Below are 67,153 nucleotides of genomic sequence, written 5' to 3' on the forward strand. Positions count from 1 at the left end.
CATCAGGAGCACGAGAGGAGGCCTGGGCACGCTAAGTGGCCCTTGACCACCCTGGGGCCTCACCCTGCCCCCACCTGCGCCACCAGGGCAGGGACCTGCTTCTTCCCCAGAGACACATACCAGCGCATTCAGACAGGACAGCACCCCAAAAAGAGGCTCAGAGGGAGTTGGAAAGGCAAACAGAAAGAAAACAACCATAGCCAGGAGACATTGCTTTTTTTTTTTTGGTTAAGAGTTGCCCTAATTCCTGTATGAAGTTGCAGGCACCAGGTGGGGGGTACAGGACAACTCAGACTGCCCCACTGGCCTACCACGTCTGCAAGGTGCTCCGACCCCTATGCACACGCTGGGTCTCCACTCCTCGTTTGACCCTGTGAGGGGGGCTGAGCAGACACCTGCTCCCCATCCCAGGGTCAGAGGAGCTGAGCAGGGCTGACGGGCCCGGAGTCTCAGAGAGCCGGTCACTGAGTCAGACTGGGAGCCCCAGGTCCCTGCAAGGACGTAGGGAAAACAAGTATAGAGGCTGCGGAGCGGTGGGGCAGGCGGGGGTGGGGGCGTGAATTCTGCGTGTGTCCCGGTTCTGGGCAGTAGAGAGAGCCTGAGCCTAGATGCCAAGACAGAAGATGGGACCAACTGTTTATTCAACAAAAGCCTTTTATTCATTCAAAAATCAACCATTGGGTTTATTCCGCAGATATTAAAAAAATGGGTAGAGGGCAAGGCTTCCCATCATGGTGCCCTTAAGCTAATTAACTTGCTATCCCCGGGGGGCGGGGGGGACCTAGAAGAGGGGCATCTGGGAGACACGCTGCCAAGAAGGCGGGCTGGAGCCCAGGCCCGGGCGAGATCCGCGCCCCCTCCTAGCACCCCACCTCCCGCTGCCCCTCCAAGCGCCTGTTCGGCCTGTGGGGACCCCCACGTGCCATTGCGGCTCCCCGCCACGAGGGGGCGCGCCCACGTCCCCCAGGCTCCCCGGACGCGGAGGCGAGGCTGCACCGGGAACCGGGTTCTGGGTGCGGGGTGCGCAGAGGGGCTTTCTCCAGGGAGAGGCTGCCTCTCCCCGGGGTGGGGGGCGGCCCCCCTTCCTCCCCTCGGAGAAAAGGCAGGTTCCCGAAAGCCCAGTGGGCCTGCCGTCTAGGAAGTTGGCTGCCAAACAGAAAAGCAGTTCAGGGGAAGGGAGGACACACACGTTTGCCTTGACGTTACTGGAAACGTTGCCCGGTTCAGTATCGGGAACTCTGGCATCGTCCTCAGTGCCACCAACACAGAGCGGGGAGCGACGCCCTGAGCAGGAGGCAGGGGCCGGAAGGTCAGGAGAGGGAGGAGAGCCTGGCCTCCGGTGGGTCTGGAATCCCCAGGGAGCAGCGAGTGACGGCCTGGGGAGGGGAGCAGGGATCCCTGCCGGGGACAGAGACCCACAGCTGCTCAAGACTCCAGATCTAGAGGCCTGGTGAGAGGAGGGGACAGACTGTCCCTGCCCGGGAACCTCGGGCACAAATGGCCAGTGTCCAGCACCCTGCCGGCAGCTCTGGGCCGCCCCGGGGCATGGACCCAAGGTGCGCTGGAGCCATGCGTCCACGGAAGGCCTGCTGAGGCCAAAAGCCACAGCCGTGGCTCCAAACCAAAAGGTCAAAGGGCAAGAAGGTAGGAGGAAGGCCTCACAGGCGGATGCTCCATTGATGCCTGGGAATCGATGCCTGAGCTAGGGGGATCCACAGGCTTAACCCTGGTGATTCTGAGCTACAGGTCCCTTACGGAGACGATGCCTCTAGCATGGGCTGCAGGACAGCATCTCCCCACTGGGCCAGAGGCTGAGGCAGAAGCCAGAGAAGTCTTGTGACATGTGGAAGGACCCCCCCCCACCCCCAAACCACCAACATGACCTCCCACACTAAGGTCCTAGGCCAGAGCCAGGATTGGGTGGGGAGTCTGAGGCTCCCGAGCCAGTGCCTGAGCAGAAAGGTGACCCCAGCGACCTTGAGGGGCCCACCCTGCAAGGTCACCTGTGAAAATGGAAGTGCTCCCTGTAACACGGAATCTGGGGGCTTACAGTGGAGGTGGGGTGCAGCCACAGGCTCTGCTGAGCAACAAGGGAGTCTGGGACTGCTGAGTGCACCAGCCAGCGGGAATGGACATGCAAGCCCTGTACTGGCACAGCCAGGCTCTGGTGGAGGGTCTGTTAGCTGAAGGTTAATTAGCAGACACTCTGGCCTCCTGGCAAAGTGCAAAGTGAAGACCAAGGACAATTCAAAGTGAGGACCAAGGGCCAGCTTCTCCTCTCCTGGGGCTGGGGCAAGCAGGGAGATGGCAGCCTGCTGACCTTGCAAAGAAGTGGGAATTCTAGACTCAGGCCTGCCCTACAGACTCTAGGGGGTTGCTTCCCACCTCAAAAGGCTTCCTTCCAATGAGGACTTGTCTGGGGCCAGAAACACAGCTCAAGAGTCCAGGGGAGACCAGGAAGGATTGCAGAGAGAACCAGGTAGGTCATCTGACCCCACACATCACACCCAGCGGCTGCCATGTCCCCACAGACTCGTGCCAAGAGACCAAATAGTGACTCAGACCCTTCCCATGTCTTTTGGGGTCTGGCAAACTTAGGCATGGACCATAGAATCATAAACTGCAAGAAACCCAGGCTTACAACCATACAGTGTCAGCACGGAAAAGGATCTTCCAGATCAATCAGCCCAAGCCTCTGGCCCAAGGTCATCTGACTTTCCTGGTGGCAGTTCTGGGGCCATCCTGTCTGGGTGGCAGGCAGAGTTAGACACATCCTAGGAGCACATGTGGGCCACAGCCCCGAGGAGCCACTACTGGGTGGGACTGCCTGCAGCCCTTCTCTCCTACCCTCCCTCCCAGCACCTGAGCTGAGAGGGAAGAGGAGGAGGAGGATGCTCTGTGGGTCAAGAGCAGACAGGCAGACAGAAGAGCAAGTGGGAGAGAACTGAGCGACTATCTTTAAAACCCACCAAGGAGGGAGAAGGAGCCCTTCCTTCTGCTCACTTGCTTGCAAAGAATGCCCGTCCCCCACTCTTGCTGGCTCCCAGTCTCCATGCTGCTGCAGACACCAAAGCAAGAGTTGAGAAACCCAAAGATGTCCCCTGTTTGTCTTCAGAAAAGATGCTGTGGAGCCAGAGAAGGACCCAGGATGGGGAGTGTGGATAGGAAGCAGAGAAAAGGAGTTCAAGAGGAGGCATTCGGGCTGGAGGGAACAGTGCATTAGCCATTTTAGAGACCCACCCTTCCCCTCTCCAAACATCGAGCACGGTATCTGGGAAAAAAAAAAAAAAAAAAGAAAGGAGAAAAAGAAGAATTAGAAGAAGGAGAAGAAGAGGGAAAAGGAGGAGAAGAAGGAGGAAAGTTTTTTGGCTTCTTGGCCGCTGCAGGCCACCATCCCCCCAAGCGCAGGTGGGCGAGGGCGTGCACATGTAAACGGTAGGCCCCGCATCCCTGGGAGCTCTGGACACACGGGGCAGCAGCAACAGTTAACAACCAATAAATAAAAGATATCAATTATATATGTATAAAAAAAATTCACTTTCCCCACAAAAAGCACAATACTGTTATCACAAAAAAAATCATCATCATCATCATTAATCATCCTAGCCACGCAGGTGGTCTCGCCGCTCGAGGATGGGACGTGGAATAACGTCCACGCGACTCCCCGCGGCCTCTCCGGCTGCCGAGGGACGGCCGAGGCGGGAGGCAGTGTTCTCTGAGGTCTACGCTGGCCTTCTCCCCATCTGTCAGTCTGTACCTTCTAGGACAGAAGGTAGCTGTTGGGTTTTTGTTTTTGTTTTTTTTCTTTTTTCGATGTCTGTTTGAAATAAAAAAACAAAAGCACACGCGCAGGAGAGCGGGAGGGACCCAGGGGCTGCCTGCGAAGCAGCCGGGTCCCTGGTTTTGCAGAGGGCTATAGCCTTTTCCGTTTCATGTCGGTTTCTGGACAAGCAGAGGTTGTTGGCGATCGGAGCCGGTGGCTTCAGGCGGCGGTGGGTGCGGGGCAGGGGTGAGGAGAGCCGGGCCTCACGGTTCCAGGGCGGCCCGGCTGGCCATGGATGCGGACAGGCTGGGTGGACACAGAGGGTGGTGTTGGGGCGGCGGTGGCCTCATGGCACGGGAGGAGGTGAGTGGTTCCCAGGCATCTGGAAGACACAAGGAGGTGAGATAGGCATGGAGCTGGCTGCTGGGCACATGCGCCCCTGGGGCTAGAGGGAGATTCGGCTAAAGGGCAGGTGGCACACTGTCAGAAGCCCTCAAATGTCACGAGCACACCCCCTGATCCAGCCATTTGGTGTTTAGTGTTCATCCTTTTTTTTAAGAAAAAGATTTTATTTATTTATTCATGAGAGACACAGAGAGAGAGGCAGAGACACAGGCAGAGGGAGAAGCAGGCTCCATGCAGGAGCCCAATGTGGGATTTGATCCTAGGACCCCAGGATCACACCCTGAGCTGAAAGCTGATGCTCAACCAGTGAGCCACTCTGGCGTCCCGGTATTTATCCTTAAGAAATAAATATGGTGTTTCCTGCAGCAACATCCATAATAGCAAAATAGAAAGGGAGGGAGCGAACTCAGTGCCCATTAATAGGGAGCTGGTTGGATACACAGGACACAGCCATAGGGTCAAATGACTTGCAACCATTAAAAACAAACGCATGGCATGGCCAATAAGCTCAACACAATTAGCCATCAGGGAAGCACAAATAAAAACCACAATAAGGCACCACTTCACACCCACTAGGATGGCTATCATCAAAATACAGGGAAATAACAAGTGTTAGTGAGGGTGTGGAGACACCGGGCCCCTCACCCTTGCTGGTGGGGAGGTAAGATGGTGCAGCCGCTGTGGAAAACCGGCTGATGGTTCCTTAAAAAGCTAAACATAGAGTTGCCATAGGACCCAGCAATTCCACTTCTAGGTATACACCCCAAAGAACTGAAAATCAGGACTCAAATCCATGCACATCAACATTCACAGCAGCGCTATTCACAGCTGTCAAAAGTGGAAACCGGGGCACCTGGGTGGCTCAGTCATTGAGCGGCTGCCTTCAGCTCAGGTCATGATCCCGGGGTCCTGGGATCGAGTTCCGCATGGGACTCCCTGCATGGAGCCTGCTTCTCCCTCTGCCTGTGTCTCTGCCTCTCTCTCTGTGCCTCTCATAAATAAATAAAGTCTTAAAAAAAAAAGAAAGGTGGAAATCCAGATGTCCATCAGTGGATGAGCAGATGAACAAGACGTGGTCTGTCCACACAGTGGAGCACGACTCAGCCATAAGAAGGAATGAAGTCCCGAAACACAACACAACATAGATAATCCTTGAAAATAATATGCTAAATGAAAGGAGCCAGACAGTAAGGGCCACATATTTCATTTATATGTAAAATTTCATTTATATGAAATGTCCCAAATACGCAAATCCATAGAGACAGAAGGGAGGCTGTGGTTTCCAGGAGCTTGGTTGGAGGTGGGATGGGGAGAGATGGCTTAGTGGATACAGAGTTTGATTTTGGGGGGATGAAAAGGTTTTGGAACTAGACAGAGGTGATGGTTGCACATCATTGTGAATATACGAAATGCCACTGAATTGTTCACTTGAAAATGGTTCAACCTAACCTACTCTTCCCCTCTGCGAAGGGATACCCTGCTGGCTCTGTCACTAGAGCATGCAACTCTTGATCTCGGGGATGGGTGTTCAAGCCCCAGGTTGGGCATGGAGCCTCCTTAAAATAAATAAATATCTTTTAAAACAACAAAATGGTTAATTTTGTTAGGTGAATTTTGCCTTGATATGTTTTCAAACGTTTACAAAAAAAAGGCATGGAGGACAGTCCTGTCTTTTAGCATCTGCACCATCCACAGATCCTTCCCGTAACCTGCTCCACTTAAATATCACATCCTGCTTCCCTGACTATGCGCATGTAGGTGTCTGATCCCAAAGGGGCTACTTCCCATATCTGTGTGAGATGACCTGAAAGCATCATCTGGGTCAGTCAGAAGCTACGTGGCAGTGGCCCTGGAGGAACAGTAAGGCCCCACAAGACTGGAGTTAGGGTGGCCGCCACAGTGCAAGTGGGGGGAAGAGTCACCCAGGGAGAGACCTGTGTCCTCTCAGCCTTCCATCCTTGTGTCAACCCTGGGGCGCTTGGCTGGGTTTCTAATCGCATGCTCTGCCTTCTGTGGCAATCTGTGAACCCTGGTGATCCACAGCATTACCTTCTGGTTAAACCCGCAAACATGATGAAATTCATCAAATGCATTTAGATCCACAAATTCATGATTACATATTTAAAAAAAAAGTCATTGGTCATCTCAAAAGGATGTTAGAAATCCAACTCATGGGCGCCTGGGTGGCTCAGTGGTTGAGCGTCTGCCTTTGGCTCAGGTCATGGTCCTGGGATCAAGTCTCTCATCAGGCTCCCCACAGGGAACCTGCTTCTCCCTCTGCCTATGTCTCTGCCTCTCTCTGTGTGTGTCTCTCATGAATAAATTAATAAAATCTTAAAAAATCCAACTCATTTTGAAAACTGAAAAGGAGGAAGAATCAAGTATCTTTCCTGCCTTTCTTATGAAAACTAGGCTTGAAAAAAAAAAAAACAACCTAGGCTTTAGAGTAACCAAATAGTTGATGAGGGGAAGCTTCCCTATATAGAAGGAACTGAGCTACCAACAAAGGACAGACATCTTTAGAACATCACCTACAGAATGAAAGAATGAAGTGGTCATCACCAATGGCTGCTGATGTCACCGGACCTCACATGCTACCTGGTGGACACCCACAGCCCCAATGGGAGGTGTTCTCAACAAAGGAAACCAAACTGAGCAGAGCACCGGGCAAGCCTGCAGATCTAACTGCCCCTTTCCAGGAAGAACAGGGAGCTGAAGAACATGTTAAAACCACCATCGGGCACAATCAGCAAACTCTAGATGTAGGAGACTCTACAGAATGTGTTTTTCAACAAATAGCCAGCCAAAAAGGGAAGGAGAAACACAGATTAAAATAAACTTAAAAAAAAATAAACTAAACTTGAAAGACCTATCAACCAACTGTAATAGGTGGAATTTATTCAGATTCTGATTCCACTATACAAAAACCTGTGAGGTAAGAGGAAGTGGGAATATCAGCTGCCGACTTGGGGGGAGGAGGGTATTAAGGCATTAGTATTGACGTTTTTACTATTGTGGATTTTGTAAAGAATCGTTATCTTTTAGGAATACATTTTTAAATATTTATGTATGAAATGACAAAATGTCTTGACTTTGCTTCAAAATAACCACTGTGAAAGTGCATGTAGAAGGTATAGATGATACAAGACTGGTGGCAAACTGGTGATTCTGAAGGTTGGTGATCAGTAATGGGATTATACCATTCCCTCCACCACTGCTTGTGACTACTAAGGTTTTTCTTAAAAATCCACATCAAGATTTCCAACAACCTAAGTGTCCCACAGCACGGGACTGGGTAAATCACGGCCCAACTACACAATAGAATACTATGCAGCTATAAAAAATGATGGTCTCAGACAATATTTTTACTGATACAGAAAATATGCAGGATCTCAGTTCTTTAGGGACTGTTAATTATGTAACAGTAATTTATATAACAATTATGATACATCAGAAATCTGAAAAGGCAAATCCATGACAAAAATGATGGAACATAATATAAGTTGGACATGATTAATATCTAGCAAGTTCTAGGATAAGCCTGAGAAAAGGAAGAGGGCAATTTTGGGGATGAGGCAATTTTGGGGGTTGTCTGAAAAGCCTGTCATGGATATAAAGTAACATCTTCTTGGCCACCATGTTGCTGGTGAGAGTCACATGGACATCTCCATAAATGGTGTTAAGGAAAGCCCATGCAGAGATACAGCAAAATGTGAACTTTTTGCCAAGTTGGATAAAACATGTTAAAAATCTCTTTTCTTAGGGTGCCTGGATGGTTCCATTGGTTCAGTGTCTGACTCTTGATTTTGGCTCAGGTCATGATCATGGGGTCATGAGATCGAGCCCTGTGTCTGGCTCCACACCCAGTGGAGATTCTCTCTCTCCCTCTCCCTCTACCTGCCCACCAGCTCCTGGCTCATGCACATATGCTCTTTGCCTCTCTCAAAAAAAAAAAAAAAAAAAATTCTCTTTTCTTAGTGTTGAGTCTCCAAAAGTAAACATAAACGTTTCCTATAAGTTGTTCATTAAAAAAATTTTTTTTAAAAAAAACAGCCAACAACATATGGTTATGAACTCATTGTTGCTGAGGAACTACAAACACATATGTGCTCACAGAAAACCGTAAGGCAGAAACAATTAGGGTGACTGAAAAATAATTGCGCACCGTAAAGAAATTAGTGGCACTGCATGAGTTCTTCTCGGGGGTGAATATATCAAGAACCTATGTTTGTACCACTTTTTCCACAGCCTGCGGGAGACAAAGCAGCACGTCACAGGACAGCTGCCATGGAGGCCACTGGTGGTAAGACACAAAAGGAGCCTCTGGGAAATGAGACAATGGATCATACACACCATGGGACCCAGAGCCATATACGGAGAGCTTCTCAGATCAGAGAAATAACTATGATGGTTCCTTTAGAAATTGGTTTGATTATATATCCCCATGTGACCCAGTTACTGAGTATTAAGTTTTTGTGAGTGTTCGATTCCTTTTAAATCACTCTGGACCCAAAATGCTCACAGTGGTTATATCTGGGTTATACATGAAGGTTTTTAAAAATAAACTTTTTGTATGGAGGTGTTCTGTTTTAACATATTGTCTAATGTCTCTTCAATGGAAAGGGATTTCTTGTGTAAAATCATTAGCAGCAGCAGCCTCATAGAAACTTCAGAACAGCATAAGTCGCCGAAATAAAGCATCAGCAAATCAAATCTGATGATACATAAAAAGGCTAACACACCAGGGTGAAGTGGAGTTTATTCTAAGAATGCAAGGGTGGCTTAGCATTCAAAAACCAATCAGTGTCATTCATCGGGTTAAAATCCAAAAAGGGAGAAAAGTCATATGAGCATCTTGATAGATGCAGAAATTTTTTTTTATGAAATTCAACATTATTCATGATTTTTTTAAAAAACAACTCATAAGAGAGCCACCTGGCTGGCTCAGTCAGAAAAGCATGGGGTTCTTGATCTCCAGGTGGTGAGTTTGAACCCTGCGTTGGGTGCAGAGATTACTTAAAAATAAATGAATATAAATAAAAAATGATTCCTGGTGAACGAAACTTTTTAAATCTGACAAAATCTATCCACAGAAGACCTATGCCAGATATCCTAATAATTCCCATTGAATTAATTATAAATAACTAATCTAATTGTGAATTATGAAAGCAGTTTCCCAAGACCAAGAGGGAGACAAAAACACTCACCTTCACTACTCTTAAGTGACACTGCACTGGAGGGCCCAGCCAGTGCAAGGGAGCAGGATGAAGAAATAGATGACAGAAGGATAGGAGAGGAAGAAATAAAACATAGATAGTCCCAAAGAATCAAAGGCAGACCCTTAGATTTGATAAATGACGTTAGCAGCTTACATAAATCACCAATAAACAAAAACCAACTGAATTTCTAGAAACCAGAAATAAATAGGAAATACAATTTTAGGATTACTATTTATCATACCACCAAAAACAGTGAACATCTAGGAATAAATCTATCATGAGATGTGAAAGATCTTTTAGCTGAAATCAATTAAAATGTCATAGAGGAAACATTTAAAAGGCCTAAATGAATGGATATACCATTTTCAAGGACTGGAACACTCCACAAGAAGACACAGATGCCAATTCTCCCCCAAACTGAACTGTAGAGTCAACTCAATCTCAATCAAAACCCCCAGTGTGTGTGTGGTAGAAATGGATACACTGATTCTAAAATTGATGTAGAAATGCACATAGCCTAACATAGTCAAGGCACTCCTGAAAAAGAAGTGATGAGGGGTCACTTCCAAGGTTAGGTTATGAAAAGATGGATGGCTGCATCTCGGGTCCTCACTCTTCCTCCTTCCTGGGAAGCTCACCCCCACGGAAACCAGCAGAAGTCCCCACAGTGAGGATCAAGGCTGACAAACCAAATGAATGGGCTTGGAAGTGGGTATCCCACCACCAACACCAGGCCTTCAGATGACACCATGGCCCTGGCCAGCAGCGGAGGGTTATCCAGGTTACCTGAGACTGAGGCATTTCCCAGGACTTGGGACTTTCGGCACTAACTCTGGAACAGTCCCGGGCAAACAAGGATGGCTGGTCACCTTGCTGACAGCTTGACTATATCCTCATGACAAACCTCAAGCCAAAGGCCTCCAGCTAAGCTGGGCCCAAATTCCTGATGTCAGTCCTTTTCAGCAGCTGTTTTGAGGTAACGTAGTATTCAGTAATAGGTATCTGAGACAGCACTTCACAAAAGGATGGTGTACATATAACCAGGCACCCAATGTCTGTGCTCACCGGAAAAAGGCAAACTAAAATAACAAGCCATCACAATGCACACGAGGGCCCAGTCAGTGCACGTTTTACTGTATAAAATGTAAAAGACAGGGAATATCCAGTGTTGGCAAAGTTGGGCAGCTAGAACTCCGGGGGACCGCTGGTGAGGTATCAAATGTGGTGGCCACACGGGAAAACTCAAATGGCATCTAGTGAAGTGGAACACACACATTATCCTGTGTCCCACAGTGATCCTCAGATACACACCGAGAGAACGCATCATCTGTCCACCAGAAGGCACGTTCAAGAATGACCTTGGGGGGTCACCACCCCCATTCCTCCCATGCAACATGGAGGACTGAACAGAGAAGAGGCAGAAAAAAAGAGGTTGTGGAGAATCAGGAAGGATAAAGGAGACAGTCCTCCTCTGGCCACACAGGCCTCTCTGGGCACTATAGTTCAGCACTTCCAGAAATTCAACGGGATGAAACAACAAATAGTATCTGAGCTACTGAACAAGAGCCCGGGGCTCGGGTCTCCCACGGTCCACACACGGAGGGCATGGGCAGCCTTGCTCTCTCCATCCCCTGACAACTGTGCTTTTCAAAGTGTTTTCAATCCAAGGAAATTTCTATTTATGCAAACTCTCAAGCTGAATCTGGGATGTAAAAATGTCAAAGATAGAGGAGCTCTAGCTGATTTGAACCCCACCTCCAGGCCACCTCCTACTAGCTCAGCTCCAGCTCGGCAGACCCCAGGCATTGCCAGGAGACCCAGCTAATCCTAGGTGTCCTGTGACTGGCTTTCCGCCCACCCCCAAGCCCAACTCCCAGGTCCCCCTTCACTCACCCCAGCTCTGGGTCCTGGACTATACCAGCCCATCATAGAGGGACAGCGCCTGCACAATGGAGGGGTCTGCCTTTGATCCTTCCTGAAACTCCTGCAGGGTCAGCTTCCCATCGGCGTTCTGCAAGCAGAGAGAAGTGGCTGAAAGTGGAGGGACACCCAGCCTTCTGGGACCCTTGACACCCGCTCCCCAGGCCCATCCCAGGACTGGCCCAGAGAGAGCTTCCCCAGTTAGGTCAGGAAGGAGGCAGTGCAACTCCCATATAAGAGGAGTTGGGCAACAGACAGACCCAGCCCTTGCTGGCAGGGTGACCCCAGGGACATAACCCACCTCTCCAGGCTCACGTTGATTCCTCGGGGCACTGGAGTGAGTGTTTTGTGAGCCCAAGATGTGCAAAGTGCTCACAGCCTGGAAGCGCCCCTAACTCCATACTTCTCATTATCACAGCAATTAATTCCATAAACGGCAGTTAATCCCAAAGGGCTGAGAGCCTCATGCATTTCTCTGGGGTCACTCTTGCAAGGGCATTTAAACCACTCCTAGAGTAGCCTACAACGGATGCCAGGAGACCCAGCAGAGCTCACATAAAAGGACCTGAGTGGGTCTCTCAGGGTAGGGGTGATTTGGGCCAGAATCCCTGCCTCTGCAGCATCTTTCAAGGAAAACCATGAGAACCAAAAAAAAAAAAAAAGGGGCCTGGAGACCACCCACCCTAGATCCCGTCCCCAGAGAAAACTGGCAGTAACAGGAGTTCCATAAAGCACAGTGAGGCCTGTGGGTCGCTCTGAGGATGGCTCACCGTGGGCCTTGTGCATACTTCGTGTCTCATGCTTGGTCTCACAGGCTCCTCAGGGCTGCCCTAAGAAGAGGTGATCTTATCCCCATTTGGCTGGTAAGGAAACCAAGGCTTGATCACCTCCCAGGGCCCCATGGCTAGTCACTGGGGAAGGCAGAATTTACACCAGTCTGGGGGATGGTGGGCTCTGTTTCCTTAAATAAAGGAGGTATGAGTCAGGGAGATTTAAGGAGTGTGTGGCCTTGGCCCTTAAATAGCATCGAACCACCCATGATGATGGTAGTTGACAATACCCAAGAGAACCAGCAGTACTTGTGACCTATGTCAACCGTGGGGGTCATGGGCAATTTCACAGCACATCACCGCTACTGCAGGCATCACATACACCTGTCACTGCTTTGAAACTGGAAAGTGGTGACACCCACAGCTACACCTTCTCATCTAATGTGTTCATAAAGAAGTTCATAGAACGCTATATCACAAATTCTTTTTAAAAAATATTTTTATGGCTCTATTCCAAAATCATTAGCTGCCTTTTTGATCCTATGGATTTGATCTGATGCGCCGAACACCATTATTCAGACACCCAGAGACTTCTCTAATATGTCAAAGGGGTCCACGTCAAGAAGGAAAAACGGTCAAGAATCTTAGCTGAGGAAAGAAGTGTAGGGTAAACTTACCTAAAACTCTGGGCGTTTGATGGGGGTGGCTGTTGACAGGTAAACACTGAAGCAGGCCAGGCCCTGAGCTGAACATCTATGCATCTCTGAGGGTCTGCCTGGCCCACCTACTGCGGTCCAGGGCCTAGTCCCCCCACTTTACCTCCCCAGTCAAGGACCAGCCTCACCCGGGGCTCACCTTGTCCATCATGGCAAAGATCCGGTCCACCCTCTTCTCGGGGGTGTTCTCTTCCTCAGGGAGCTCCACGGTGTTCCCCTGCCAGGGAGAGACAAGGTGGCCAGTGGGTTCCTGGCACTCAGGGCTTTGGGGTCCTGGCCCAAAATCTGCCCTCCAGATCTGGGTGGTTCCAGATGCAGACACTCCCCACTCCACCCCTGTCCTCTCCGCCTCCTGCTCTGGAACACTCTGCCCCCCCAGCCCCTGCCCACCTTGCAGATGCACATGGTGACCCCTTCCCTGGCCAATTCTCACCCTGGTGGGGTGGGGTGGCGGGGAGCAGCCAGCTAGGCAAGCAGGCACCCTCGGGGATGATCAGATCCTGTCCCTAAATGTGTCACCCCTCCTGCCCCTCCTGCCCCTCCTATCCCATAGGGCCCAGGCCTCACCACCATCTGGTAAATGGCGTCCACAATGTCCAGCATCTCATTCCTGGTGATGTAGCCGTCGTTGTCCAGATCATAGAGCTTGAAGGCCCCTGCAATCAAGCAGTGGGGATGGAGTCAGCAGGCTCGGTCATGCCCCTTCCCACCTCCAGCCCCGCAACAGGCTGGGGAGCCACATTACTCATCAGCAACAAGGATTCACATCAGGACAAACAGGGATGGACAGACAGGCACATGCACATACACACATTTCAACTAGGGTTAAAAGAAAAAAAAAGAAAAAAGAAACTAAAAATAAGGAGAGGGTTCTGGGTCTGTGGGAGCGGGAGCTGAGGCTGGGTTGAGTGAGGGGGACCCCCAAGGGCACCCCCTTTCTCCCCTCACCACTCTCTGCCTCTTCTTCACCTACTCCTCTCCCATAATCACGCAGCTTCCTGCTCTGGTCAACTTAGAAAGTAAGATAATACACCCAGGATAGGGGTGGGGGTGTAGCTTTTACAAGAATAAAATCCTCCTTTATTCCTTAAAAAAAGAAAGAAAGAAAGAGAAACTGCAGGGTTTTCTTGTTGCCAACGCAATGCAGCATAAAGGTCCAGGAGAATGGTGAATTCTGGCTTGACTGTTTCCAACCTCTCTTCAGACTCCCTTTTGTACCCCATGTTCTAGCCTGGGCCTGGACCTCGGCCCCAGGGCCTTGCACATGCTATTCCCCTGCTTTGCACACCCTCCTCCCTCCTCCTGGCCAGGCCAGCTCTCCCCCTGCCTGGCACAGCTCCTGACACCTCAGAGGGTCAGTTCCTCTCCTGTCCGCCTGCTCACCCACCCCTTCTTGCCTCAGCTGCAGTTTTATGGGATTTTTCAAAATCATATTCCCATGCTAGACAGCCAGCTGTGAGTGGGTGCCTGCCCCTCTGGCTCTCCGCGGCTTCCCGGCCCCCTGGCCAGCACGGACTGTGGCCGTGGACTGTGGATTATCTGCTGTGTGAATGAGTGAGGAAGTGGCTGAATGACACCAGTCATTAAAGCAGTGGCGTCCTAAGAGGTGCAGCCAGCACTGGAACCAGGTCTCTTAATGCAACACCACACTACCCGCGGCCTCCGTCTGCACCTGTTGACCTGCCCCATCTGTCTACCCTGCCTCTCAGTAAGCTGTGTTCCTCCTCCACGGCCACCCCCAGGGAAGCTCCTCTGACCTGGAAAGGCAGGACATCTGGCCTGGCCCGGTGATCTGGGCTCCCTCCAAGCCTGGGCCCAGGCAGTGGCTGCCTGACAGAACCAGGGACGGGACTTACACCGAAGCTTCTCGTCCAGCGTTCCCCTCGAGGTCACCGACAGCGCCTGGATGAACTCGGAGAACTCAATCCGGCCGTCCTGACAGGAGAAAGGGGCGGGGTGGCCTCGGTCAGTACTGGGTCTCTGGTCAGGCTGGACCGTGGGTGTGTGATGGGCGGCGGCAGGCACCAGATACCCACGGCCGATGGACGGATGCCCAAGTGGAGAGGGTGCGAGTCAGGTGACAAGAGATGGGGTAGGGGGCAGGATTACAGATGGGTCAGGTCAGGCCAAGGGGACAGAGGAAGGAGTGAGGCTAAAGGCAGAGCCCAACTCCACGTCTGATGGGACGAAGAGCCAGAAGGCACCACCAACACATACCCCCTCTCTGGGCCGGAGCCGCCTGGAAATCTCCTTTCCCCTTGGCCTAGAACTACAGGCTCACACGCTTTTGAGGAGTCAGGGCTCTAGACTTTACTCTGCAAATCTGTTTTGCAAGTAGGAGAAACTGAGACCTGGGGAGGGCAGAACTCTTCCCAGGGCCAGGCAGTGTGACTGTCAGCCTGACGGCACCTGAGGAGAAAGCCAGGGCATGACACGACAGAAACAATTGAGTGTCCTGCAGCACAGAGCGTGCAAACTCGTCACAGTGAATCCACCATGAACATGAGGGAGACTGAAAAAATGCAGGCGTGGGACGGGGTGCTAAGGACCGTGGGCGCCCTGACAGCGGATACGCCAACTGTCAGCACGGCCATCGCCAGGAGGGGACGTGTGCTACAACACAGATGAGCCTTGAAAACATAATGCTTGGTGAAAGGAGGCAGGCACAAAAAAAAAGAGCTCAGAGACTCAGTTTCCCCAGCTGCAAAATGGAGTTATTAAAAGGACCTACCCCACAGGTAGCTGACTGCAAAGCCTCAGTCAAAATAATCCATGTAAAAAGCTTAGCACGTAGTAAATGTTCAGTAAATGTCAGTCATGATTCTAAATCCTGTGATTATCCCTGCAAGCATTTGCATTTTGTGCTTGTAAGAGAAAGGTCAAGTATACATAGGAGTGCATATGTGTATGTGTGCACACATCTCCATGTGGCGTGGTGCGTGCATTGTGTACGTGTGTGCACGTGTGTGCAGACGTAGTCATGTATTTGTATGCATCAGCGTCTGTGCGTGTGTGTGCATGTGCACATGGGTGCATGTTCCTTCTCCAGAAGGGAAGATCGGCAGGAGAGCGTGGGTGTGGAGACGCTGCGGGCGCCTGCAGGAGGGAGGGGACCTGGGCTGGGCGCCTGGCCTGTCGATCCCCAGCTCACCTTGTTTTCATCAAAGACGTTGAAAACAAACGTGGCAAACTTGGTAGGATCTCCAAATGGGAAGAACTGCTTATAGATTTTCTGGAAGCCTGCAGCATCCAGCTGCCCGCTGGGGCAATCCTTGATGAAGCCCTTGTACCTGGAGGTAGCAGACCAGGTGAGAGAGGGTAAAGGAGGCGCCGACACCACCCACCTACCAGCAGCTCCTGCCCAGCACCCCGGAAGGCTGTGGATCTCCATCCGGCAGGTGGTGGGCCCAGGCCTGGCCGTCCTAGCAGGGGCTCATCTCACCTCTGCCTCTGGCAAGCTGTGTGACCTGGGACAGGTGACTGCGTCTCTCTGAGCCTCATCCATACAAGGGGTGTAAGAGTTGCCGTGAGAATTAACACTGTGCACAGAGCACTCAGGCCCCCAGGCCTGCACTCCACACGGCGGAGCTGAAACAACTAACACAAACCAGCCCCCCCCAAAGTGGCGCTTACATCAGGCATTCCGCCTCCCCCACCTTCTCCACTGAGCCCCTCCTGGCACCACAGAGGGGGGCAGGCTGGCGGTGCTGGCGGTGCTGCTGGTGGGCAGAGCCACCATATGGGGCTGGCAGCTGGCTCCTCCCACACGCCTGCACCCCCAGTATGCACCCCCACCTCTGTTCCCAGGGATCTGTGCTAACGGACGCAGCCAGCTCAGAGGGCATCCTGCTTGGTCCACCCTGTATTTCCAGGGCCCAGCACAGGATCCTGCAGATACGCAGCCCGCTGACGGCAGCACGGCTCTGTAGTCCAAACTCCAGCTTTGCCATCTGCAGACTGTGCAACCTCGGGCAAGTGCCTTCACCTCTCTGAGCCTCGATGCCCGCATCCATAAAAGGGGGCAGCTATCACACCTGTCGGGGTCAGGATCACCTGAGATGAAATAGAGTACTTAACACGGGGCTGAGCATAAAAAAATCATCAATAGCATGGTCTTTCGTATTAGGGACTCGGAGGAGTTGTTGTAAACCAATTCATGAGTTGGCTCCTGTGGGTAGCTTAGCAACCCAGCTGGAGGAGGATTCCTTGGAGGAGGAGGATTCCCAGCATAAAGGGAAGCTAGCGAGGGATCAGCCATTACCTGCTCCCAGCCCTTAGCTCTCGGGGCCCCTGGGTGCAGGCCCACGCTCCCTGATGGCCCAAGGCGGCCGGGCTGCAAGCTCGCAGGGAAGCCCATCTGAAGAGTGAGGAGGCTGGGGCTCCGGAGGGGGACTGGCTCGTCCTCACGACCCCGGACTGGAGCTGAGGCGGGGGTCAAAGGCGACACTGAAGAGGCCAGATGCTCAGAGCCACAGCGTCGCTGAGACTTTCACCTGCCCCATTGCTCTGCTCTAACGGAGACCTTCTGGTGAAGGTGTCATTGACCCTCGTGTCCCGGGAGGTTGACTCTGAGCGTCCCGTGCTTGGACCTTGGACCCTCGGAGGTGGCACAGTGGCGGGGGCCCCTCCAGAGAGGGAGCATGTGGAGAAGCCTCCGTCTTCCACCCACAGGGGGTAGCCTAAGGGGCCTGGGTGGTCTCTGCACACACAGGGACCTAAAGGGACATGCAGGACACTCAGGGATCTCCAGCCTCACAACTGAGGTCAGAGGTTAATGAGAAAACAAGCCTCTTGCTAACACACCAGCTGCTCCCCAGCTGGGGGAGGGGGAGGCAGGAAGATGGAATGAGGTAGGTGGGGGCTTCCCTCCTGGGGCTGGGCTGGAGGTCAAGGAAGGAGGCCAGGTCTCTGCACACTGCCATCCCCGGGCCTCCCCCTGGGCCCTTGGGGGAGCAGAGGCCCAGGGAGGCCAGGTCCCTGCTCAGGAACAGGATCGCTGCCCCATCTCACCCTCTATCTGGACCTCTGGTGACAGCCCCGGGTCCCGGGCTCTGAGCTCAGCCTTCCTGGCTGCTCCCCACCGCAGTCGCCACCTTAGTCCTGCCAGGTGGGTTCAGTGATGCGGGGTTCACAGATGAGGTAAGAGGTCGGGTGCCCTCCCACCACAGGTACCAGGAAGGGACTCCACTCCACCCCTTGCAGGTCCCTCCCCTAAATTCTTCTTCCCAGCCGGGTGCTCTGGACTCCGAACTTCAGACCTGAGCAGAACACACGGCTGGGGAGAAGGCGCGTTTCAGGGACAAGACTTGGTCCAAGACCCGGGGGGCCCCCTGGCCAAGACAGGTCCCTGGGCAGGAGGAAGGGACGTGCCTGGCCCCCTGCACCCTGCCCCCCCCCCCACAGGCTCCTATGTCACCAGATCACTCCCAGAGCCCCTCATTTCCCCACAGTGGATATATGTACTTAAGTGATCTGAAAAGACTGTTACAATAATAAAGAGAAGACAAAAGTCCCTCCCAGAGGGTCGCTGCGGGTGGCTCCTGGTTGGGGGGGGGGGGGTCTGGGAGGGGAAGGCGGTTTGCTCAGCATGGCAGGAGCCAAGAGCAGCTGCGTGAGCCCGTGGTGGAGGCCCTATAGCCTTTATTGGAGGCTGACAGAGTGGGGAGCCTTGGGGGCCGGCCTGTCCGATTACCCCTGCAAAGGCTGTCACCGTCACAGGTCCCCAGGAAGCCCACCCCTGGGGGGGGGGGCATGTCCCAGCCTGATGCCCCAGGCTCTTCTTGCCGGGCACCTCCATAATTCCACACCCAACCATACTTTCTAGAACTTGCCATACGATCTCCAGCCTCCAGGCCTCCTTGCCTACGGGTCCTCTCTGCCTGCAAAACACACATCTTCCTTCTCGTCAAGGTTGGGCTGATCCACTCACTTACCACTACCAAGTCCCAGCTTATTTGTCACTCGTTCCGCGAATGCAGGCCAGGTCCCCCAGAGCCTGACAGGCTCCTCTGCTCCCTCACTCTTTGGAAGACCCCAGAGCACTGTATCATGTGTGCCCCAGGCTGTGTCCCCATCCAACTGTAACCGCTCTGACACTGCAGAGCCCCCTGCCTGGCACAGGCCCTGGTGTACCATGTGGGCTCAGTAAGTGTTTGTCCAGGGAGATGGATGAATGGATGGATGGATGGATGGATGGACGGACGGACAGATAGGCATACAAACTGCCAGACAGGGGCAAGGGGAGTGAGAGCCCAGGTATCCAGTGTCTTCTTCCTGAGCCCCTGGGACCATGGCCAGAACCTGAGAGCATCTTTCAGATGGCCAGAGAACCATGGATGTCTCCCCACCTTTCTGTGGATTGACAGGGAACTGGGGGCCCAGAGAGGGAGAGAGACTGGCTCGAGGTCACACAGCAAGTTAGCAGCAAGATCAGGGCTCAGACCCAGCTCTCCTGCCTCCCAGGATCACCTGCCCCTCCTCCAGCCAGGCAGGAACACCGCTGCATTAACACCTGGTGAAGCCTTGCTACCCACACACCGTGCAACCCCCTTGTTCATCCTGAGAAGGTGGGGGCACTCTGCCTAGCCACAGCAGGGACCCCAGACCTACTGAGAGCCAGGCAAATGGCTGTGTACTTTCCAGGCACGATGTCACCCAGTGGTTCCACTGAGCCCAGAAGGCAAGAACTAGTATGCCCATTTTACCGATGGGGAAACTGAGGCTGGGGAAGATCAAGTCTTGCCCTGGCTCAGGGCCTTCACTCAGCATGCCTTCTGCTTAGCCGGCTCTTCCCCTCCCTACCCTGCTGATTCCCACTCACCCTTTCATTCTTGGCTTTGGTGTCTCCCATACAGAAGCTCCCTCTGGCCACTGCAGAGCAAGTCACGCTCTGGTCCCAGCACTCCCAGCACCCTCTCCCTGGCTGGGGCCTCGGTGGTACCTTGTATGGCTGTGCCTGGTGACTGACTTGCATAACCTATGTGATGCTGGACCACTGGGTGCAGCACCCAGGCCACTGGTGGCCCATGTCTCCTAGACCAGCCCTGCATCTGTGAGGCCCAACACTGTGCCTGGCATACAGTAGGTGCTCAGTAAATGCTGAAAGGAGTCACACAGCTGGCAAATGAGGCAGCCAGAACTAGAACCCTCTGCCACACCTCTGTGTTTGTGCTGGATAGGGAGGGAGGGCTGGATCAGACATCCTGCCCTCTGAGGCCCAAAGTGCTCAGTGGACCCACTTCCTCAGCCCCTTCTGCTTGCTTCTGGACTCAGGGGGCCGGGGGAGGCCACAGAGGTCCCAGCATTGCCACTGGGGCAGAACAGGCCAGGCGGGGGGCGAGGGGAGGGAGACACAAAAATCGTGCTGCGGTTACCACCACAAACTGATAACCTGGGGTGACCAGAACAGTCAGGATTTGGGGCAGGATCTTGGGGCCCAGCCCCACAATCTCCAGGCACCATCAGTGACTGACAGCCCTGGAGATCCACCACACAGACCTCACGGAGCCATGCCACCCACTTCAGACAAATGCCCCAAGTGTGTGGTGGAAAGGAGGTGGGAAAAGATCCTTTTATTTATTATTATTAGCTCTGTGCTGATGGTTTCATCGGCTGCACTGAGCATGTATGAATTCTGTCAAATAAACAAGTTAAATTTTTTTTATAATTTTAAGAACTGAAAAGGAAGGGCTCAAGCTTCCTCAGCAGACCGGGCTCGATCCCAGCACCCATCTTTGACCCGTGTGTGACCCTCAGCAGGTGACTTCCCCATTCTGAGCCTCAGTTTCCTGATTGGTGAGGTGGGAACCAACACAGTACCTGCCTCCCAGGCCCTGGGTGAGCTTCCACAAATGGCAGCAGAGTCGTAGACAGTGAAGGATGCCCTGAACATCTGCTGGATGCCGAGCTCCTACTCCCAACCTCTCCCACACAGCAGAGCCCGAGATGCCATGGACTCCCCCCGCCCCAGCCACCCTGTCCTGCCAGCTGCCCCAAGGAGGAGGTTCTAGAACACTGACACCCCCAATGCCCCCACCCATTCCAGTCACTCAGCCCGAGACACTTACTCGGAGGCCACTCCCCTACACAGCCTTAATGGTCAGGATAGTGAATTTTACATTATGAGTATTTCACCACATTAAAGAAAAAATGTGGGGCACCTGGGTGGCTCAGTCAGTTAAGCATCTGCCTTTGGCTCAGGTCTTGATCTTGGGGTCCTCGGATCAAGCCCCGCATGGGGCTCCCTGCTCAGTGGGGAGTCTGCTTCTCCCTCTGCCCCTCTTCCTGCTCATGTTTTCTCTCTCTCTCTCACTCAAATAAGTAGGATCTTATAAAAAAAAAAAAGGTGATGAAAAGTATTACAGAATGTTCCAGAGAAGGTATAAAAATATCAAATACAGATAGAGTTTGGTATAATACAGTGTATGATTAGAGAAAATGAATCCTAGAGAGTAAGAGTTGTTTACATCCGCATGGATCAATGAACCATGAAAACAATCGACCATTCGCCACTAAAAAAAAAATGAGCAACTTTAAAAAAAATTATTGCAGCAAACAAAAGCTTTGAAAAACCAAACCAAACGACAATCACAAGTCTACCTAGATTTGCTTTCTCTTTTATAAACCGTCCTTAGTTACGAGGACTTGTGGAAGCTATTTTTTGATTTTTAAGTCTTTTTTTTATTGAAGTAAGACATTTTATTAAATCAATGATCTCTGTACCTGTCACTAGTCCTGAAGTCTTGTTCGAGAACAGGGGGTCTTAGTTCCCCAGGAGCAGAGACAGCTCTGGGAATCAGAAAGAAAGCTACAGAACCCCACCTGGGAAACGGGCACGGCTCCTGAGCACCTTGCATAGCTCCCAGCCTCATGAGCAGGGGTGTGTGACAGGGTTGGCTGTGTTTGGGAGCCAGCTCTCCGAGACAGGGTGGGGATGAGAAGACAAAGTCGGAGCTCTGACAAGTGCATTCTTACACTTCTTTGAAAGGGAAAGGAAAAAAAAAAATCTGTCATTTCATAAAGCAGCAAAGGCTGAACGCCACTAACAGAAGCACTTCCCCACTGCACCAGCTTGGGCCATGCCTGTGTCCCCCAGGGGACTCCAGCCACCAGGTCTCCCTGGGTGCTGGCTGGCCCCCAGCCCTGGCCTGGCACACAATAGGTGCTCAGTAAAGGCTTCCCAGGCAAATAAGTGAATGAGTGGGTGAATGAATGAACAAATCCTTGCCATGACGCAGGGGTCCAATTCCAGTTTGGCTTCTTGTCCTCTGAGAGCCCCTGAGCAAGGCCCAAAGGCCTCAGCCTGCTAGGACTTCCCAAGATTCACTCCACCCCGGGAGCCAGCTTGAGACCAGGCTGCAGCTTCCTGCCGGCCTCCTCCCTCCATGCCCAGGGTAAAGTGTGGCAACATGGCCTTCTGCAGCGGGAAGGGTGGGGAAGACACAGATGTACCATAGAGCATCACCCCTCCCCCCCCCGCTGCAATCAGCCCCAGTGCGGCCCCAGTGGTGCACCATTACCTTTGCAAACACCCCCCTCCCGTGGTGCTCCTCTCCCAGCGCAGATCCTGGAGGAGGATCCCAAACACACCCATGAGGAGGATGCCTCTTCCTTTCTGTCCTTCCCCTCAGCCCCTGTGGTCTTCAGCTTTGGGGGGCTGCCCAGGCAAGAGCCAGCAGAATGGAGCTCCCACAGGCTGGGCCATGGAGGTGGAGTGAGTTGGGCCCTGACTACACACACACACACACACACACACACACACACACACACAGCACTGGGCCACCTGGGCAAGTGTCTCCGCCCCTCTGAGCTTCAAGTTCTTCAGAAAATTTGGAAAATAGAAAATATAAAAGAGAAAGGTAACCTTAACACATGGCGCTGCCACCCCACACACTCTTACTTCCCAGCTTCCTGGCCCTCTGCCTGTGTTCATGGGGATCCGGGGCTGGGGAAGTGGGGGGCAGGTTATCTGTGCCCTGCTGTCTCTCTCCTCTCTGAGTGACAGCAACTTCGCAATCATCATAAGGGCCTGGGACCTGCTGCAGCTTCTCAATCCCCACTGAGGTTCCAGATCTGCCGTGGTGACAAATCAGGCTCAGCACAGGAACGGAGATGGTCAGGAGCAAGGGACAGGGGCCCAAGCTGGCTGTGGACCCCGACCCTGACCTCACCCTTCAGCCTCCAGCCTTCTCCCCGCAAATACAGAGAAGCACACAGCAGTGCAGGGCTGCGAGACCCTGAGATGACCCCGGGGAGCACTCAATTGGAGCCCGGTGCAGAATGCAAGCCCTGGGGCCGCTGGCCTGAGCACCCCAACGCTGCAGTCTGGCCTTGCACTCCTGACAACCTAGGCCTTGGTTACCCCACTGCACAGTGGCTTCAGAAAGTCAGCATGAAACAAGGTGATCCTACAGCACACTGGAGAAATAGGGACTGGGCGGTCAGGTAGGCCTCTCCGAAGAGATGACACTGGGGTGGAGATGCCAAGATGTGGGCACAGAGGGCACAGCAAGGACGGGGGTTCTAGGAGGCAGGAGTGAGCCTGGTGTGGGTGAGGGACAGCAAGTGGGGGTCCCCAGTGGGTCCCACAAGGCCAAGGGAGAAGGTGAAGTGCGAGATCCCGGGGAGGGCGAGGTAAGGGATTAGAGCTTTTTTCCACGTGCACTGAGAGAGGGTGGAGTAGAGACAGAGAGACAGACAGACAGACAGGAGGAAGCCAAAGCCACTGTTCGGGCTGGATCCATGCAGGCACTTCGCAGGTAGGAGAGAAAACTCTATGTGGCCGGGTGGGTCTCTGCATATGCCTCCCTCCTGGCTCCCCACTCCCACCCAGATGGTCTGCTCCCTGGCAGGTGAGGCTCGGGAGCCCTGAGTTTTCCCAGGGAGGGCAGGCATTGGCACGGTCCCCAGCTCTTGAGTGCCCTGAGAGCTGTTGAGGACATGAAAGGACTAGCTGGGGGCTGAGTGGAAAGAGGATCCCATGAGAAGGGGCCAGGGCCCTTGGGATGCAGGTGCTCATCCTACCTGTTTCCTTGCAAAACATAGAGGGGATGGTGGGCCACCTATAGCCCCAGTGAGCCAGTGAGGTTCGGGGCGATCGAGGGGTAACAAGTGGTCTCATTTTGTGTGCCTGTGACAATGGCACTGGCCTCCCAGTGCCACTGGATCAGCACTGGAGGAGGCTGATCCAGAGTGTCAAACCTGTGATCCATTACTAATGTCTGCTATGGGCACTGGGCAGGGAGAGTGGTGGCATGTGTGTCCTGTTTAATCATCTCCAGTCTAGCTTCACCCTACAGGATGTAGCCATTCTAGAATACCACAGTGAGCTGGGCCGTGGGCTGACCCAGGAGGGCTGGAGGAAGGCACTGAGTCTGCTGTCTCCTCACCTTGAAGGCGCCTCCAAAATGAACCAAAGGACATGTACTTGAGGCCCATAGAACTTTCTGGCAGAGAAAGATCAGCTCTTGTCTTTATGACTCTTCAGAGAGAGTCACCCCACCCTGAGGACTGGGTGTCACAAGGCCTGGGGCCCCAGCTCTGTTATGGGAGCCTCAGCCACGGCTCTTCACGGGCGGGCCTCAAACATGCTGAGCCTGTTCCCACCGCATCTCCAAGCTTGCTCTCTCCTGAGCCCTCCCATGGCTGAGTCCTTGTCCAGCTCGAAGCTGAAATACCAGCTTGGCAAATGATCCAAAGTCATGCCACTGTTCTGGGCCTCAGTTTTCCCAAAGTCATAATGAGGAGGGAACCGTGAATCTCCAGACCGCTCCATGGGTTGTACTGATGATGGATGATATCAGGATCATTATCAATACCACCAACAGGGACATGCTCACTAGGCTCTGCTCCAGATATTTTATGCGGATTAGATCATTTGTTCTTTACAATATTCCTATAAAGTTTGACTATCATTACCCTCATTTTCCAGATGGGGAAACCAAGGCCCTGACAAGTCAAGTAACTTACCCAAGGTTGCTCAATGTGGGGCATGGGTACTCAAGCCCCGCCCTGGTTCTGAAGCCCACCTGGCTGCTCTGCCCTGCCTTCCCCAGGGAAAGCACAGATGTGAGCAAGGCAGGGCCTGAAGGTTCAGGGGCCCCATCTAGGAAATGCTATGAAGGGATCCACCTCTGTCCTCTGGGTGCCGGTGAGGAGGAACGGAATGAGGCCACGGGTGAGAGCTTGCAGGACACAATTCCGGCCCCCAGGGCAGCTCTCAGGAGTCAATGAGGCAACGGATGTGAGGCCCTTGGATGTGCTTCCTGGGGGCTGAGCACCTGCTGCAGCTAAGCCCTGGGGATGCAGGGGTGAACCAAGCAGGGCCAGCCCTCAGGGCCAGGAAAGGAAGCAGGGAGGCTGACAGATGAGTAACCACTGCCTGCTGTGTCCCCGGCTGTTGCGGGGGGGGGGGGGGGGGGGGGGGGGGGGGGGGGCGCCTTCACTGACCTGGGAGTCCTGGGGTTTCAGGGGAGAAGCCTGAGGGTGGGAGTCGGTAGCCAAGCAAAGAAGTGGAGCGGTGTCCCAGGGGAGCAGGGGGGCATGGTGACAGACCAGGCAAAGGTCAGGAAGGCCCAGAGGGCAAGGTGGTCAGGCAGGCCAGGCGGCAGAAGGAGACAGCGGTGAGACTGGAGAGGCCCACAGAGTCAGACCACACAGGTCCTCACGCTCACCTTACCTTACCTTACCGAAGGCATGGCCTTCCCCTGAGCTCCAGGCAGGGTTTAGGCAGAAGCTGGACATTGTCAGGTTTTCATTCAACAATGTCCCCTCTGGCTGCCATGTGGGAGGGAGGGAGAAAATGCACAGATGGGGAATCCCAGAAGGCTTCCTAGAGGGGGAGACTCAGGTGAGCCTTGGGAGGGGAAAGCTCGGCTGGCTTTCAGGAAGGTAGGAAAGAAGGGGAGGGAGTTCCAGAAGGTAGATATGAGTAGACAAGGGCCCAGGAAGGAAGGGCGGGGAGTTCTAGAAGGCAGAGCCGCCGGTATAAAGACCTAAAAGTAGGAACATTTCTGGAACGCTCACCTGGGGAAGTGGAGGAATGAAAATGAGGTCAGAGGCAGATCAGACCCACATGTTGGTCCTCGGATGTGGGGGAGGAGGAAGGTGGCGGTGGCTGCTCCCTCCATGCGCCCCCACACCCTACCCCCAAGAACCATCCACGTTCTGGGCACCCAGCTCCGTATCCAGCACGGGATGAGCAGAGTCGCCCAGCTAGCTGCCCCCCTCTGTGGCCTGGACTCAGGGACGGGCAGTTGTGCTGAGTGGATCCTAGCGGGGCCCAGCCCTGCCCCCTGCAGAGCTGCCCAGGAAGTTTCGTGGCTGGGGTGGGGAGGGGAGGGTACGACATCTCTAGGCCCAGTCCCCATCGGAACAGTGCACAGAAGACCACTGGCCATGGCTCTCATCCTTTGGCCACTATGCTATGACTTTCCCAGGGAATGTCTTTCCAGGGTATCATCATTCCTGCCATACACACAGGGAAATTGAGGCTCAGGGAATCACCTGAGGCCTAGTCAGCATTCTAGAGCCCATTTCTACAAACGTTTCTTTTCTTTTCTTTTTTTTTTTTAAATTTTATTTATTTATTTGACAGTGATTGAGCACAAGCAGGGGGAGCTGCAGGCAGAAGGAGAGGGAGAAGCAGGCTCTCCACGGAGCAGAGAACCAGATTCGGGGCTCGATCCCAGGACCCTGGGATCAGGACCTGAGCCAAAGGCAGATGCTTCACCTGACTGAGCCACCCAGGTGCCCCAGAGTCCATTTCTAAACCACCAAACTTTCCTGGAAGTCATTCGGGCTTGCCTCCTCCCCTCCTGGACCACCTAACCTCAGGTGGACCTTAGTATGAGCCTCCCTGTCAGCACCACGAATCATCCCACAGGTGACCCAGAGACAACAATATGCCCCTCCCCTCTCCCCCAGCCCAGGCAGGCATCACTAACCCATTACAGCCCTCATGAGTCCCTCGCTGCTCCACCTTCCCTTTGCTCCAGGACATAGAGCCTCAGAATCCTTCTTAACATAGCCCACTACGGATTGATCAGGGGCTGGCATCCAAGAAGAAACCTCTCGGTCATCTCTGGTCCAGTCTAACTGATCACTTTATAGAAGAGGTGGCTCAACCTCAGAAAAGGGAAGAGACTTCTCAAGGCTACCAGCGGTTTAGGGAAAGAGCCAGGCCTGGGACCCAGTCTCCTGGCTCGTCTCTGGTCCAAACCCCTCTCTTTGGTGAGCAGGGCAGTAGGCCTTAGAGATGACACACAAGGCAAGGAGTTCCCAACACTCCCTCCCCATTCCCAGTTCACCTGGCTCTGCCTCAGTCCCTTTGGACCAAAAGAATCTAAACGAAGGCCACCTGGACCAGCTGGTGGCTGAGCCCCACTCAGAAGCCTGTCTGCATGCCCCTGCCCTGGGCAGCTGGATGGATGTCCCATCAGCCCAAAGCCAACACCCCCAGGCCCTGCCCCCCCCCCCCCCCAGTTTGAGAAAAAACAGCTACTCACCACTGCTGGACTTCCTTCTCGGTAACTGCAAGAGAAAACAGAAGCAGCCCTTTAGCTCTAGGAGGTGCCAGGGGCTGTGCAGACCCCAGGGAGCCCCCTTCCTGCCCTCTCCAACCCCGTGGCCCCACAGCCGCCCATGCTGGCTGGCTCCGAACAAGAACATGCGCCCCCAGGTGAACAGTCGAGTCAGCAGCTCTGTGTCCAGCAGGGACAGCACTGGCCTACCCCCTCATCCCACGAGGACAGGACAGGCAAAGGCAGCCCCTTACACGCAGGGGTTGGCTCTCCGTGCTGTCTGGGTGGGGGGCAGGAAGGAGCGTCACCCCCACAGGCCAGTGTTTCAGATCCGTCGTGCCCCACCTCTCATCCCCAGGTAGCACAGTCAGAGAAGGTGCTCAGCTGCCTGGCCTGCATGTGGTGGGCCGGGGCAGAGAGGCTGAGCACCCCAGGGCCCTGGCAGCACAGGGCACCCTCCCCTCCTCGGCCTGCCCCCCCAACCCCCCACAGCACCTAGCTGCAGGTTCTTTTCCAGGCAAGACAAGAACAGGGCCATGACCAACACCCAGGACAAGCCACATAGTGCGGTCGAACATCCAGCTGAGCCCAAAGAGTCATTCTTTACTGAACCACGAAACAAACAAAAAACAATTTTTTTCCTGAAGAATATGAAATTGGCTCAGCTTGGAAACAAACCAGGGTTCTCTCTCTAATTACTGAATGAGAACATGTAATGACCCCCTGCCAGGCCACACTCACTCTCTGCGAGGCTGACTCTGGGAGGGTACCTCCAGCAACCCATGCCTCAGTTTCTCCTTGTTTGTAAAGAGGGCATAATAGTAACATCCCAGCCTCATGAGCTGTCCTGGGAATTCGATCAAAACAGGTGTGAAAGCTCGTGCATCCTTGGCACGGGCCCTGGCATGCCAGTGCACTCAGTGCAGGCTTGTGGAAGGAAGGGACGCACGTACAAGTGAACGAAGGGACAGGAATGTGGGCGCAAGGTGGGGTCAGCTGAGAAAAGGAACTGCAGCCTCTTCCCAGGGAAGCGGGAGGGGAGGCCCGAGGGGGTGTCCCTGAACTGCTGTGCCTGCCTGGACTTGAGGAGGCCACTTGTTAAAAACCCAGTTCAAGAGAAGCTTGTAACAACTGCCAAATACCAAGTGGCCACCGGCTCCATGCCAGGCGGGCCTCTGTGCTTTGGCTCAGCTGCCCTGACTACAACTCAGAGGGAAGACAGCGTTACTCTGCCCTGGCTCCAAGTGGGGAAACTGAGGCACGAAGGGGCCAGGACACGAAGTGATGGGATGAGGGTCTGAACTCTGCGGCCTAGAAGCTGGTGGTCAGCCTCCCAGGGAAGGCTGGAGGCCGCCCCCAGGCCCCTCTTCCCACAAGCCCAGATCCCAGGCAGAGGGAAGAGACCAGCCCCTGACTAGGCAGCTGATAAACAGAAGGTACAGCGATAGCGGGCGGCGCGGGTTACCTGGATCGGCCAGACCTGGTGGAAAAAATGCCATTTTCCAAGGGAGTTTTGGCGGAGGGTAGAAGGTGGGAAGGAGTCAGGTGTGCGGGTGGAGAAGGAAGGAGACCTTGGTCTAACCCGGGCTCAGCTGCCCTGGACTCACCACCCACACCCGGCAGTGAAGGGCAGCAGGGGCGAGGGGATGATGCTCAAAGCCCAAACCTGGAGAGACCCAGGAGACCCAGCACAGCACAGGCGGGAGCTTCCAGGCACATACTCTGGGGCGAGACTAGGCCTCCTGGGTTCATACCAGCTGTGGGTCCTTGGACAAAGCACCTCCTCTCCCCGAGCCTCAGTTCCCTCATCTGTAACACAGGCCATTGTGTTGACTAAAACGACTTGATGCCCTTCTCGGGCGCACGAATCCCACAGGCAGGTGGTGGGCCCGTTTCCCCGACGACATCGCGGTGCAGCTGAGTCCACTGGCCTGAAGTAACCCAAGGTCACCTTGCCAGGAAACGGCAGGGCCAGGACTGCCTTCAGAGCCTGGGATGAAGGCCGCTGGGCACCTCCTCCACCCAGAGCATCAGATGAAGAGCTGCATGACTTTGTGTGACCTTGGCATCACGTGACAGAAACACTAGGAGCTAAGTGGTAAGAGCTTGGGTGGCAGATCCACTGCTGACCTCTGGGCTCCCAGGGCCAGAGAAGGCTCCCCTGGAGTCCCCTAGCTCAGAAGCTTCCCCCAAGTCCCCAGGATGTAGAAGCCACTGGGGGGGGGGGGGACACAGTTGGCTGCCCCTCCCCCATCAGAATGGTCCCCAACACAGAACACTGGGTGATCAGCAGGCAGCCAAGCCCCAGGGGACGTGAGCTGGGGTGGGGGAGACGGGCCCTACTGATGCTTTAAGGAGCTAATTAACCTTTAGGAAACAGAAGAAGCCATCAGGTGTCCCCTGGCACCAGGCCAGGGCCAGCAGGCCATCACTGCTTCCCTACCTGGAGCCATGCAGGGTCTTGAGTGGAGCGGACAGCAGGCAGCCCCCTGGGGGCCCAGCCTTCTACCTGAAGCCCCTCTATTGGGCTCAGGTACCTGGAGGTGACCAGTGTGGACCTCACTGTCCAGGTAAGGCAGCTGAGCCAGGGACCTGAGGAAGGGACCCATGGCCACTGTCACCGTCCGGATCTGCCCAATGCCGAGACCTGCGTTCTTATCATTCTGTCTGGGTTTCCAGGAGCCCAGCCATTCCCATACTACCTTCTCGATTCTTCCCTAACCACCAGTCCGATGATTCACTCGAGATGTTTCTTTAAATCAGCTCATTTACTTCGTTTACTTGCCTGATCCAGATTCAGTCTAAGCTTCAATATCCACAATATTACCAATGACTTGTGCTGCCCGTATCTTAGCTAACACACAACAAAAATATGACCATGAAGATGACTGTCCTTGATCAAACCTGGCCTCTCCGATAGTGAAACGCCCCGACATCAGGTGCCCCCCTGACCTGATGCCATAGGACGTGGTATCCACGGAGTTCTCCTGCCAGAAACAGTCAACCTGGATCTGATCATGAGGATGTAACCAGACAAATCCAGAAGGCGGGACATCTTACAAGACAATTGGCCAGGACACTTGAGTATGTCGGGGCCATAAAAGGTAAAACAAGGCAGGGGATTGTTCCAGAAAAGGAGCCAAGGCCATCAAATGCAACCCACAGAGCCTGGATTGGGTCCCGGATCTGGTGTTAAAGACGAGCCACAGCAAACATTATTCGGATCGCTGGGGAAGATGCACCATAGGGTGTGATTAGATGCCCTGATGGGCTCACTGCTGATTTTCTTAGGGCTGGGAACAGCATGGGCATGATATGTGGGGGAATATCCCTTTTCACTTGAGATGTGCCCTGAAGTATTTGGGGGTGAGGTCAGGATGCCAGCAGCTTCGTCAGAAATGTACACACATATATTTAGAAAGAGAAGCAACAAAGCCCGGCAAAATGTTGGCTGCTGGCAAATCTGGATGAAGGGCACACAGGTGCTCGCTGAGCTGTTATTTTAATGTTTCTCTCGCTTTCAAAATGAAAGTTTTTTTGGGGGGGATATTTGTCCCCATCAGCCCACAAGCTGTGTGTGCCCCACCCGCAGCCAGATGGGCTGGGGGTCCTGCAGCTCTGACCCCACAGACCCTCGGGGGGAGAAGGGGTTGGGATCACGGGGTCCCTCTGCTCCACAGTCCGCCCTGACACCAGAGCGACATTCCTAGGCTCAGGCATCCCAGTTTTGCCCCGGGCCCTCATCCAGGTGTGAAGTGAAACAGGCGTCCATGCACACGCACATGGTGCTTACACTGGGTGGGTCCACGCTCAGGGCTCAAGGCCCGGCAGGTAGGAAGGCAGGCTGTCCTCAGCCCAGGACTCCCCAGTCCTCCAAGCCCCTCTCTAACCACCCCCGCCTCCACCCTGCCTCCTGGCTCTTGCACCTGCTGCTCCTCTGCCCAGGACACCCGTCCTCACCTCCTTCACCTAGGTGACCGCATCTACCTTTCCAATCCCCACCAGGATGTCCCTTCTCACAGAGCCCTCCTGCCCTGCCACAGCCCTTCTGAAAACCCCCGACGTGCGGGAATCACCGCTCCCCACAGTCTCTCTTCCCATGAGCTGCACACAGAGGTCAGACTGGGCACCGCCCACCGGCACCAGGCCAGGGAGAGGGACAGTGGGCACAGGGAGTGGCCCACAGAAGGGGCTCTGGGGTCAGCCCGGCCAGCACTCCAGGCAAGGGCTCTGAAGGCTGTGTGGCCTTGAGCAATGACTCCCGGCCTCCGAGCCTTGGTTTGCTCATCTGAAAATGGGACAACAGCCTCTGTCTTACGGGAGGAGAGTGTACTTAAAGCATGATGTCTGGCATCCAGCAGGTGCTCAACAGAAGCACATTTTCTCCTCTTCCCAGTTGGACGCTAAGGCATCCTGGCATCCCTGGCATCGCCCCAGTACCCGGCCCAGTGTCCTGTATGCAGGAGGCAGACAGTAAACCCTCGTGGATTCCCTATCATCACCAAGCCACTTGGCTGCATGTGAGACACACCCCACAGCATGTTTCTCACCACATGTTTACTTCTACAGCTGCCACTGGCTTTGGCCAACTTTAAAAATGGGCTACCTTTCTCTGGCCCACTCCTGCCTACAGGCCAGGGGGTGGCTCAGGCTCATTAGGAAACCAATATCTAAAACCACCTGGCCAAGGCAGCGGGAGGCTCTGGGTCAGCGTCCCATCTTGGCCATTTGTAGGCTGGGTTACTCTGAACAAGTTACTTACCCTCTCTGAGCCTGATTCCTCATTGAAGGATGGGGTTATAAACGCCTACCAGATGGAGCCGTTGGTAGGGCTTCTTAAGAGGCAGAGGGAACACTCCAGGCCCAGAGTGGGCCCAGAGCCAGGAAGAGAGGAGCTGGGCATCCCCAGCGCTCCCCTCCCTGAGAAGCTGGGGCAGCTGGGGGGTGGGGGGCTGGAGCCTGCGGGTGGCCGGGAGTGGGGAGGGGCCCAGCTGTGGCCTGCTGCCCTGCTGTCCCCAGCTGGCTCAGGGCAACCTGGCATTCGCCCTCTGGTGGGGGGTGGAGGAGGGGGGAGGGGGGTGGGGGGGAGGGCGCCAGCAGTACCCCCACCCCCGCCACCCCCACCAGGATGGCAGGAACAGAGCGCCTGCTCCCCAGGCTGCTCCCTGCGCCTCCTCCCTCGCGCAGCTCTCATCTGCCAGGAATGAACGCGAGAGAGCCAGTGCCTGGAGCCCAGGATAAATGTTGAGTCTCACTGTGATTTCCCTAAAGCAAAATACCTCTCTCCTGATTGAAGCTCAGCTCAAACAGGGTGGGAACGGAACACAGGGGCTGGCGGCGGCGGCGGGAGGGCAGGTGGCCCGCTCCTTCCAGCCTCTCGAGCCACCATCCTGTGGCCAGTCCAGGCCCTGTTTCCATCTCCAGGGCCCCAGGCTGGGTTGACCGCCGGGGTCACCGAGGCCTCCTGCCTCCACTGCAGCAAGAAGGCGCCTGTTTGATTAACACCAAAAGAGAAAGTGGGGCCATTTGGGCCTGGCCGCCAGCAGGCCCCAGTCATTTAGTCTGACGACCTGTTAGTCCTGACGCCTTTGACCACTCGGACAAAGATGTGCTCGGAAATGCAGAAAGAAGCTTCCAGAAGTGTAGCACCCTCCTTAGGCCCCAGGCCTCTCCTTTGCTCAACCTCCGAATACTAAGGTCTTCTGAGCCCCTTGCTCACAGGGCTGTCTGGGGGCAGCATATGCATCTACATGCCTCATGGTCAAGGTCCTCCCCAACCGGCCGCCTCTAGCTCAGCCCCTGTCCACTCTCCTCACAGTCGTCCAGGGGCCCCGTCACGCTCCACAGGGCTCAAAGGGATTCTCACCTCAGACTGACCTCCCCTTCCTGGGGACGCCCCTCTTCCTGCTCTCCTAGGCAGAAAACACAGGAACACCCCTACATTCCAGGCCAGCTGGGTGTCCCCCACACAGGACCCCCTCTCCGGGCACCTGTCACCCTCCCATGCCCCCCCCCAATCTAGTCCCCAATCTAGTTGGCAGTCTAGCAGCTGCCAACATCCCTAATTTGGTGCAAAGCTCAGAGAAGGCAGCAGGGCAGCTGCTACAGATGCTCCCCCATCCTGGCAGGCACCCCCACCTCCAGGAGCCGCAGTTCCCTAGAGGGAAGGCAGCATAGCAGGGTAGGCTCTTGGGACCCGGATTCCAGGGGCCTGCTACTCCCCTGCGGCCAACCGGTCACCTTCCCTGTCTCTGAAAGGGGACGTGACTCCTCCCGCAGACGTTACCAGCAGCATTGACTGTGAAGTGCCACACACCCAGAGGTGGGGAGACAAGGGATTCAAATGCTTGGGAGCTTGCCTCCCAGGGGGCTGGGAGCAGACCCCCGCACTTCCCTGGCCTCCACGTGGCACAGGTGCCCCGAGCCCCAAATCCCTTCCCAGCAGAGCCAGGGAGGCTGCAGTCAGACAACACGAGCTGGGTGACGCACGGACGTCCCCGTGGGGGCCAGGGACTGGGCTGTCCACCTTGGCTGTGCAGCTTCCTCCAGTCCCCAGCTCCCGCACCCCACGAAGTGACCTGCAGGCAGCTAGCCGATGGCCAGGGACCCCAGGGGTGGTGTGGAAACAGGAAGGTAGGCCAGACAACCCGGGCCAGGTGCTGCATTGGGGTGTTAGGTGCCCTTGGCTGGGGGGGTGGGCGGCAGGCTCATCTGCAAGAAGGAGCCCTCGGGGTCAGACAGACGCCCATGCCACGCACCGGGGCACCATGTGCCCAGCGCTGCTGACCGGCTCCGGGCCTCTTCCTAGGCAGGGAGGGAGCCAGCCGGGCCTCCGCATGCCCCACGCCTGTCTTCCATAAATGCCCAGCCGCAGGGAGCTGGCCTGAGCTCATCAGAAAGGCACCTGGCTTCCTGCCCAGAGTTCCCGGGCCCTCCGTGCCGAGCGGGGTGCTGCAGACACCCCTCGAGCTGAGCCAGAAGGAGCGAGGTCCCCAGAGCCTGGCCCTGACACCTGCCCCCACCCTGGGCCTCCTCTTCTGCACGATCTCCACCCACCACCCACACTGGCCAGGGCCCCCACAGTCTGCAGGAACTTTCCTGCCACACTCACACGGACCTGAGGACCTGACCCCCTGCAGGGCCTGGCGGGCCTCGGACTGCCATCTGCACACCCACCTCCAGCACACCCACCTCCACCAGACCTGCGAGCCGCTACCAGGCCAGCCCTGCACCCCGCCCTTTGCGCACAGGATTTGTAAAGCCTCACAAAGCTCCAGGGGTCACAGCTCCGGCCAGAGCTCAGCCACCTGCCCACCACCCCCTGCCAGTGCTCCCACTCTGGCTGACCTGCCTGTAGCCCTAGAAGTTGGGCTCTCTCCCACCACAGGCCTTTGTAGGGACAGGTCACCCACTACCTAGCTGCTGTGTGACCCCAGCCAATGTGCTCCCCTCTCTGAGCCTTGGTCTCCCCTCCCTCTCACAGAGCGGCCATGGGAGCCAACAAGAGGATCCAGGCCAACAGCACTGAGCCCAGCGTGTGACAAGTGACACAGCGACTCAGGCTATCCCGATGACAGCCAGGATATTAGAGTAAGAAGTCAGGAGTCTCACTGCCACCAGGGCAGTAGCAGGAGATGCAGCTGGCAGGACCAGGCAGAGAGGCTGATGGGAAATGTCCTAGGACGCAGAGAGGAACCAAGCCCTCAAGGGGCTCAAGGTGAGGTTGCTGCTCAGGGCTGCTCAGATCCCGAGTCAAATGCCCCTGCTCCCTCCTGACCCTCAGGATCCCTGAGCCCCACACGCTGTGCTGACAGGTGGAGGTCTCCGCCAGCCCATCTCGTTGGTGAAACAACTGAGGCCTCACAGAGGTAAAGGCACTTGTCTGGGTCACAGTCAGTGGTGAGGAGTGGAGGGGGCACCCAGGTCCCTCCAACTCCGAAGCCTGTGCTCAAGCAGGCTCTGGCCTGCGGACAGTGGTCCGCAGGGAGGGGGCCACCCACAGAGCCCCACGGGCCGCGGCAAGCACTCACTGAGCACCTACAGTGGGCCAGGCTCTGGGTGCACAGGGTGTGAGTGCACCGTCCAGCAGGGAGCAGCAGTCCTCAGGTGACCCTTGTCTTTCTCCCAGACCTCAAGACCCTCCCACCTCTGAATTTACCGGATAAAGCGTGACTGGTGTCTTGTCTCAGTTTTCTCATCTGACAGATGGGGTCAGGGTGTTCACTGCCACTGGCTCACAGGGAGGTGAACGTGCTTGGTCCCTGGAGCAGGGCCACGTGCTGGAGGAGTCCAGGGGCTCCCCAAAGGTGCCCTCCCCAGAGCCTCTGAGGGCAGAGGACTGTCACCCCAGGGAGTGGGGGCAGAGTCCCAGGAAGCCACGGCAAACAAGGTGTCGTTCCAATCTTGGGTTCCAGCTCAAATATTTCCACAAGTTTTGCATTCTGCTCCATTGTTGATAAATATTTAATTTACCCTAATAATAAAGTTATCCATTGATTTTAATCTCTATGTAAGGTAAACGACTCTCTCCTCTCCCTCAAAAAAATTCTCAAAACTGCAGAAAGATGTCCTTTGTCTCACAGCTTCCAGGTGCAAAAAGTCTCCATTTACTTAGCATTTCTCGCATTTTAATCTCCTTCAGTGCCCGAACGATGCTGTGAGACAGGGACTCAGTATCCCCCTTCTACAGATCACGGGACTGTGGACTGAGAGGTGGAGCCACCTGCCCAAGGACCAATGTCGGTCTGCAGTGAGGCTGGGACCAGGACCAGGGCCCGTGGACTCCAGGACTTGCGGGAGAGGTTCAGCATTTCAAGCATCACGCAAATGCATTCTGGGAGTCACTTTCCTGCCTGACTCCCGAACTGTATCATCTGGGGCCCTCAAAGAGGCACCGAATCTTTGGCTTCTCTGACTCCCCCAGCTAAGGGCCACTGGGGCTGGGAAGCAAAAGGTTCTCAATATCTGCTCATCTATTAACCTGCTCTGGCCAAGCGACCCACATCCACAGTCCAACAGGTTCCAATCCCAGCTCTCCCACGGTCCAGCTGTGTGACACTGGCCATGTCAGTTAATCTGAGACTCGGTTTCCTCATCAGGAGATTGAGGATAAAGCCTACCATGGCTACAGATAGAGGTAGAGCCTGGACAGCAGGAGGAGCGGCTCTGTCCTCGTCCTTCTGCCTGCCTGGATTCTCTGATTTTGTCTTTTCTCAGTGGTGGGGGGCCCTGTGGGGCAGGATCTGTGTCTGCCTAAGCCTTGGCCATAAAAGAGCATCCGGTACGTAGTAGATGCTCAATGCATATCTGTTCTTGGAGAATGTGTGTGTGTCATGCTTGTTCTAGGCGAGGAAGCAGATGCACCTCTTTTTACTTCCTAGAACTCAAGGTTATTCCTCCTGGCTAATCAATGGGTTTACCATGATGGCACTCCTCTCTTTCTCTCTCTCTCTCTCTCTCTCTTCCCCTTCCCTGTCTCCCTCTCTCCCTCTCTTGAAAGAAAGGAAAAAAGTAAAGAGAAAAGAAAAGAAAGAAGGATGGGCAGACAAACAGGATAGTTTTTACCCCTTCATTCCCCCAATAAGTAATTTCTGAGCATATGGGCCAGGCCCCAAGCTGGGCTCTGGGAACACAGCACTGGCCCAGACACAGGTCCTCGTCCTCCAAGTGTCTGCTGTAACAGGACAGACGGACATAAGCACACAGCAGCACAGCTGTCTAACAATCTGCGTCAAGTGGGAACCTGACCCAGCTGGGGGGGTGGGGGCTGTTCCCGGGGAAAGGGCACGTAGGCTGACATAAAAAGGACAGGCAGGCCTCTGCAGACAAAGAGTAAGGGAGATGCCACAGAGTGTGGTGAGCTCAGGGGACCCCAGGAAGCCACATCTCGCTGGAACAGAGAACAGGCCCGAAGAAGGATGATGTGGTCCAGGCAGTTGGAGCACAGCGAGGGCCTCAAAATGTTAACCATCACTACGATTATGAATAAAGGTGTCAAAGCACTCACAGACATGGCCAGATGACCAGGGCCAGTCACCTGGGCACCTGAGGTGGGAGGGGGCACAAGAAGCCCTGTCCTGGGGCATGTGGCATCTGCCTACCCCAACAGGCCCCACTCCCCGGCCTCATCCCCAGACCTGGGAGAGGTGAGGCACTGAGACCCGGGGAAGGTGCAAGGCCCCCATACTGGGTGACAGAGACAACACTGGCAGGGAGACAGAGACAGGGGTAGTGGGACATACCGGGAATGGAAACCAGGCAGTGACAGGGTCAGCAGGACCCAGCCCCACCTCTGCCACCGCCAGCACACCGTCCTCCCCTTCCCACCCCAGATGTGAGCAGCCAGCAGCAGGCTCTGATGCTCTGTCTGCATCAGAGCCCCACTAGGGTGGCCCAGCTGTCCCCGGGACAGGCAGTGGGGACAAGGTGCTGAGGCACTGACCCCAGGGCTTCTGGTAGAGTGGGGGCCTGAGCCCCAAGCATCTGGGTCCCAGCCACACTGTGGGCCCGGCTGTGGCCCTTTAAGAACTAAGAACAGAGGGTGGCCCTGACCTGCCTTCCGCACACAAGTAACTCACCCCAGTCCTTATCCTGGACCTGGCAGCAGGATGACCCCAGCACAGGGACTCCCAGCAGTAATGGGGCACAGAGAGGCACCTGTCAGCCTGGCCAGAACCCCCTGGAGGCCAGAAGGAGGCCTCCTTCGGGCAGGGGGAGCACCCACCTCCCCCCCACGAGCCCTGGGGCCTCACCTGGCTCACCAGGTTCCCGAGACTGGCCCCCAGCAGTGCCTCCTCCAGGTAAGCCCTGCCCTGCTGGTCGGCGGCCCCTCCAAGGGCTAATTTACCAGGCCTCTGCCTTACCACGCACCTCCTCTCTACTCTGGCCACTGCACCTTCTCTAGCTCCTCAGAGTTGCCACAGCTAGATGCCTCCAGACATGGGACATGCTGCTCCTTCTGTCTGAAACACTCTCAACATTGATTTCAGATCAATAATGAATAACTGGTTATTATGGCTGGCAACTCCTACCCTCAGGTTTCAACTGAAACATCACCTCTTCCAGGAAGCCCTCCCTGATGCACCCCAGACCCAGTAGCCATCCAAGCATTGTGGAATGCCCTGTCTTGATGCTTCCCCTAGCCTCCTGTTACCCTCACCTCAGTGTGAATTCCAGGAAGGCCAGAAACCCATCCGTCCATCTGCCCTGCATCCTGGCACCCACAGAACTGTCGGGAAGCAACTGTTCCACAAGGGCTTTCTGCATCTAGAAGTAAAGAGTGGCAAGGTGGCCTCGGGACACCCTTGGCCAAAGTGACCCCACACAGGCACCCAGGGTCTCCAGCCACTCGCCCCTAGCTGGTGGGGGCCCCCTTCCCACAAGCACCCCCAGCAACACAGAGCCTGAGCCAAGGACACACTTATCGAGGTAAGAGTGGCCTGCAGGCTCCTCTCCTTTATTGTGAGGGCTGCTGTTAGTTTTAATTAAGATCATGTTCTGCTCAGGCCCAGCAAGGGCCTCATCACGGGTAGTCGGGAAATAATCACCATCACTCAACAGGCTGCAGGCTGCTGGGCCTCAGACGGGGTACGGGGACCCTGGGGGCCGGGGGTGGGGGTGCGGGGGGCAGAGGCCCAGGCAGCTCAGGCTTTGAGCCCTGTCGAGGGCCTCGTCTGCCCAGCACACATGCCAGAGACTTCTGAACAGAAGGGAAGCATTCGCTTTTCCCCCCACGATGCCAAAAATAGCCCCATCTCCTGCCTTTGAACAGGAATGTCTCAGTTCCTACAAAGAGACAGGAGCACAGGGTGGGGTGGGGGGCTGCTGGAGGGAGAGGCCGTGCTGGCTAGCTGGACCCCTCCTCATGTCCCCAGCTCCCAAAGGTCACAGGGACCCAGGTCCTTGCCAGGCCTGGCTTGCTGGGGCCTGGCCTCCCAGAGCCTGACTTCTCAGGATGCAGCCACCCCCCAGATGGGCAGGCCCCCCAGCCCCAGTCCCAGCCCCAACTCCAGTCTGGGAGGTAGGACGGGGCAGGACAGGAGCAGAGAGCACAGACCCGAGATGGGTGACAGCTCTGCTTGCTTGCCAGCTTGTTCCTTTTCGTATTTGCTCGTTGGTTAGTTCCAGGCCCTGTTCTAGGAGCTGGGGGGACAGAGTGACCCACGCAGCCAGACAAGTCTGTCTTCACGGTGCTCACAGCCCAATGATCTTCAAACATGTCCTTGCCACCCGGTCTGGGGAGGGACGCTGGCTGGTCCCTGGGTACCTCCTACAGGAAGGCCTCCGGGGTGTTGGCACGGGCTGAGCACACACCCAGCAGAGAGGACCAAGGGTCAGGCCAAAGCGCTTCCGAGCTGCCCTCACCCAGGACCCAGACCCTCGTTCAACCTGCCAGCAAGCCTGCTAGAGGCGTGTGCCCATTTTATGTGCGAGGCCACTGGGGTGCAGGAGCTTGGGCCTGCCGGGTCCTTTGGGCAATATTTTCACACTAATTGCAGCCACCGTCCTGGGAGCTGGGGTTGCTGTCATGTGCCCATTTTACAGGTGAAGTGAGGAGGCTCAAGGGAAAGAGCTGGGCCACGGTCCTAGAGCTCAGGAGAGGAGCTGGGGTTCACACCCAGGCCTGGCGGCTCCCTGAGCAGGAGCGCTTGACATGGCGACAAGCCCTCTCTGCTTGTGTCACCCAGCCCCCTGGTTCCACAGACAACAAAGCAGAGGCTCAGGGTAGGAAGTGGCCACAGGACCGGGACGGGGAGAATGAGGGATCAGAACCCAGCTCCACTGCCACCACATCCGGGGCCCTTCCTGGTTCTCACAGCAGCTTCTTGGTTTAAAAAAAAAAAAAAAAGAGGCCACCTTCTGTCCCCAAAAGGCCAGAGCAGTGGGGGAGCTGGGGGAGGCTGGAGATGGATCGAGGGAGGAGGGAGAGAGAGAGGATGGCACTCTGAGCCCACTTCCTAGCTGAAAACCCAAGCCTAAAATAAAAAAAAGCAGAGTGCTATTTCTGCTTTGGGTTAAACATTCCTCAAAGCCACATTCCTCCCACCCTCCTCCCGCTCCCCTGCCAGGGAATCCGAGCGCAGTGGCCTGGACGCCCCAGCAGCTTCCTGCGGCCGCCGTAGGAGACCAGGATGCCAGAGGCAGTGGCTGCCCTGCTCTGCTTCCTGGGTGCCCCCAGCATGGGCTCGCTAGGTGGGGCGCAGTGCCCCCCAGGTGGGCCCCTCAGGACACTCTCAGGCTAAGCCAAGGTGATACCCCATCACAGAGACAGCAGGACATCAGAGACACTGAGATCCTAAGGGGGGCAGCCAGAAGCCACAGCAGGTCAGACTGGAACCAGGACCCCAGACTCCAACTCCCAGCTGGAGATCCACCACACCCTGCACCCCCACCCCATCCGATTGCTGGTCAGGAGCACAAGCAGGGCCCACCCCGGTCAAAGGAAGATCAAAACAAAACATGTGGACAAACACTTTGGAAAACGTGAAGCCTTATACATAGGTGTTCACAGGTGTGCCCTGTGTGGGGTTCCAGGCTAGGTACTGCACAAAAATCAAATTCACCAGGCGTGTCCCAACCCTCAAGGAGATTACAGTCACCCAGGGCACTGCTACCAGGCCTCAGGCCCCTGAGGTCCCTGTGTTGCTGTGTCCGAGCCTCACACTGCCCCTGTGGTTTCCCACTTTCTACCAGACATTCCTCAGGGCACCTGGCAGGCTCCAGGGGGCACTGCTGGTCTCCATGGCCGCATTCTCCGGTGGCCTGCTGCTTCCCAGCCCCAGCATGCAGACTCCGCAGGAGCAGGGATGGTGCTCCTGAGCTCACGGGCTGGGAGGATCCCACAAGGAGGGCACAGCACTGGGCACCAGGTGAGCACTGCAGCCTCTGCTGGGACGAGCGGAGGCTGGGAGGGCCTCAGAGGCTGGGCCGAGGCAGCCCCTGATGTCCACTCCCACCGATGCCCCCTGGACTCTCACAACCGTCCTCCAGCTGCCTTCCTGCAGGCCCAGGGCCATCTACTCCTGGAGGAAGCCAAGGCCAGGGCTGTCCCAAATCCCTCACAGGAGCCAAAACATCTGGAACCAGTAGGGCCGTGTGTGAAGCTAGGAAGCTGGAAGGATCCTACCCAGTGTCCAACCTCACATCCAGCCCAGCCCAGGAATCTGGGCTACCTGGCCAGAATCTGATGTCCAACAGCTGCTTGAATGCCTCCAGGGATGGGGTGCTCACTACCCTCCTCAGCAGCTCTAAGGTTATAAGAGACTGTGGGAAGCGGGCAGGCACAGCGAGGGGCGTTGCTCTGGCAGACAAGGGTTTGAGCCTGAGCCCTGACCTGGCCTCTGATGGGCTGGGCGGTCTCTGAATCTGCCTGGGCCTCGTTTTCTTCACCTGTAAAATGGGCACAACAGTCCCCAGTCCCAGGGTTATGGTGCAACCCCACGGCGGCAAATCTGTACTCAGGATTCTTGGCACTGCACCCTCGCTCGGTAAACGGGGCTTGTCACTTTTGTTATTCCCCCTGGATAACAGGATAGATGGGCTCCCAGGGACCACCGTGGCGGGGGCAGGAGGCTGAGAAGTGGCAGCAGGGTCGCCTGGTCCCAGGGCAGCAACTGCGCAGTCGGCTTCTGACCCACGTTCCTGGCCTGTCTGTGCCCCTCCACCCGCCCGCCTTGCACATCTGCATTTACAACCTGCGCAGAGCTGCCCTCACACACGCCAGCATGCGCATGCGCCTGCACAGACGCCGGCTCATCCACCCCCGACACACACCACGACCCCGTCACTCACACCCGGAGCCCGCCCCCGTGAACCACGGCTCCCACATGTGATCCACAGCCCTTGCCCCACCACACACCCACACCAGGCACCCACGCTTGCTCACGATCACCCCCACGCCTCCAAGGCGGCTCTCTGGCACCTCCACCTGCAAGGGCCCGCGCTTGGCCCGGGATCGAATGGCAGCTGCATCAGTCACCACATGGGTGGCCTGGGGCCAACCCTGTACCCCGATCCCCCGTGAGCCTCAGTTTCTCATCTGTAAGCAAGGACCACCCAGGATTCCTGGGGGGAGGAGTTGGTGACAGGCACGTGCACACCTGGGCTGGGCTGGGCTCACGGGAACATGCAGCAGACACAGCTTCTGATTACAGATTCACCCTCATCACTCAGGAGCCATCAAATTCATGTCTCCACACTCCCTAACCTCGCCCCCCAACAGCCCCAATTCGCAGACGAGAACACCGAGGCCCGCGAAACTAAGAGCTGTGCCCAGGGCCGAGACAGCCCATGATCCCAGGTCAGCAGACACCAGAGGTCCCCAGGGTAGCTGCCCCAGAGAAGTCCCACCAGCTGGCAATCTGAACATCATACAGAGAGGGAAACTGAGTCCCAAGGGGCACTGGTGACCCCACGGTCACTGTCCAGGCTGTGATGGTTCTGGGACTGAAGCCCAGGCGGGTATCTCTCTGGCCCTCCAAGGCCATGTCCACGCAGGGACCTGAAGTCCAGCACTCCACAGCACATCCTCCCTCCCTGACCCAGTGAGCCAAGAGCCCAATGCAGAATGATGCTGCCACCATCCAGCTGGGCCAGACACAGAGGCCGTCATCTTTGGCACTGACTCACAATGTAGCAGAGGGCTTGTACAGGTCACCCCGTGACCCCCAGGGGAGCAGCCAAGGGCCGCTGTCCCCTGACACCAACAGCTAAGCAGCCTTTCCTGTGAGAGTATCTACTGAGCGCTCACTACATGCCGATCCCTATGTCCACACCGTTGTCCATCCCCACGTCACACATAAGACACCCAGAACTCAGAGGGCTGAGGGGGTGGACAGAGCCACAGCCAGAAGACAGCAAGCTGTCCCACAAGCCCTCAACACTCTGCTGCCCTGCTCTCAGCTGGGAATCTGACCCCAATTTCAAGTTACCTGGAAACCTGGCACATTAATTTATGACGTTCTCTGCCCTGGTAAATAGACCACACCCAGGACGTGCAAAGTGTTTCATCTCAAAAAGCCAGTAAGAAGGATGCTCTTTTTAATTGATACTGGTTTTTTCCTTACCTGAGAGCAAGAGATATTTAGGACAGGATGAACCAAATCAGAAAAAAGCGAGACAGCCCTACGTCAACCCCAACAGCCAACCCGTCATGCATAGCACAGTGGGAAGCGCCCCAACAGGAGCCAGCAGTCCTGGGTTTCTGCCTGGTATTTGCCACGTAACCTTGGGAGAGATACTTTGCCTCTCCAGTACTCGATTTTTCCATTTGTAAAATAAAGGCACTGGACCAAATGACCTACCCACTCCACCCCCTGCAAAGTCTCCTCTAGCTCAAAGATTCTAGGATTCTGTTTAAAAATAATCAAAGGAAGGAACACTCAAAGAGTGAGCACCTCTTTTCTTTCCCCACAAAATCAGCAATAATCCAGAAAAGCAGTAAGACTCAGTGCTGGCAAGGATGCAGGGAAACAGGCACTCTCTCATCCACTTTTGCTGAAGATGGAAATTGGAATATACTTTCTGGAGAGTGATTTAACAATTTTTCTATCAAAAGCCTTTTTAAAACATCTCCGGGCTTTAACTCCACAGCTTCATTTTGGGGAATTTATCTTCAAGAAAAGCTATGTGCAAAAATTTATCACAAAGATGTTCATACAAAGATTGAGTAGAGAAACATTCATCACAGCACTCTTGATATTGGCAAAAGAAGAGGGAGAGAAAGGCAAGAGAAAGGAAGGAAGGAAAAATTAAGAAAGCAACCTAACTGTCCAATGGCAGGGAATCAAATAAAACGTTGCATTCATACAACATACCATTTTTTAAAAGTCATGCTTTTTATTTTTTTTAAATCATGTTTTAAACTTTTTTTTTTTTCTAAGTAGACCCCATGCCCAGCATGGAGCCCAACATAGGGCTCCAACCCATGACCCTGAGATCAAGACCTGAGCCTGAGAACAAGAGTGGGACGCTTAACCAACTGAGCCAACCAGGTGCCCCTTAAAAATCATGTTTTAAAAGAATACTTAATGATGTGAGCAAATATTCACAATTCTTAGGTTTTAAAAAGTTAGAAAATAAGAAGTATATAATCTCAAATGTATAAGGGAATGAAACCTACGCACCAAGTCCAACTGAATGCTCCTCCTAAATATCCCCAGAATCTGCCCTCCATATCATCCCCACCGACACCCAGTTCATCACCATGACCACCCCCCGCCCTGACGACCACCCCTCCTCCAATCCATTCTCGGACCATAGATAAGAACACTCTCCAACAACAGCCAAACTGTGGAAGGAGCCTCCGTGTCCATCGAAAGATGAGTGGATAAAGAAGATGTGGTCTATGTATACAATGGAATATTCCTCAGCCATTAGAAATGTCAAATACCCACCATTTGCTTCCATGTGGATGGAACTGGAGGGTATTATGCTGAGTGAAGTAAGTCAGTCGGAGAAGGACAAACAGTGTATGTTCTCATTCATTTGGGGAATATAAATAATAGTGAAAGGGAATATAAGGGAAGGGAGAAGAAATGTGTGGGAAATATCAGAAAGGGAGACAGAACATAAAGACTCCTAACTCTGGGAAACGAACTAAGGGTGGTGGAAGGGGAGGAGGGCGGGGGGTGGGGGTGAGTGGGTGACGGGCACTGAGGGGGGCACTTGATGGGATGAGCACTGGGTGTTATTCTGTATGTTGGTAAATTGAACACCGATAAAAAATAAACGTATTAAAAAAAAAAAAGAACACTCTCCAAACCCACATCTGATTCTCTCCACCACTTCCTTCCATGGCCCCGCACCCATCTCAGAAAATGTGCAGATCCCATCCCATGGCTTTCGGGGCCCTTGGTGAGCAGTGACGTGAGGCTGGCCCAGTGGACAGCTGCACTGCCCACCGCCCATCATCTGCAGAGCTCCGGCCTTGGGAGGAGAGGGGCTGGGTGGCCAGGAGAAAGGGCTGTCACCTCACTATGCCAGAATCTCTGGGGTGGGGTGGGGGTGGGCTGGAGACAGGAGGAGTTAGAGGAGGCAGAAAGAGCCAGACAGGTATAAGGAGGAGGCCTGGGCTCTGTGACCCCCGGCAAGTCCCTGCACCTCTCTGGCCTCCTTCACGTCTCTCTACAGGGCCCACTCAGCCCTCCTGCTCTAGGAGACAGAGGATCCTAGGACCAGGTGCCACCAGAAGCTTAAAGGGCCCCCTTAGCACCAGGTACTACACTAAACCCTTCATCCACCCATGAATCCTACTCTGGGGCCTCGGGGATGCCCATCTTCCATAGGAGGAAAGTCAAGCTCTGTGAGAAGGGGGCTTGTGCAAGGAAAGAGCCAGAACCCCAGCACATCTGGCCCTGGAGGCCTACCATCCTCCCTGAGACTCTGCCACCAAAGAGCCCCCCTTTCCTTTCGGGCCCACACTCTGGACCTCAAAGCATCCTCCCATTTGGATCCAGGGAGTCACATGGGCAGGCGTTACAGATGAATAAGCTGGTGCTCGGAGAAGGTAAGCGACTTACCCAAGGTCACAGAGCCTGACTGAGGACCCAGCTCCCCTTCTCCAGGAAACTGGGTTCCTTCCTAACAGCAGGCTCGATGCTTCTTGCCCATACGCCCACCCTAGTGTAACCCCCCAATATCAACTTGTCTTGCTGCTGCTCTGTCTCACCTACAGTAGAGAGAGGGAACAGGCTTCCTTGGTCTCGCCCTCTTAGCAGATGCTGCCTCCCCCCACGGCAATGCCTTGCCCCCTCTGGTCGAGCAGTACCGTGTGGGGGCAGTGATCATCAGAGAATATTCCTTATCTTACAGGAAGGGACCTTTGTGTGACCCTTCCCAAAGCCAGAGTCACAAGAACCCAACTAGAGACACCCAGGCCTCTCTTAAGCACAGACTCCTGATCGTGAACGAGGGTCCCCTTCTCGGCTCTGGGTGGCAGAGGCATCGGCTGCCAGCCACCCGACTTCCCATCTGGGTGCTCCTCCCCTGCACGAGCTGCCATGCACCAGGCACCATCCTGGGCATCAGGAAAAAGGCTATGGAGGCTCAAGGTTGGCTAGCAAGGTCAAGGCAGAGCCTAGGCTGGCCAAGAGGGACAGGGAACGGGTGACTTCCTCCGAGTCCTGGGCAGAGGGTCCCTGGGGAGTGCCGTGAGCACCCCGGGGGAGAGGATAAGGAAGGGAGGCAGGGTGGAGGTGTCTGCTTCTTGGGGCTGCCTGGCTGGAGCCCAGGAGCTTTAAGCCAATGCAGCTCGGACCACAACAAATAGCTCGAGCCCCATCGGCTTGGTTTTTTTGGAGCATCTGGCTGGTTTCCATCTGAAGGCAAGAAGAGTTCCATCTCCCTCCCTCCCGTTCCAATGTCTGCACCCAGTACAGAGTGAGCACTCAATGAACAGCAAGCGGGCGCAGACCCAAAATTAACAAGTAGGGGGTGCGGGGAGACCACTGCAGGTAAAACAAGCATCTGCGAAGATTCGGGCAAGCCCAAGCTCCCACCTTTCTCCGCCTCCTGTGTGCAAGCCACAAAGTCCAGGGCCGTGGGAGGACTCCTCTGTGGACAGATGAACTCTGCCCACGAGATGTATTTAAGATCAATTCAAGAGGAAGCTGAATCGTGTACCCAAAGCGACATTATAACGATCGCTCACACGCAGCCTGACACCCTTGGCAGCTGTTTGTCGCCATGCATCCAGGAGGACCCTTTACCAAAGGATCCAGGTATTAGGCTATAAGGGAATTATTCTGGTGATGCCTTCCATCCCCCAGGAAGCCAAGTACCATGAGCATACCCATTTTGCAGATGAGGAAGCTGAGGGTCACTAAGTGAGGGGCTGGACTGTCCCACTGCCGGGGCACACGGGATTGACCACGGCCTCACCAACAAGCTGGGAGAAAGTGGGCCAGACCTCCAAGAAACTGGGCTGCCGGCCACACTGACTATGCTGAGTCCCGGCTGGGCAGGGGCTCCCATCAGTCTCGAACCTCCTGTGCTTCTGGGTGTGAGCTGTGCCAGGAAGGGTGAGGATGGCACTACGGGGCATGGTGGTTTACCAAATCTTATCTGCAGAGGAGGAAAACGATCTCCTCTGCAGTCTTCAGCCCGAAAGACAGAGGGTTTTAGCGAGGCTGCATCTGATGTGTCTTAGACCTTCTCCTGCTTTCTCTTTCTCTCACACAAACACCCCATCAGGACAGTCTCTCCCAGGGAGCAGGAGAGTCACCACCAGCGGTGGCGGCTGCCATGACTCAGGTGTGAACATCTGAGCTCCCCTCTGGGCCCTGCAGCCATCTGTGCTACCCCGAGGTGGCATAAGCCCCCAGGTGACACTTACACATGCCGGGACCCCCAGAACCAGAGCAGGTCTTCAACTGGGGCTCCCAGGAACTGAGACCTGCATGGTAACACGTATCAAGGACGCAAGGCTCTGGACCCAGCCCAGACCTCAGGAGTAAGAAATCCAAGAGCAAAGCAACCCATGTACTTGGCATTTAACAAGTTCTCCAGGAGACTCTGCCATCTGATGGCCCTTGCTAAGTGCTCATCTCTTGACCCCACACACGGAACCCCCGCAACAGAGAACAGATGGCTCCAGTCCCCATCAGAAGGAAGCCCATCTGGGGCCTAAGAACAAGCTGGAGGCTTTCTCTGCTTTTCCTGCTGGGAGACTTTTCCTCAACAAATATCTGTGGGCCTACTACGAGCCAGCACCACCAAGCATCAGCAAGGGAGACAGGAGGCAAAAGAACCCACCAGCACCTTCCCCAGCCCACACCTAATAAGGCCTCTATGGAGCGAAGTACTCTGGGCTAACTCTCTGATCGAAACTGTTCCATGTCTCCAAAGGCCTTTAAAAATAGCCCAGGCCAGCACAGCACCACCAGGCCTGCTCCTAACAAAACCTTGTTGACTCAACTTCTCCCAAAGTTGACAGATGAGCCCAGGGTGAGGGGGGCAGGGCGGACAAAACGACGGCCCCCACCCCTTCGCATCCAGAATCCACCATCGCGGGCTGAAGCAGCAACCAGACAGGGACCCACAGAAAAAAAGCCCCTCCTGACTTCTCGGCCTGACTTCTGAGATCTCTCCAGGGGCATAACTTTGGAAACAGACCAGACAGGGTTTGAGCCCCTGGCCGTGGCTCTCGGGCACACGACTTCACCTTTCCGAGCCTTAGTTTCCTCATCTATAAATGAGGTTGGGAACATTGCCCACCACGTGCAGGGCGGTTGAGAATTCTATGAGCTAATGATGCCAAGGGCTTGACATGTGACAGGCTCAGGAAGTAGGCGACCTGGCTTCATTCAGGTGGCTCTCCGGCTCTACCACAATGGGGACACCCTGATGCGACCCAAGCCCACCACTCCTGTCAAAGCCCGTGGTGCCCTCTGCCGCCCAGGGCACCAGAGCCTGGGAAGTCCCACCTGCAGCCTCCTGCAGACAGCTACTGCCTACATCTGGCCAGAGCCTGAGGGAAGGCCCAGCAAATCTCACAGAACAGCAGCCGAACAGGGCCACCCCGTCCCCCCACAACCCATCGGCTCCCCCAGGAAAGAGGCTAAGAGCAGTAAGGAGAGAGTCCCAGTCCTTGGAGCTTCAACACTTCCAGGACCAGCTACTGGGATGTGAGCTCCTTGCTGGAGAATTCCACTGGAGAAGGACCAGTACCCCTCAGCAGACTAGCACCCACTCAGGAAAGCCCCCATTGTTCTAAGCACATGGGGGCGAGGGGCATGGAGCTGAAGTGTGAGCTTGGCCAGACCTGCCAACGTGCCCAGAAGACCGATGGGGGTGGGGGGGCAGAGGTTGTGCAATGCACCACCAGAAGCTGCCTCCCTGGCCTCCATCCACGCAGAGGCTGCCAGTCAATCTCCGGCAAAGGGGCTGGCCCCACGCTGCTGCCCAGGTATGGGTTCTGAATTCCAACCCACACCCGGGCTGGTGCGCCCTTCCAAGTCAGACACCCAGGCACCAGCCCTTCCAGACCATGCAGTCATCCTTCTCCCCGTCCCCCAAAAGAGAGAGCATGGGGTCAAGAGGATCTCCAGTGCCATGAACCCCTGGTAAGCTGCGTGGGGTGTCCCCCAAGAGCTGCAGGGACAGAAGTCCTTCATTGGAGAAACCGAAGATAGGAGGGGACAGAACGGTTGTGAAGTTGGGGCCAGGTGGAGAGACGCAAGAAGCCAGCTCTGGAGAAGTCGGAAATGGGCAGACCCTCCTCTTGGGGGTGCCCCAGACGGTGACCTGTTGAGACAGCCCAGATCACCCCCCATTTCCCAGTGCGGCAGACGGGGCTAGGGAGGGGGAGGTGAGATGGGGGCCAGGGGAGAATTCAGCCTGCAAATCCCGCAGCCCCCGCGGCGCCCAGGACCCCGAGCCGCCGCCACCGCCGCCTCGAGCGCTCAGGCAAGTCTCGCCCCGCTCCCGCCGCAACGCACACGACTGGGGCCAGGGAGGGGGCGACGGGCCAACCTCGCGGCGGCGGCGGCGGCATCGTGATGCATGAATCACCCACCCCGCTGCGCTCGTGCCCGTCGGCTCCGCACAGCCCCAGCCGCCGCGCAGCCGGGAGCCCCCGCCCCGACCGGCCCCCTCGGCCCGGCACGGCCCGGCGCCGGCCGACAGCGCTGCGGCAGCGGGGGTCGGGGGGTCGGGGGCCGCGGGGGTCGGGGGGTCGGGGGGCCGCGGGGCCGGAGTCGGTCCTGCCGGCCCGGGGGCGGCCCGGCGCGTGGACCGGGAGGGCCGCCCTAGAACAATGGGGCCAGGTGCGGGGCGGGGGGCGCGGCCGGGGCTGCGGAGGGGCCGGCGCCCAGGCGGGGCGGGGAACGGCGGAGGGCGGGGTGCGGCGGGCGCGGCCGAGGAGGGCCGCGGGCCGGGGGAGGGGCGGGGGCGGGGGAGGGGCGCGGGGGCGGGGGCGGGGGTCCGGGCGCACTCACAGTAGGTCTTCCTGGTCAGCTCCTCCACAACTTCGGGCTTCAACTTGCTGTTGGATTTCCCCATCGTCGGCGGCCGCGGCCCCCGCCCCCGGCCGGACCCCGTCGGGGCGCCCAGCGGGAGCGGCTGGCCGGGGCGGGCCGGGCCGGGCGGGCCGGGCCGGGTCGGGGCCGCGCCTTTGTCTGCGCCGGGCCCGCGCGGCTGGCGGCGCCTCGGCCCCCCTGGGCGCGGCGCGGGGCGGGGGCGGGGGCGGGGGCCGGGCGGGGGCCGGGGCCGGGGCCGGGGCCGGGGCGGGGGCGCGGGGCGGCCGCTCGCAGGCCCGGGCCGTCCGGGCGCCGCGGCGCGGGGCTGCGCTGGGCTGGGCGGCGACGCGGCCGCGGGGTGGCCGCGGTCGTCCCTGGTTACTGGGCTCCGCGGCACATGCTCGCTGCTGCGCTCCCTCTCGCCGCCGCCCCTGCGCTCCCCGCCTCCCGCCTCCCGCCTCCCGCCTCCCGCTCGCACCGGCGCGCCGGGGGTGGGCCCGGAGCCGCCACTCAGCGCCCGGCGCCACCTCCCGCCCCGCACCCGCCCGGCCCGGCCCGGCCTGCGCCGCCGCCCCGCGCCCCGCGGACCCCGACCGGCCGGCGGAGGAGGGGGCGCTCACCCTCGCCCTCCGCCCCGGCCCTCGCGGCGCCGCGGGGCGCGGGGGGGTGGGGGTGGGGGTGGGGGTGGCGGGGAGGGCCCGGAAGATCTGATGTGAATGAGGCCGAGGCTCTGCGCCCAGAAACTCATTCATTCGAGCAGATTTGTTGGGCGCCGGGCACCCGCGGGTGAATGGGACAGGCGGTCCCGGCCCTCCCCGCGGCAAAATGTCACCTGTCTGGTGGGGGTACCTCCCCTGGGGGGGGTGCGGGAAGGTGACCTCCAAGCCCTGAGGACGGAGGGGGCGATTGGGACCGCCTATTCCAGGCCTGGGAGACCTGAGCCCGAGGGGGAACCCCTCTCAGTGCACAGGGCCGCAGGCGCAGGGGCTACAATCTGAAACTACAGGGAAGGGCCAGGGCCAGAGGGCACCCGCCTGCCGTCTCAGCAAGGAGCTGGGTGGGCCTCAGGGCTTTAAGCAGAGGGGTGACAGGGGCAGATCTGCTTTCTCTACTTCTCTGACCTCCAGGCGGGGGTTGCAGGTGGCTTCCCCTGCAGGGGTCCTCCAGGCCGAGCTGAGGCTGAGGCCAGTGGCCAAGGCTCCACCCGGATGGAGAGAGGCGAGAGAGAGTGCCCGTGGCCTTCCCTGGCCACCCCATCTACAGTGTCAGTGTGTGGGGACCTTTCCTGCCTCCTAACCAGCTGTATCCTTTTCTCCTTTGCAAGCCCTGCAGACCTAGTCTCCTTTTCATTGGTTGTGATGATTCTTTGTGTGTCTCATCCCCTGTATTGTGAGCCGCCTGAGGACAGGGTTCTCATTTGTGGTTGTACCTGTAACACCTAGAAGGCACTTGACTTGTCGTGGTCACTCAGCAAACCTCTGTGATGAGAAAGAAGGTGCTGAGGGTGGACAGAGCATGGGAGGAAGAGGCAAGGATGAGGTGGTGGGCAGGGTTTCTTTTTCTCCCCACTTTGGCACAGACCCCAAGGGGTCCAGAGTCCACAGAGGAACTGAGGAGACAGAGACAGCCTGACCAGGGCTGCGAGTGCTTCTCAGCCCCCAGATGCCGCCTCCTACCTCCAAACAGGGCCCATTCCCGATTCCTCTCCCTAGATGGCCTCCCCTGGATGGAGCCTCAGACCGCAGGAAGCCTTCAGATGGGTACATACTTGCCAGCTGGAAGGAACCCATTCCTACCCATTCTGCAAGGAATTGGGAGGAAGGCCTGGAGAAGGGGGAGCAGTGCCCAGACCCTGCCCTGGAGCCCCGTGGCCCACATGTGGCCTCGCAGGGGCTTGGAGAGCCAGGGAGAGGTGGGAGGTAAGTCAGAACCAGTATTTAACTGGATCCCTTGGCTGCTGCTCCCAGCCCTGGGATCCCTGCAGCCATGGGCAGAATCAGGACCCCCTCCCTGGTCAACAGGGAGGGTGGTGGCCGGGTCCAGCAAGGCAGGCCAGGACATGGAGAGAACTGGTTAGACTCAGGTTATAGTGCGAAAGTGGGATAGCCTGATGGACTGGATGGGGGGTGTAGGACAAAGAGAAGGGAGTCAAGGTCAATGCCAAGGATCTTGACCTGAGCAACTGTTAGAGGGGGAGGTCCATCGCTCACATGGGGAGTGGACAAGTATGGAGGCGGCAAGAGCAGGAGTCCAGCTCTAGGTCGTGAGAAGTATGGACGCATGTTGGATGAGGCCCCAGAAGCAGGTGATGTCAGCGTCTGGAGTTCAGGGACATGGAGGCCACGGGGATGAGCTGGGGAACCATCCTGATAGAGCTGGGATTGTAAGCCACACGGCAGGATAAGGTCACTAAGGAGGGAGGGTAGGCAAGGAGAGCATGGAGGACTGAGCCCTTGGGGACAGGGATGGGTCCCTGGATGGGGGGGTTGAGGGTGGCTCCCCAAGGGTTATAAACCAGCGTGTGTAAAGTAATAGAAATTAACTTACGTACACTTGTAAAAAGCAATCTGAAGGCTCTGCCTCCAGAGTGTTCTATCACTTGTTACCAGTATCGGTGGGAATGCAAGTCACTTTATTTTCTGCCCTCATTTGTATTTTTCCTTGCATTTAAAAAACTTGGGATATAATTTGCATAACATAAAATTCACTGTTTTAATGTGTATGGTTCGCTGGGTTGTGCAACCGTCATGACTAATTCCAGAAATTCATCTGTATTTTGTACAGATTGTGTTCTACAATTGAACACATTGCTTGTAGGGACGCCTGGGTGGTTCAGTGGTTGAGCGTCTGCCTTCGGCTCAGGGCATGATCCCAGGGTCCTGGGATCGAGTCCTACATTGGGCTCCCCGGGCAGGGAACCTGCATCTCCCTCTGCCTAAGCCTCTGCCTCTCCCTCTGTGTCTCATGAATGAATAAATAAAATCTTTAAAAATAATAAACACACACACAAAATAATAATAATAATAATAATAATAATAATCAACACAGTGCTTTTGAATAAGACAAACATTTGATAGAGTCATTTCGCTCCTCTGCAGGTAGCCCAGGGAAGGTGCCTGCCTGAATCACCTGCCGGCACTGATCGGTGACCCAGCTGCCCAGGCCCCATCCAGAAGGGGCAGAGCTGAACGGGGTGGGGGCATGACCTGGGAATCTGCATCCTAACCCAGCCTCTGGTCCTTGCCCTGCCTTTCAGCAGAGAGTCCCTTGTCTTGTTTTATGAGCTCGCCTGGAAGAGTGACCCCAGAAGCTTGCTCAGTAGTTCTTCCAGAAAGCCCTTGGGAACAAAAGTGACGTACTTGTGGTAGGCAGAGTCTGGATTAAATATTCCCTGCGCCACTGCGTCCTTGGCGTCGTTACCTCCCGGGCCAGATCAGCAGCTCCAGCCCAGTCTCTCCCAAGTCTCAGCCTGTGTGTGTATCCAGGTTGCTGCGGGGTGTGTCCATGTGGGTGTCCCTCATTCATCAGGCCAGAAACATAACTTATCAAACCCCCCTCTTCCCCAAAAAAGAATCTTCTCTCCGTGGGCAAATAAATGGCTTCTTCTATACTGTGACTCCAGCCAGAAATCTGAAACGTCTTGGACACCCTGCTCTCCCCATGGACCCTACTCTCTAGATCCATCTAGATCCATCCTCTGCACCTAGTCCATTGGATTTCACTCCCTGAAGAGACCTCAAGGCTGAACACCTTCCTCTGTGCCCCACCCCCAGCCAGGCTGATCAAGCCACTGCCGGCTCTCAAAGCCCTTTTGTCTCCTGACTCCCCTCTTGCTCCCTCTCACAGGGCTTGCTCCTCCAGGGCGGCCCTCCCTTCTCCTCCTAGAGTATAGTGATGGCCTAAACCTGCAGTGTCCAGTGCAGGGACGCCTCCCACACAAAGGCCACTGAGCACATGAAAGGTGGCCAGTCCAAAGGAGATTTTCAAGGTTTGTACCCCCAAAAAAGGAATGAAAAATCCCTCATTAATATTTTTAAAAATGCAGTGATATATGGAATGAGTACTATTTTGGATGCAAAGTTTCGATATCAACTTTTTTTTTTTTTTTTTTTTTTAAGATTTAAAATTTTCAGGCAACCGGGTGGCTCTGCAGTTTAGCATTGCCTTCAGCCCAGGGTGTGATCCTGGAGACCTGGGATCGAGTCCCGCATCAGGCTCCCTGCACGGAGCCTGCTTCTCCCTCTGCCTGTGTCTCTGCCCCTCTATCTCTCTGTGTCTCGCAAGAATAAACAAATAATCTTTAAAAAGCAAAAGATTTTAAATTTTCATTCTTTGGAGAATGAAGAGTCTGCCTCTCCCCACACGGAGCCCAATGTGGGGCTCCATCCCAGGACCCCAGGATCACGACCTGAGCTGAAGGCAGACGCTCAACCACGGAGCCACCCGGGTGTCCCTCAATATCTTAACTTTTAACATTGCACATGTGGCTCACATAATATTTCTTCTTGGGCAGCACTGTTGAATGTCGCTTCAAGTCCCCACATAAACATCACCTCCATGGAGCCTTCTTGACTCCTCCAGGTAACTTCAAGCTCCCCTGAGGTACAGCTGCCCACAGGCACCTGGTCCTTGGGTTTGAGGCACTTTATATGAAAAGGAGGTGTGTCCAGGGAAGTCCTTTCCTTTCCACGGCCTGGTGGAGATCAGGGGTACAAACGGAGGATGCCCAGGGCAGAGTCAGCTGCTGGGAATGGAGGGTGCTAAAAATTGGTCCCACTGAACCCCCAGCATGGAGCATAAAACCCCTTGGCCTTGGTCCTGTCCCTTTCCCTTCTGTACTGTGAGGCTTATGGCAGATCACTTCCCATCTTATAAACCAATCTGATCTTCTCATGGGGGGCAGGGTTATAAGGACCAAATGCTTTGCACAAGCACAGGACAAAGAGGTAATATATTTTTTTAAGATTTTATTTATTCTTGAGAGAGAGAGAGAGGCAGAGACAGAAGCAGGCTCCATGCAGGGAGCCCAGTGTGGGACTTGATCCTGGGACTCCAGGGTCATACCCTGGGCCAAAGGCAGGTGCTAAACCGCTGAGCTACCCCAGCTGCCCAAAGAGGTTATATCTTTAACTTATTAAGAACTTTCTAAGTCGGGGCACCTGGGTGGTTCAGTGGTTGAGCACCTGCCTTCAGCTTAGGGCATGATCCCAGGGTCTTGGGATCGAGTCCCACATCGGGCTCCCTGCATGGAGCCTGCTTCTCCCTCTGCCTATGTCTCTGACTGTGTGTGTCTCTCATGAAGAAATACAAATCCTAAAAAAAAGGGGGGGGTGCGCCTGGGTGGCTCAGTGGTTGAGCGTCTGCCTTCGGCACAGGTCGTGATCCTGGGGTCCTGGGATCGAGTCCCATGTCTGGCTCCTTGCAGGGAGCCTGCTTCTGCCTTTGGCTGTGTCTCTGCCTCTCTGTGTGTCTCGTGAATGAATAAATAAAAATCTTTAAAACAAAACAAAACAAAACAAAAAGCTAAAAAAAACTAAAACAACTTTCTAAGCCAATAAGAAAAGATGAGCTCTCAGTAGAAAGTTGGGAGAAAGAACCCAATCAGGCAATACAGGAGTAAAAGCAAGTGGCCAGGCCACAGGAGAGCTATCCCATACATGCCATCAAAAAAGCGCAAACAGGGCAGCCCGGGTGGCTCAGCAGTTTAGCGCTGCCTTCAGCCCAGGGCGTGATCCTGGGGACCCAGGGTCGAGTCCCACGTCAGGCTCCCTGCATGGAGACTGTTCCTCCCTCTGCCTGTGTCTCTGCCTCTCTCTCTCTCCTCTCTGTGTATTCTCATGAATAAATAAATAAAATCTTAAAAAAAAAAAGCACAAATTGGTGACAAAAGAAAAAGTTAATAATCATACCCAGTGTTGGCAAAGGAGCAAGAAAATGGGCATGCAGACATTGCCAAGCAGGGTGCAAGTTGGTACATCCTTTCTAAAGAACAGTTTGGCAATAAATATCCATAGTCTCTGACTCAGCAGTTCCACTTCTAGGAAATGATCCTAAGCCAACAATTAGAGATCTATATGAATGTTCAGCCTCAAAGATGTTACTGCAGCAGCATTTATAAAAACAATAAAAAATGGAAGTGGTCTACATATCCCAAATGAGGGATTCACCTGCTATATCACGGAATCCCAAACAACATTAAATTATAGCACAGCACCGAAACCTATTCACATGTTATAGATATGTTTATAGCACACACATACACACACACACACACACACACACACACACACACACCACAGGAAGATTTCAGAAATCTATAAGATGATCTGAACCATGGGAGAAAAAAAAATCTATGTACATCATTGGGTATTTTAATTAAGTAGTTTTCATCAGGGGGATCCCTGGGTGGCTCAGGGGTTTAGCGCCTGCCTTCGGACAGGGACATGATCCTAAGGTCCCAGGATCGGGTCCCACATTCAGGCTCCCTGCATGAAGCCTGCTTCTCCCTCTGCCTGTGCCTCTGCTTCTCTCTCTCTGTATCTCTCTCATGAGTAAATAAAATCTTTAAAAAAAAAAGTTTTCATCATATTTTTCTCCAATTAGAAAAGGTGTCAAATGTATGTAACTCAGTGCTCCTGAAGAAAAGCCAATCTCTCTGATATATGTGTCCCAGGGGAAGAAGGGTTCCCCCGTATGACGCTTGTGGGACCACTCTGTCCACAAGTCAAGATGTATGTGAGCATCATAAAGGCCCCGAGAAATCCTGCAGGGAAGGAATCTATTTCATTTATTTTCCACTCTTATTTGACCAATGCATTTCCTCCCCCCTTAACTTCCATTAGCATTTGAAGAACTGTTGTTCTGTGGAATAAAATAACCCTGAGGGACCCCCCTGTTTTAGGAGCCTGACCCACCCTGGGAGAAATGATGGGGAGAGCATTCCCTTAAGGTAAATGGGGCAACACTGAACTCTGACGAGGGTTAAGGAGTTGGAGGTGAAGTATCTGGCCTTTAGTAGGTATGTTCGCAGGCATGCCCTCACTGGGCCCTCTGGCTAGCCTTGAGTTTTAAGGACCCATGGAAGTCACTTCCTCCCTGTTGAGGGAAGCAGGTGAAAAGGTGGCTAGCACAACCCTGAAGCGGACTGCACTTACTGGTTGTGTGGCCTTAGGGGAGTTACTTAAACTCCTGAAGCCTTAGTTTCCATATCTGGAAAATGGGCATAATAAAGATGCCACCTCCCCACAAGGTCATTGTAAGAATCAAGTGAGGTGATGTGTGTAAAATACTTCCTGCCACTCAGTATACATTGGCTATTATTATTGGTGAATAACATTTTATTTATTTTTTATTATTATGCTAATAATATTAACATTGTTATTGACAAAGGGAAAAAGCAATCATTTAGTTAAGCCTCTGGGGGAAGGACTCTAACCAGCAGTCTGAGAGCTGGTTCAGCCTGTGTGATCTGGGGTCAGGCCTGTGGTTTCTCTGAACCTCGGGTTCCTCATTTGGAAGTGGGGACGTTGGTGCCCTTGGAGGGGAGCCTGCTGCCTGGCTGGTCTGTCTGTGGGCTTGAAGCGGGTTCCCCCAGTCATGGGAGTCACGGAACAGCTGAGCGAGTCCATTTATGAACGAGGAACAGGTGCAAAGCCCATCTGGCCTGGGGACAAAGGCCTCCCTCCTCGGTTCTCCCGGGGGAAGTCAGAGGGGGTGTCTTCCCTGCTGGAGCGTGTGGCCAGCCTGCTGCAGGACAGCCACTAATGGGCAGGCCTTGTAGTCCTCGCCGTCTCTGCTGCTGCGCTTGGGGACGTACCTTCTCTGGACCTCACCTGCCAAGCACTGAAGCTTTCTGTGAGGGTCTTGGGTGAGGCCCTTCCCACAGGCTGGCAGCTGGCCACGTGCCCCCTGCTGTCCCAGAAGGTCAGGAGACAAGCCAGGGCACCTGGGGGGAAAGACACCCCTGGGAGGAAGCCTCCGGGGCCCCACTGTTGCCCGCAACAGAGCCCAGAGCTGCTTAATGGCAGCAGCACTGGCTCAGTGTGTCTGTACAGCAGGGCTCCCAGAGGAGGAGTGGGACCCACGAATCTCCAGGATGTGGGATCTCCAGGCAAAAACAAGGAAACAGTGTCCCCAAGCTGCCAGAAGCTCTGGCCACTTCCCCTCCTCCACGGTCCCGTGCTCAGTCCTGAGAGGCCCTGTGGGCCGTGCTGGGGTCTTGGGACCATAGTGGACGTGAGGATGGAAAGCCCTCCAGGCTGCCCTCAGTGGGCGAAGGGGAGTCTCCCCACAAGATGACCTGGTGCTTCTCCCAAAAGAAAGGGGAGTGAGTGTTGGAGGTGGGGGGCAGATCCAGTAAATGGCCAGGCATCCCCCCAGCTTCCCCAGGGCCTCCTGCCCCAGGCTGGGTCTCTCCTTCCCTCCAGCACCTGCCCACCAGCCTGACTGGTGAGTCTTAGAGCCCAATTCTGGGAGAGAGGATCTGATTGCCCCCCGTGAGTCAGGTGCCTGCCCCCGGCCCAATCGGCTCCAGCCATCCAGGGTCAGGTCACGTAGTTATGGCTTCAGAGGTCTGCCCTCCCGGAAGGGGAGCTGGCCTGACTCCCCAGATACCACCAGCTGCAGAATTGAAGAATCCTCAAAGCTGGGAGCCACGACTTTGAAGACCACCCTGGTCCAATGTGCCCATCTTACAGATGGGAGAGAGGAGGATGCTGTGTCCCGTGGCTCCTGCCAGATGCTCCAGGAGCCAGTGGGCTCCCCCAGGGTCAAGCTCAGACACGCACAGAGCAGGAGTGGGGAGGAGGAGCAGCTTTCCTGCAGGCCCAAGGCCAAGAGTCCATGAATACCCTCGGTGCCCGGAGCTGCCCACCACCTGGCCAGTCCCCAGCTCTTCAGCAAGATGCCGGCTGGCTTCTGAGCCAGGCCCAGCCCCTCCTCATCCCAGGCTGAGCCAGGGTGTGGGGAGCAGGATAGGGACTCCTGGGCAGATGCCAGGAGCCGCTCTGAGGAGAGCCCCTGATGGCCTCTGGGACCCGGCCCCCATACATCAGCTGTCTCTGGGGTGCGGGGTGGCCTATGAAGCCCAGATCATGTGCATCTTGCTGCTGCCTCCTGCCCGGGACCCAACCTGGAGAGGAAACTCAGACCACAGTGACGGGTGGTTGGGCGGCGACTCCTCAGCCCCTTACCTCCTCTTTGGCCATGACTTTAAGTCCGTCTGTCTCCTGGGGGTCAATCACATACGGGATCCAGGACCGCGGAGGCCTCTGTCCTGGGTTCCAGGCCCACTAGTTTCCCGTGCAAACCTGGACAATGCTCACCCTCTGGACCTCAGTCTCCCTGTCTGTACAGGGAGGGGCTTCAACGTTCCTTCCAACTGAGACGCGGTGTACTTTAACTATTCTGAGTTGGGGTCCAGTCTTGGAGGGTCAGAACTGACAGGGATAGAAGCGGGACATCTTTCTCTCTTGTGGTCCTTTTGCTTTCAGACTCGAACTTGGTAAAGTGCAGGTCCCAGGGTAACAACAGCAGCCACCACTTCGCGGCACCCTTACAGCGTGCCAGGCAGTAAGCCAAGAACTTCCCATGCAACAGCCCCTGAGCCCTGGCAGGATCCTGTGAGATAGGCAGGCAGGCCCAGAGAGGTCGTGCAGCTGAGCCGGGGTCACACAGCTGCTGACTGGCCAGAGGGATTCAAGTCAGGCTTGTCTGGCGCCCCAGCCTGAGAGCTCACTCTGCAAAAGCATCATGGAATCTGGGTACGAAGAGATGTGTGCTCTGCTGAGACCCACATATGTGTCACTCTGATTGGTTGCAAAGCTCACCAACGCCGGCAGAAGGCAGGGGATCCGCATGATTTGGGGCTGCCGAGGACTTACGGATGCCTGGATGAGTGAGTTCCCCATAGCTCCTTCCTGGATGAGTGAGTTCCCCATAGCTCCTTCCTCCAAACAGCCCTGGGGGCGCTCAGGGTAGGGACCACTCCTGCTCATAGCCCCCCTGCTGGTTCCTGGGGTCCAGCAAACAGTAGACAACCATCCATTGTAGTGGATCCTTAAAGCCTTCCTTCTCAGTGGCCTCAGGCCATCATCAACATGCTGACAGTGGGCACCCCCTGCCCCCCCCCCCACCCCCTGCCCAGGGAAGTCCATGCTCACACCCAGCCTGGAGCTCCACACGCAGGATTCCTGCCCACCATGGGGGCTCAGCCTGGGTCTTCACGTGGTTTCTGGGAATGTTGGAAATTAGGATATAGGGTAAATTCCACTGGTAGTAGGTGGGGGCACAGGGCTGAGTTTGGGGGTGAAGTTCTGGAAGCATCGGGCCATGGGTGGGAAAGCCCTGCAGGAACTAGACCCTTTACTGCCAGAGTGGCCCCGGATTCTCCCATTTTGCTGTGTGGCCCGCAATCCCCTCCCAAGTGAATACAGCCTTGTTAATAATTCTGTCTTGGGGCAGCCCAGGTGGCTCAGCGGTTTAGCACTGCCTTCAGCCCAGGGCCTGATCCTGGAGACCTGGGATCGAGTCCCACGTCGGGCTCCCTGCGTGGAGCCTGCTTCTCCCTCTGTCTGTGTCTCTCATGAATAAATAAATAAAATCTTTTAAAAAAGAAAATCAATGAGGCCCCCCATGGACGGGCTTTATGAGGTCCTTGACAGTGAAGAGGCCAGAGCCATAGCCAGGGGCCTCCAGGGAAGGGGGCTGGGATCAATTCCAGATGGGGTAAGTGAACTTTTTCTCAAAAACAGCAAAATCAGCTTTTCCCAGGCTCGGCCCTTAAAGGTTTGTTGCTTCTAGTCAAACCCCAAGGGGGGAGAGGAAAGGACTGCGCACAGGAAACAGCACACCTGGGCCCCAGGTCCAGCCCTTGCTGTGTGGCCGTGGGCATGTCCATGGACCCCTTGGGGCCTCACCTTGGACGGTACACCTGTGAGCAAGGAGGGCAGATGAGCGGATTCAGTGCCAGTCAGTCCTGGTTCAGGGCCCCTCTCGTGCTCATTGTGGGTTTGGGCTCAGGGTTCCTGTCCGACAGGCTACTGAAATCCCCCCTGGCTGTCTGCCTTCCAGGCATTGGTAATGAATGAATGTCATTAGTAGGTCCTCAGGAAAGACACTGTATAAATCATCCCTTCTGTCCCTGACAGCCCTTCCACCTACCTTGCTAATTACCTCCTCCTCGTCTTTCAGAATTCAGCCCCAGCGTTTTATGGGCAGTCCTCTTGGACCTTCCAGGGAGACTGCAAAGGCCCTGTGCATCGCTTCTGGCAAGCACTTTGTAATAACAGAAAATGTGACCAAAACTGGCTAAAGCAAAAGAGAACTTTACTGACTCATGTAACTCAGGAGTCCGGCAGTACTGCTTTCAGGCAAGGCTTGATCCAGGCTCCAGGCTATGAGAGAGAGGAACTGAATTTCCTCTCTTCGTTTCCCGCCCTGCTTCCTCAGTGTTGGGGCCATTCTGAGCAATGTTCTCCAATTTGCCTACAGGCAGCAGCTCAGGGCCTCCCCGTTGCTCACGTCCTGCTAAAAGTGACCCATTTCCTCTCTACCTTGTCAACCAAGATTCCAAGATGGGTGTCTCGTTAGCTCAGATGGCCTGAAGGAGGTCATGTGTCTGGTCTCGAACCAATCAATGTAGAGGCAGCAGGAGATAAGGAACGTGCTGATCAGTTTAAACCAATGAGGGCTATGGGCACCCTGGGTGGCTCAGTCGGTTGAGCATCTGCCTCTTGATTTCTGCTCAGGTCATGGTCTCAGGGTCGTGAGATCGAGCCTCACCTCAGGCTCTGTGCTTAACGTGAAGTCTGCCTGTGATTCTCTCCCTCTCCCTCTGCTCCTCATTCCCCACCCCCACTCATGTGCTCTCCATCTCTTAAAAAACAAAACCAATCAGGGCCCAAGTCTAGAGCCAGGAATGTGGGGTCTCACTCAAACCAGAATCCTAAGAAATTAGAGGTTGGATCTGAGGTAGAGAAAAGGGGATGAAAACCAGAGAGAGTGGCAGCCAAGAGATGCCCCCATGTCACTTCTCTGTGCTAGTTACCAGTGTGCTGATCATGGTGCCATTTGACCATATTACTTCCCTGTTAAAGCTTCCAGTGCCTTCCTACTGTCTTCGGGGGCAAGTCCAAGCTCTAGCAGAGGGCCTCCTCATGCAGCCATACCTGCTCCTCTAGTCTCATCTCTCTGCTCCCCACTTCCCACTCATGGTTCCAGCTCCACTAGATTTGTCCAGATATGCCAGGCTCTCTCTCATCACCAGCCTTAGCACATGCTGATCCCCCTGCATGAACACCTGTCTACCACCTGCTTCATTGAGTTAATTCATCCTATACAGGATGGTACTTCCTCCCTGGAGCTGTTCTTGTCCTAGGTGAGGTTGGGGGCCCAGCTCTGTGTTGCCAGACACCTCTCAGCCTGGATCACTGTATTTTTTGAACAGCTTTTGGTGAGATAGAATTCACATACAATTCACCCATTTAATGATTCTTAGTATTTTTGTAGAGTTGTACAACCATCACCATAATTTTAGGGCATTTTCACCACTTCCAGAAAGACACCTTGTGCTCACACACCCCCACCCCCTGGCAACCACTAATCTTACTTTCTATCTCTACAGACTTGCCTATTGTAGACGTATCCTATAAACGGAATCATACAGTAGGTGGCCTTTTGCATCTGGCTTGTTTTGGCTTAGTATAAATGCTGTCAAGGTCCATCATGTTGTAGTAGATGTCAGTTGTTCATTCCTTTTTATGTCATTTCTTTGGGTAGACCACCTTTATTTATGCATTCATCAGTGATGGACATTTGGGTTATTTCCACTATCTGGCTCTTAGGAATGATGCTGCTATGGACATCTATATACAAGTCTTTGTGTGGACATCTGTTTTCATTTCTCTTGATTGTGTATCTAGGAGTGGAATTGCTGGGTCATGTGGTGACTATGCTTAATCTTTTGAGGAACTGCCAGATTTTTCCAAAGCATCATTTTACATGCTCATCAGCAGTGTATGAGGGTTCCAACTGTTCCACATCCTCACCAACACTTATGTTATTATGTCTTTTTAAAAAAAGATTTTATCTATTTATTCATGAGAGACACAGACAGAGGCAGAGACACAGACAGAGGGAGAAGGCAGGGTCCTCACAGGGAGCCCGATGTGGGACGCGATCCTGGCTCTCCAGGATCACGCCCTGAGCTGAAGGCAGATGCACAACTGCGGAGCCACCCAGGAGTCCCTTTTTTTACAGTCACACCAGTGGAGGTGAATCAGTATCTCACTAATTTTGACTTACAGTCCCCTGGTGAATAATGATGTTGAGCATCTTTTCTTATGCTTGCTGGCTGCCTATTCAGATGCCAAGACCATCCAGTGGGGAAAGGATGGTCCTTTCAACCAACTGTGCTGGGAAAAGTGGATCTCCACATGCAAAAGAATGAAGTTGAACCCTTGTCTTACACTAAATACAAAATTTAACTGAAAATGAATCAAAGACCTAACCTATGAGCTGAATCTATGAAAATCTTAGAAGAAAACATAGAGGGAAAGCATGACAGTGGATTTGGCAGTGATTCCTTGTTTATGATGTCAAAAGCACAGACAGGGCAGCCTGGGTAGCTCAGCGGTTTGGCACCACCTTCAGCCCAGGGTGTGGTCCTGGGGACCTGGGATAGAGTCCCACATCGGGCTCCCTGCGTGGAGCCTGCTTCTCCCTCTGTCTGTGTCTCTGCCTCTGTCTCTGTCTGTCTCTCTGTGTGTGTGTGTCTCTCATGAATAAATAAATAAAATCTTTTTTTTTAAAAGCACAGACAATACAAGAAAAAATAAATTGGACTTTATCAAAATTTAAAACTCTTGTGCATCAAAGAACCTATCAAGAATGAAAGGCAATACACAGAGTGGGAGAAAATATTTGCAAATCATATATCTGATAAGGGACTAAAATCTACTGTATATAAGGAACTTCTATAACTCAACAACAACAAAAAACTTCAAAATGGGCAAAGGGAACCTTGAGGACATCATGCTCACAAAAAAAGACATATACTATAGGATTCTATTTACACAAGGCACTTATATCAAATTCATAGAGCCAGAAAATTAGAATGGTGGCTTCCAGCGGTTAGTGGGTGGGGGAAAATGGGGAGTGGTTGGTTAATGGGCGTTGAGCATCAGTTTTGCAAGATGAAAAGTTTTAGAGATTGGCTGCACAACAATGCAAATGTACTGACTCCACACTAAAAAATGATTAAGATTGTAAATTTTATGTTATGTGTATTTTGCCATAATTAAAACCAAACTAAAATAAAATAAAACTGGGCCAAGGCTTTGAATATTTATATCTCTGAAGAAGACATACAGATGGCCAATAAGCATACAAAGATGTTCGACATCACTGGTCATTAAGGAAATGTAAATCAAGACCACAATGAGGTACCAAATCATGGCCATTAAGATGGCTATTGATAATAATAAAAATAATTAAAAATTTAAAAATAATAATAATAAGCACTGTTGAGAAATTGGAACCCTTGTGCACTCCCTGCTGGTGGGGATGTAAAATGGTGCAGCTGCTGTGGAAAATGGTGTGGCAGTTCCTCAAAAAATTAAACACAAAACTATTCTATGATCCAGCAATTCCACTTCTGGGTATATATCCCAAAGAACTGAAAGCAGAGACGTGAACAGGTATTTGTATGTTCATGTTCACAGCAGCATTATTCACAATAATAAGTGAAAGCAATCCAAGTGTCCCATCGGTGGATGGATGAGCAAACAAAATATGGTCTATACATACAATGAGATATTATTCAGCCTTAAAAAGGAATGAAATTCTGATATGCGTTACAACATGTATGAACTCTGAAATTCAGATGTTGCTCATTTTTTAAAGCGGGTTCTTTTTATTGAGTTGTAAGAGATCTGTACATATTCTAGAATTGAGACTCTTATCAGATACATGATTTGCAAGTAATTGGTTGTCTTTTCCCTGTTGATGTGTCCTTGAAGCACATAAGCTTTAATTTTGATCGAGTCCAGTTGATCTATTTTCTTTTGTTGCTTATGCTTTGGTGTCATATCTAAGAAACCTTGCGAAAACACAAGGTAATGAAAACATATCCACTTCCTTCTAAGAGTTTTGTAGTTTTAGGTGTATGATCCATTTCGAGGTAATTTTAGTATATGGTGTGAAGTAGGGCTACACATGGACTCTTTGCATGTGGATATCCAGTTGTCCCTGCACCATTGGTTAAATAAAAAGATTTTTGGTTGTTTCTCCCCCATTGAAATGTTTTGGCACCCTTGCTGAATATTAAATGAGCATGAATGTGTGGGTCTGTTTTTGGACTTCAGTTCTATTTCATTGATCTGTATACATCTATACTTATGTCAGTACCACTCTCTCTTAATTACTAACAGCTTTATAAGTTTTGAAATTGAGATGTGGGAGTCTATCAGCTTTTCTTTTTCAAGATTGTTTTGGCTATTCTGGTTCCTTTGCATTTGTAGATGAATTTTGGGATCAGCTTGTGAATTTTTGCAAAGAAGTTGGTCTGGATTTGGGTAGAAATTGCCTGAATGTGTAGATTAATTTGGGAATATTATTATTTTAACAATACTGTCTTCTACTCCATGAATAAGGGATGGCTTTCCATGTATTTGGATCTCCTTTAATTTCTTTCAATGTTTTGGTTTTCAGAGTGCAAGTTTTGTACTTCTGTTAAACATGTTCCTAAGGATTTTACTCTTTGTGATGCTACTGTAAATGGAATTGCTTTTTTTTTTTTAATGGAATTGCTTTTATTTCATTTTTGGATTTTTCACTACAAGTGTATAGAAACGCAGTTAATTTTTCTATATTGATCTTTTATCCTCCTTGCTCACTTTTGTGTCTCTGTACTAACACAGTAGGTAGACACTTTTTAAAAATCCCTTGGCTGCAGGAAACAACAAATGTTGGAGAGGATGCGGAGTAAAGGGAACCCTCTTACACTGTTGGTGGGAATGTGAACTGGTGCAGCCACTCTGGAAAACTGTGTGGAGGTTCCTCAAAGAGTTAAAAATAGACCTGCCCTATGACCCAGCAATTGCACTGTTGGGGATTTACCCCAAAGATACAGATGCAATGAAACGCCGGGACACCTGCACCCCGATGTTTATAGCAGCAATGTCCACAATAGCCAAACTGTGGAAGGAGCCTCGGTGTCCATCGAAAGATGAATGGATAAAGAAGATGTGGTCTATGTATACAATGGAATATTCCTCAGCCATTAGAAACGACAAATTCCCACCATTTGCTTCCACATGGATGGAACTGGAGGGTATTATGCTGAGTGAAGGAAGTCAATCGGAGAAGGACAAACAGTGTATGTTCTCATTCATTTGGGGAATATAAATAATAGTGAAAGGGAATATAAGGGAAGGGAGAAGAAATGTGTGGGAAATATCAGAAAGGGAGACAGAACATAAAGACTCCTAACTCTGGGAAACGAACTAGGGGTGGTGGAAGGGGAGGAGGGCGGGGGGTGGGGGTGAGTGGGTGACGGGCACTGAGGGGGATACTTGACGGGATGAGCACTGGGTGTTATTCTGTATGTTGGTAAATTGAACACCAATAAAAATTATTTTATTAAAAAAAAAATCCCTTGGCTGAGGCATGGCAAAAGGCTGGAAGTGGGGCAAGACTGGAGTCCAGGCTGCCAGCAGGAAGACTGGCTGGTGGTGTAATCCAGGTGAAGGTGAGGGTAGCTGGCCTGGGCAGCGTTAGTGGGGAGGCAGGGGGGTGCACTAGGATGGGGTGGGGGATAAGAAAGGGTCAAGGGTAAGGCCCGGGCTTTTGGCCTGGATCACACGTACAAGGACACGAGATGTGGCAAA

General features: G+C 54.4%; 1 protein-coding gene and 1 long non-coding RNA gene across 3 annotated transcripts; one reads left to right on the forward strand and one right to left on the reverse strand.

Annotated features, from left to right (window-relative positions):
• Positions 1-636: 636 nt before the first annotated feature.
• Positions 637-50,380, reverse strand: NCS1 (neuronal calcium sensor 1). 2 transcript variants are annotated; one of them, XM_038549040.1, is made up of 8 exons: positions 50,247-50,380; positions 27,298-27,322; positions 15,945-16,083; positions 14,650-14,728; positions 13,361-13,449; positions 12,933-13,010; positions 11,281-11,398; positions 637-4,145 (listed from the first exon to the last, which is right to left on the reverse strand). In XM_038549040.1, the coding sequence occupies exons 1-7, from the start codon at positions 50,308-50,310 to the stop codon at positions 11,300-11,302; spliced, it is 573 nt and encodes a 190-aa protein (XP_038404968.1). In that variant the 5' UTR covers positions 50,311-50,380; the 3' UTR covers positions 637-4,145; positions 11,281-11,299. The 2 variants fall into 2 exon arrangements, with proteins under 2 accessions (XP_038404968.1, XP_038404967.1); XM_038549039.1 differs by lacking the exon at positions 50,247-50,380 and adding an exon at positions 30,265-30,289.
• LOC111097486 lies at positions 49,175-54,416 on the forward strand. Its single transcript, XR_005364898.1, has 3 exons — positions 49,175-49,373; positions 51,980-52,186; positions 53,366-54,416. It is a non-coding gene; the product is annotated as an uncharacterized LOC111097486 (long non-coding RNA).
• The last annotated feature ends 12,737 nt before the right edge of the window (positions 54,417-67,153 follow it).

This window comes from Canis lupus, chromosome 9, assembly GCF_011100685.1.
Source record: "Canis lupus familiaris isolate Mischka breed German Shepherd chromosome 9, alternate assembly UU_Cfam_GSD_1.0, whole genome shotgun sequence".
NCBI lineage: Eukaryota > Metazoa > Chordata > Mammalia > Carnivora > Canidae > Canis > Canis lupus.

Coding starts and splice junctions, on each gene's coding strand:
- NCS1 (XM_038549040.1), bottom strand. CDS start 50,310: ATGGGGAAATCCAACAGCAAGTTGAAGCCCGAAGTTGTGGAGGAGCTG. Junction 13,011..13,360: donor ACGCCATTTACCAGATGGTG/GTGAGGCCTGGG, acceptor TCTCCCTGGCAG/GGGAACACCGTGGAGCTCCC. Junction 11,399..12,932: donor TCTTTGCCATGATGGACAAG/GTGAGCCCCGGG, acceptor CTCTGCTTGCAG/AACGCCGATGGGAAGCTGAC.